Source organism: Amphiura filiformis, unplaced genomic scaffold (genome assembly GCF_039555335.1).
Source record: "Amphiura filiformis unplaced genomic scaffold, Afil_fr2py scaffold_152, whole genome shotgun sequence".
NCBI lineage: Eukaryota > Metazoa > Echinodermata > Ophiuroidea > Amphilepidida > Amphiuridae > Amphiura > Amphiura filiformis.
This window is the reverse complement of record NW_027305616.1, coordinates 11,752-83,840: the sequence shown is the minus strand read 5'-3', so window position 1 is coordinate 83,840 and position 72,089 is coordinate 11,752. Positions and strand designations below refer to the sequence as shown.

Sequence of the window (72,089 nt, the reverse complement as noted above, 5' to 3'; positions counted from 1 at the left end):
TGGCATGCACCATGTATCTTTGATAGGACATTTCTCTTGATGTGGATATCACAGAGCACTCAAACCTTGAGTGTTTTACTCAAAACATTTTATATTTCAAGAAAAATATAAAAAATTCGATTTTATGAACATCATTATTCCTTGAAGGGGCACACCACTAAATCAATGCGCCATTTGTGTAACCCTAATGAGTTCCGGTAAAAAACAGAAACTTTTTGAGGTATTTTGGGCTGGTCTGTAGACTTATTAATCAGAAAGAGTGGCGAATTTTAGCTTAAATAAAAGTGTAAAGCCTATACATAAATTTGAGTCGCCAAAAACGTCGCATTTTATAATTATTGAGAAAATAGGAAAAAAAAAAAAAAAATGGCAGAATCGGGTTTGCAGTCTTGAGAGCATGTCAAAAACAGGGAGGGTGCTGTTCGCGGCCTCCTAGCGGGAAAACGAGATGGAAGAACCCCATACATTGAAACATATGTTAAACTTTCATCGATTTGCAATCGACTGGTCATCTAAAATATTTTAAAACGAGCCCAAAAGGCCTCAAAATGAGCAAAAGAAAACCGGTGTTTTTACACGCGTTTCAATGGGAAGATTATTTAGTGGTGTGCGCCCTTCGAAGGGCCTAGGCGTAAAATCGTGCTCTTGAGAGATTCAGCCAAAATTGAAGTTGGCTTTTTCGATTAAATTGCGGTTTTTGATTTATATAGATAGTTTTTATGTTAGTGAATATATTTAATGCGTTTTAGATGCAAGTCGCGCTGAGTTTATTCCCTCAGAGGCCTTCAAAGTTAAAGAAACTGTCAAAAATTGTGAGAAAACTAATATTTCTCAGATTTGAAGCAAAATTGTCTTAAGGCGACAAATCGGCACAAGTCTTTAAACCTCTCAAATCTTAATTATTTTATAGGGGGGTGATTGTTGTAAAATCATTAATATATAGACCTTTGCCATTATGAAACCTAATTTCTTTTCATTTTAAAGCGGTTTTTAGCAGATAAACGGTCTAAAACTATATGTTGAGAATTGGTATTTAATGCAAATCTAGGGAAATAAGCACAAATGGTCAAAATGTTGAAAATGTGCACATTTTTGGCATGCACCATGTATCTTTGATAGGACATTTCTCTTGATGTGGATATCACAGAGCACTCAAACCTTGAGTGTTTTACTCAACACATTTTATATTTCAAGAAAAATATAAAAAATTCGATTTTATGAACATCATTATTCCTTGAAGGGGCACACCACTAAATCAATGCGCCATTTGTGTAACCCTAATGAGTTCCGGTAAGAAACAGAAACTTTTTGAGGTATTTTGGGCTGGTCTGTAGACTTATTAATCAGAAAGAGTGGCGAATTATAGCTTAAATAAAAGTGTAAAGCCTATACATAAATTTGAGTCGCAAAAAAGTCTCATTTTTATAATTATTGAGAAAATAGGTCCGTGAATTAAAAAATGGCAGAATCGGGTTTGCAGTCTTGAGAGCATGTCAAAAACAGGAGGGTGCTGTTCGCGGCCTCCTAGCGGTCAAAAAACGAGATGGAAGAACCCCATACATTGAAACATATGTTAAACTTTCATCGATTTGCAACAAAGTGCAATCGACTGGTCATCACAAAATATTTTAAAACGAGCCCAAAAGGCCTCAAAATGAGCAAAGAAAACCGGTGTTTTTACACGCGTTTCAATGGGAAGATTATTTAGTGGTGTGCGCCCTTCGAAGGGCCTAGGCGTAAAATCGTGCTCTTGAGAGATTCAGCCAAAATTGAAGTTGGCTTTCGATTAAATTGCGGTTTTTTGATTTATATAGATAGTTTTTATGTTAGTGAATATATTTAATGCGTTTTAGATGCAAGTCGCGCTGAGTTTATTCCCTCAGAGGCCTTCAAAGTTAAAGAAACTGTCAAAAATTGTGAGAAAACTAATATTTCTCAGATTTGAAGCAAAATTGTCTTAAGGCGACAAATCGGCACAAGTCTTTAAACCTCTCAAATCTTAATTATTTTATAGGGGGGTGATTGTTGTAAAATCATTAATATATAGACCTTTGCCATTATGAAACCTAATTTCTTTTCATTTTAAAGCGTTTTTTAGCAGATAAACGGTCTAAAACTATATGTTGAGAATTGGTATTTAATGCAAATCTAGGGAATAAGCACAAATGGTCAAAATGTTGAAAATGTGCACATTTTTTTTTTGTATCTTTTATCATTAATAGGACATTTCTCTTGATGTGGATATCACAGAGCACTCAAACATTGAGTGTATTACTCAACACACTTTATATTTCAAGAAAAATATAAAAAAACTCGATTTTATGAACATCATTATTCCTTGAAGGGGCACACCACTAAATCAATGCGCCATTTGTGTAACCCTAATGAGTTCCGGTAAAAAACAGAAACTTTTTGAGGTATTTTGGGCTGGTCTGTAGACTTATTAATCAGAAAGAGTGGCGAATTTTAGCTTAAATAAAAGTGTAAAGCCTATACATAAATTTGAGTGCCAAAAAACGTCGCATTTTTATAATTATTGAGAAAATAGGTCCGCGAATTAAAAAAAATGGCAGAATCGGGTTTGCAGTCTCTGAGAGCATGTCAAAAACAGGGAGGGTGCTGTTCGCGGCCTCCTAGCGGGAAAACGAGATGGAAGAACCCCATACATTGAAACATATGTTAAACTTTCATCGATTTGCAATCGACTGGTCATCTAAAATATTTTAAAACGAGCCCAAAAGGCCTCAAAATGAGCAAAGAAAACCGGTGTTTTTACACGCGTTTCAATGGGAAGATTATTTAGTGGTGTGCGCCCTTCGAAGGGCCTAGGCGTAAAATCGTGCTCTTGAGAGATTCAGCCAAAATTGAAGTTGGCTTTCGATTAAATTGCGGTTTTTTGATTTATATAGATAGTTTTATGTTAGTGAATATATTTAATGCGTTTTAGATGCAAGTCGCGCTGAGTTTATTCCCTCAGAGGCCTTCAAAGTTAAAGAAACTGTCAAAATTGTGAGAAAACTAATATTTCTCAGATTTGAAGCAAAATTGTCTTAAGGCGACAAATCGGCACAAGTCTTTAAACCTCTCAAATCTTAATTATTTTATAGGGGGGGGGGGTGATTGTTGTAAAATCATTAATATATAGACCTTTGCCATTATGAAACCTAATTTCTTTTCATTTTAAAGCGGTTTTAGCAGATAAACGGTCTAAAACTATATGTTGAGAATTGGTATTTAATGCAAATCTAGGGAAATAAGCACAAATGGTCAAAATGTTGAAAATGTGCACATTTTTGGCATGCACCATGTATCTTTGATAGGACATTTCTCTTGATGTGGATATCACAGAGCACTCAAACCTTGAGTGTTTTACTCAAAACATTTTATATTTCAAGAAAAATATAAAAAATTCGCTTTTATGAACATCATTATTCCTTGAAGGGGCACACCACTAAATCAATGCGCCATTTGTGTAACCCTAATGAGTTCCGGTAAAAAACAGAAACTTTTTGAGGTATTTTGGGCTGGTCTGTAGACTTATTAATCAGAAAGAGTGGCGAATTTTAGCTTAAATAAAAGTGTAAAGCCTATACATAAATTTGAGTCGCCAAAAACGTCGCATTTTTATAATTATTGAGAAAATAGGTCCGCGAATTAAAAATGGCAGAATCGGGTTTGCAGTCCTGAGAGCATGTCAAAAACAGGGAGGGTGCTGTTCGCGGCCTCCTAGCGGGAAAAACGAGATGGAAGAACCCCATACATTGAAACATATGTTAAACTTTCATCGATTTGCAATCGACTGGTCATCACAAAATATTTTAAAACGAGCCCAAAAGGCCTCAAAATGAGCAAAGAAAACCGGTGTTTTTACACGCGTTTCAATGGGAAGATTATTTAGTGGTGTGCGCCCTTCGAAGGGCCTAGGCGTAAAATCGTGCTCTTGAGAGATTCAGCCAAAATTGAAGTTGGCTTTCGATTAAATTGCGGTTTTTTGATTTATATAGATAGTTTTTATGTTAGTGAATATATTTAATGCGTTTTAGATGCAAGTCGCGCTGAGTTTTTTCCCTCAGAGGCCTTCAAAGTTAAAGAAACTGTCAAAAATTGTGAGAAAACTAATATTTCTCAGATTTGAAGCAAAATTGTCTTAAGGCGACAAATCGGCACAAGTCTTTAAACCTCTCAAATCTTAATTATTTTATAGGGGGGTGATTGTTGTAAAATCATTAATATATAGACCTTTGCCATTATGAAACCTAATTTCTTTTCATTTTAAAGCGGTTTTTAGCAGATAAACGGTCTAAAACTATATGTTGAGAATTGGTATTTAATGCAAATCTAGGGAAATAAGCACAAATGGTCAAAATGTTGAAAATGTGCACATTTTGGCATGCACCATGTATCTTTGATAGGACATTTCTCTTGATGTGGATATCACAGAGCACTCAAACCTTGAGTGTTTTACTCAAAACATTTTATATTTCAAGAAAAATATAAAAAAATTAGATTTTATGAACATCATTATTCCTTGAAGGGGGCGTAAAATCGTGCTCTTGAGAAATTCAGCCAAAATTGAAGTTGGCTTTCGATTAAATTGCGGTTTTTTTATTTATATAGATAGTTTTTATGTTAGTGAATATATTTAATGCGTTTTAGATGCAAGTCGCGCTGAGTTTATTCCCTCAGAGGCCTTCAAAGTTAAAGAAACTGTCAAAAATTGTGAGAAAACTAATATTTCTCAGATTTGAAGCAAAATTGTCTTAAGGCGACAAATCGGCACAAGTCTTTAAACCTCTCAAATCTTAATTATTTTATAGGGGGGGTGATTGTTGTAAAATCATTAATATATAGACCTTTGCCATTATGAAACCTAATTTCTTTTCATTTTAAAGCGGTTTTTAGCAGATAAACGGTCTAAAACTATATGTTGAGAATTGGTATTTAATGCAAATCTAGGGAAATAAGCACAAATGGTCAAAATGTTGAAAATGTGCACATTTTTTGATTGCACAATGTATCTTTGATAGGACATTTCTCTTGATGTGGATATCACAGAGCACTCAAACCTTGAGTGTTTTACTCAAAACATTTTATATTTCAAGAAAAATATAAAAAATTCGATTTTATGAACATCATTATTCCTTGAAGGGGCACACCACTAAATCAATGCGCCATTTGTGTAACCCTAATGAGTTCGGTAAAAAACAGAAACTTTTTGAGGTATTTTGGGCTGGTCTGTAGACTTATTAATCATAAAGAGTGGCGAATTTTAGCTTAAATAAAAGTGTAAAGCCTATACATAAATTTGAGTCGCCAAAAACGTCGCATTTTATAATTATTGAGAAAATAGGTCCGCGAATTAAAAATGGCAGAATCGGGTTTGCAGTCTTGAGAGCATGTCAAAAACAGGGAGGGTGCTGTTCGCGGCCTCCTAGCGGGAAAACGAGATGGAAGAACCCCCATACATTGAAACATATGTTAAACTTTCATCGATTTGCAATCGACTGGTCATCTAAAATATTTTAAAAGATCGCAACTTCCCATAAAAAAAAAAAAAAAAAACCGGTGTTTTTACACGCGTTTCAATGGGAAGATTATTTAGTGGTGTGCGCCCTTCGAAGGGCCTAGGCGTAAAATCGTGCTCTTGAGAGATTCAGCCAAAATTGAAGTTGGCTTTCGATTAAATTGCGGTTTTTTGATTTATATAGATAGTTTTTATGTTAGTGAATATATTTAATGCGTTTTAGATGCAAGTCGCGCTGAGTTTATTCCCTCAGAGGCCTTCAAAGTTAAAGAAACTGTCAAAAATTGTGAGAAAACTAATATTTCTCAGATTTGAAGCAAAATTGTCTTAAGGCGACAAATCGGCACAAGTCTTTAAACCTCTCAAATCTTAATTATTTTATAGGGGGGTGATTGTTGTAAAATCATTAATATATAGACCTTTGCCATTATGAAACCTAATTTCTTTTCATTTTAAAGCGGTTTTTAGCAGATAAACGGTCTAAAACTATATGTTGAGAATTGGTATTTAATGCAAATCTAGGGAAATAAGCACAAATGGTGGTCAAAATGTTGAAAATGTGCACATTTTTGGCATGCACCATGTATCTTTGATAGGACATTTCTCTTGATGTGGATATCACAGAGCACTCAAACCTTGAGTGTTTTACTCAAAACATTTTATATTTCAAGAAAAATATAAAAAATTCGATTTTATGAACATCATTATTCCTTGAAGGGGCACACCACTAAATCAATGCGCCATTTGTGTAACCCTAATGAGTTCCGGTAAAAAACAGAAACTTTTTGAGGTATTTTGGGCTGGTCTGTAGACTTATTAATCAGAAAGAGTGGCGAATTTTAGCTTAAATAAAAGTGTAAAGCCTATACATAAATTTGAGTCAAAAAAATTCGCATTTTTATAATTATTGAGAAAATAGGTCCGCGAATTAAAGATGGCAGAATCGTATTTGCAGTCTTGAGAGCATGTCAAAAACAGGGAGGGTGCTGTTCGCGGCCTCCTAGCGGGAAAACGAGATGGAAGAACACCCCATACATTGAAACATATGTTAAACTTTCATCGATTTGCAATCGACTGGTCATCACAAAATATTTTAAAACGAGCCCAAAAGGCCTCAAAATGAGCAAAGAAAACCGGTGTTTTTACACGCGTTTCAATGGGAAGATTATTTAGTGGTGTGCGCCCTTCGAAGGGCCTAGGCGTAAAATCGTGCTCTTGAGAGATTCAGCCAAAATTGAAGTTGGCTTTCGATTAAATTGCGGTTTTTGATTTATATAGATAGTTTTTATGTAGTGAATATATTTAATGCGTTTTAGATGCAAGTCGCGCTGAGTTTATTCCCTCAGAGGCCTTCAAAGTTAAAGAAACTGTCAAAAATTGTGAGAAAACTAATATTTCTCAGATTTGAAGCAAAATTGTCTTAAGGCGACAAATCGGCACAAGTCTTTAAACCTCTCAAATCTTAATTATTTTATAGGGGGGTGATTGTTGTAAAATCATTAATATATAGACCTTTGCCATTATGAAACCTAATTTCTTTTCATTTTAAAGCGGTTTTTAGCAGATAAACGGTCTAAAACTATATGTTGAGAATTGGTATTTAATGCAAATCTAGGGAAATAAGCACAAATGGTCAAAATGTTGAAAATGTGCACACTTTTGGCATGAACCATGTATCTTTAATAGGACATTTCTCTTGATGTGGATATCACAGAGCACTCAAACCTTGAGTGTTTTACTCAAAACATTTTATATTTCAAGAAAAATATAAAAAATTCGATTTTATGAACATCATTATTCCTTGAAGGGGGAACACCACTAAATCAATGCGCCCTTTGTGTAACACTAATGAGTTCCGGTAAAAAACAGAAACTTTTTGAGGTATTTTGGGCTGGTCTGTAGACTTATTAATCAGAAAGAGTGGCGAATTTTAGCTTAAATAAAAGTGTAAAGCCTATACATAAATTTGAGTCACCAAAAAAGTCGCATTTTTATAATTATTGAGAAAATAGGTCCGCGAATTAAAAAATGGCAGAATCGGGTTTGCAGTCTTGAGAGCATGTCAAAAACAGGGAGGGTGCTGTTCGCGGCCTCCTAGCGGGAAAACGAGATGGAAGAACCCCATACATTGAAACATATGTTAAACTTTCATCGATTTGCAATCGACTGGTCATCTAAAATATTTTAAAACGAGCCCAAAAGGCCTCAAAATGAGCAAAAGAAAACCGGTGTTTTTACACGCGTTTCAATGGGAAGATTATTTAGTGGTGTGCGCCCTTCGAAGGGCCTAGGCGTAAAATCGTGCTCTTGAGAGATTCAGCCAAAATTGAAGTTGGCTTTCGATTAAATTGCGGTTTTTTGATTTATATAGATAGTTTTTATGTTAGTGAATATATTTAATGCGTTTTAGATGCAAGTCGCGCTGAGTTTATTCCCTCAGAGGCCTTCAAAGTTAAAGAAACTGTCAAAAATTGTGAGAAAACTAATATTTCTCAGATTTGAAGCAAAATTGTCTTAAGGCGACAAATCGGCACAAGTCTAAACCTCTCAAATCTTAATTATTTTATAGGGGGGGGGGGTGATTGTTGTAAAATCATTAATATATAGACCTTTGCCATTATGAAACCTAATTTCTTTTCATTTTAAAGCGGTTTTTAGCAGATAAACGGTCTAAAACTATATGTTGAGAATTGGTATTTAATGCAAATCTAGGGAAATAAGCACAAATGGTCAAAATGTTGAAAATGTGCACATTTTTGGCATGCACCATGTATCTTTGATAGGACATTTCTCTTGATGTGGATATCACAGAGCACTCAAACCTTGAGTGTTTTACTCAAAACATTTTATATTTCAAGAAAAATATAAAAAATTCGATTTTATGAACATCATTATTCCTTGAAGGGCCTAGGCGTAAAATCGTGCTCTTGAGAGATTCAGCCAAAATTGAAGTTGGCTTTCGATTAAATTGCGGTTTTTTGATTTATATAGATAGTTTTTATGTTAGTGCATATATTTAATGCGTTTTAGATGCAAGTCTGAGTTTATTCCCTCAGAGGCCTTCAAAGTTAAAGAAACTGTCAAAAATTGTGAGAAAACTAATATTTCTCAGATTTGAAGCAAAATTGTCTTAAGGCGACAAATCGGCACAAGTCTTTAAACCTCTCAAATCTTAATTATTTTATAGGGGGGTGATTGTTGTAAAATCATTAATATATAGACCTTTGCCATTATGAAACCTAATTTCTTTTCATTTTAAAGCGGTTTTAGCAGATAAACGGTCTAAAACTCTATGTTGAGAATTGGTATTTAATGCAACTCTAGGGAAATAAGCACAAATGGTCAAAATGTTGAAAATGTGCACATTTTGGCATGCACCATGTATCTTTGATAGGACATTTCTCTTGATGTGGATATCACAGAGCACTCAAACCTTGAGTGTTTTACTCAAAACATTTTATATTTCAAGAAAAATATAAAAAATTCGATTTTATGAACATCATTATTCCTTGAAGGGGCACACCACTAAATCAATGCGCCATTTGTGTAACCCTAATGAGTTCCGGTAAAAAACAGAAACTTTTTGAGGTATTTTGGGCTGGTCTGTAGACTTATTAATCAGAAAGAGTGGCGAATTTTAGCTTAAATAAAAGTGTAAAGCCTATACATAAATTTGAGTCGCCAAAAAACGTCGCATTTTATAATTATTGAGAAAATAGGTCCGCGAATTAAAAAATGGCAGAATCGGGTTTGCAGTCTTGAGAGCATGTCAAAAACAGGGAGGGTGCTGTTCGCGGCCTCCTAGCGGGAAAACGAGCTGGAAGAACCCCCATACATCGAAACATATGTTAAACTTTCATCGATTTGCAATCGACTGGTCATCATAAAATATTTTAAAACGAGCCCAAAAGGCCTCAAAATGAGCAAAGAAAACCGGTGTTTTTACACGCGTTTCAATGGGAAGATTATTTAGTGGTGTGCGCCCTTCGAAGGGCCTAGGCGTAAAATCGTGCTCTTGAGAGATTCAGCCAAAATTGAAGTTGGCTTTCGATTAAATTGCGGTTTTTTGATTTATATAGATAGTTTTTATGTTAGTGAATATATTTAATGCGTTTTAGATGCAAGTCGCGCTGAGTTTATTCCCTCAGAGGCCTTCAAAGTTAAAGAAACTGTCAAAAATTGTGAGAAAACTAATATTTCTCAGATTTGAAGCAAAATTGTCTTAAGGCGACAAATCGGCACAAGTCTTTAAACCTCTCAAATCTTAATTATTTTATAGGGGGGTGATTGTTGTAAAATCATTAATATATAGACCTTTGCCATTATGAAACCTAATTTCTTTTCATTTTAAAGCGGTTTTAGCAGATAAACGGTCTAAAACTATATGTTGAGAATTGGTATTTAATGCAAATCTAGGAAATAAGCACAAATGGTCAAAATGTTGAAAATGTGCACATTTTTTTTTTTTTTTTTTTATCTTTGATAGGACATTTCTCTTGATGTGGATATCACAGAGCACTCAAACCTTGAGTGTTTTACTCAAAACATTTTATATTTCAAGAAAAATATAAAAAATTCGATTTTATGAACATCATTATTCCTTGAAGGGGCACACCACTAAATCAATGCGCCATTTGTGTAACCCTAATGAGTTCCGGTAAAAACAGAAACTTTTGAGGTATTTTGGGCTGGTCTGTAGACTTATTAATCAGAAAGAGTGGCGAATTTTAGCTTAAATAAAAGTGTAAAGCCTATACATAAATTTGAGTCGCCAAAAACGTCGCATTTTATAATTATTGAGAAAATAGGTCCGCGAATTAAAAATGGCAGAATCGGGTTTGCAGTCTTGAGAGCATGTCAAAAACAGGGAGGGTGCTGTTCGCGGCCTCCTAGCGGGAAAACGAGATGGAAGAACCCCATACATTGAAACATATGTTAAACTTTCATCGATTTGCAATCGACTGGTCATCATAAAATATTTTAAAACGAGCCCAAAAGGCCTCAAAATGAGCAAAGAAAACCGGTGTTTTTACACGCGTTTCAATGGGAAGATTATTTAGTGGTGTGCGCCCTTCGAAGGGCCTAGGCGTAAAATCGTGCTCTTGAGAGATTCAGCCAAAATTGAAGTTGGCTTTCGATTAAATTGCGGTTTTTTGATTTATATAGATAGTTTTTATGTTAGTGAATATATTTAATGCGTTTTAGATGCAAGTCGCGCTGAGTTTATTCCCTCAGAGGCCTTCAAAGTTAAAGAAACTGTCAAAAATTGTGAGAAAACTAATATTTCTCAGATTTGAAGCAAAATTGTCTTAAGGCGACAAATCGGCACAAGTCTTTAAACCTCTCAAATCTTAATTATTTTATAGGGGGGTGATTGTTGTAAAATCATTAATATATAGACCTTTGCCATTATGAAACCTAATTTCTTTTCATTTTAAAGCGGTTTTAGCAGATAAACGGTCTAAAACTATATGTTGAGAATTGGTATTTAATGCAAATCTAGGGAAATAAGCACAAATGGTCAAAATGTTGAAAATGTGCACATTTTTGGCATGCACCATGTATCTTTGATAGGACATTTCTCTTGATGTGGATATCACAGAGCACTCAAACCTTGAGTGTTTTACTCAAAACATTTTATATTTCAAGAAAAATATAAAAAATTCGATTTTATGAACATCATTATTCCTTGAAGGGGCACACCACTAAATCAATGCGCCATTTGTGTAACCCTAATGAGTTCCGGTAAAAAACAGAAACTTTTTGAGGTATTTTGGGCTGGTCTGTAGACTTATTAATCAGAAAGAGTGGCGAATTTTAGCTTAAATAAAAGTGTAAAGCCTATACATAAATTTGAGTCGCCAAAAAAGTCGCATTTTATAATTATTGAGAAAATAGGTCCGCGAATTAAAAAATGGCAGAATCGGGTTTGCAGTCTTGAGAGCATGTCAAAAACAGGGAGGGTGCTGTTCGCGGCCTCCTAGCGGGAAAACGAGATGGAAGAACCCCCATACATTGAAACATATGTTAAACTTTCATCGATTTGCAATCGACTGGTCATCATAAAATATTTTAAAACGAGCCCAAAAGGGCCTCAAAATGAGCAAAGAAAACCGGTGTTTTTACACGCGTTTCAATGGGAAGATTATTTAGTGGTGTGCGCCCTTCGAAGGGCCTAGGCGTAAAATCGTGCTCTTGAGAGATTCAGCCAAAATTGAAGTTGGCTTTCGATTAAATTGCGGTTTTTGATTTATATAGATAGTTTTTATGTTAGTGAGTATATTTAATGCGTTTTAGATGCAAGTCGCGCTGAGTTTATTCCCTCAGAGGCCTTCAAAGTTAAAGAAACTGTCAAGAATTGTGAGAAAACTAATATTTCTCAGATTTGAAGCAAAATTGTCTTAAGGCGACAAATCGGCACAAGTCTTTAAACCTCTCAAATCTTAATTATTTTATAAGGGGGGTGATTGTTGTAAAATCATTAATATATAGACCTTTGCCATTATGAAACCTAATTTCTTTTCATTTTAAAGCGGTTTTTAGCAGATACACGGTCTAAAACTATATGTTGAGAATTGGTATTTAATGCAAATCTAGGGAAATAAGCACAAATGGTCAAAATGTTGAAAATGTGCACATTTTTGGCATGGACCATGTATCTTTGATAGGACATTTCTCTTGATGTGGATATCACAGAGCACTCAAACCTTGAGTGTTTTACTCAAAACATTTTATATTTCAAGAAAAATATAAAAAAATTCGATTTTATGAACATCATTATTCCTTGAAGGGCCTAGGCGTAAAATCGTGCTCTTGAGAGATTCAGCCAAAATTGAAGTTGGCTTTCGATTAAATTGCGGTTTTTTGATTTATATAGATAGTTTTTATGTTAGTGCATATATTTAATGCGTTTTAGATGCAAGTCGCGCTGAGTTTATTCCCTCAGAGGCCTTCAAAGTTAAAGAAACTGTCAAAAATTGTGAGAAAACTAATATTTCTCAGATTTGAAGCAAAATTGTCTTAAGGCGACAAATCGGCACAAGTCTTTAAACCTCTCAAATCTTAATTATTTTATAGGGGGGTGATTGTTGTAAAATCATTAATATATAGACCTTTGCCATTATGAAACCTAATTTCTTTTCATTTTAAAGCGGTTTTTAGCAGATAAACGGTCTAAAACTATATGTTGAGAATTGGTATTTAATGCAAATCTAGGGAAATAAGCACAAATGGTCAAAATGTTGAAAATGTGCACATTTTTGGCATGCACCATGTATCTTTGATAGGACATTTCTCTTGATGTGGATATCACAGAGCACTCAAACCTTGAGTGTTTTACTCAAAACATTTTATATTTCAAGAAAAATATAAAAAATTCGATTTTATGAACATCATTATTCCTTGAAGGGGCACACCACTAAATCAATGCGCCATTTGTGTAACCCTAATGAGTTCCGGTAAAAACAGAAACTTTTGAGGTATTTTGGGCTGGTCTGTAGACTTATTAATCAGAAAGAGTGGCGAATTTTAGCTTAAATAAAAGTGTAAAGCCTATACATAAATTTGAGTCATAAAAAAGTCGCATTTTATAATTATTGAGAAAATAGGTCCGCGAATTAAAAATGGCAGAATCGGGTTTGCAGTCTTGAGAGCATGTCAAAAACAGGGAGGGTGCTGTTCGCGGCCTCCTAGCGGGAAAAACGAGATGGAAGAACCCCATACATTGAAACATATGTTAAACTTTCATCGATTTGCAATCGACTGGTCATCATAAAATATTTTAAAACGAGCCCAAAAGGCCTCAAAATGAGCAAAGAAAACCGGTGTTTTTACACGCGTTTCAATGGGAAGATTATTTAGTGGTGTGCGCCCTTCGAAGGGCCTAGGCGTAAAATCGTGCTCTTGAGAGATTCAGCCAAAATTGAAGTTGGCTTTCGATTAAATTGCGGTTTTTTGTTTTATATAGATAGTTTTTATGTTAGTGAATATATTTAATGCGTTTTAGATGCAAGTCGCGCTGAGTTTATTCCCTCAGAGGCCTTCAAAGTTAAAGAAACTGTCAAAAGTTGTGAGAAAACTAATATTTCTCAGATTTGAAGCAAAATTGTCTTAAGGCGACAAATCGGCACAAGTCTTTAAACCTCTCAAATCTTAATTATTTTATAGGGGGGTGATTGTTGTAAAATCATTAATATATAGACCTTTGCCATTATGAAACCTAATTTCTTTTCATTTTAAAGCGGTTTTAGCAGATAAACGGTCTAAAACTATATGTTGAGAATTGGTATTTAATGCAAATCTAGGGAAATAAGCACAAATGGTCAAAATGTTGAAAATGTGCACATTTTTGGCATGCACCATGTATCTTTGATAGGACATTTCTCTTGATGTGGATATCACAGAGCACTCAAACCTTGAGTGTTTTACTCAAAACATTTTATATTTCAAGAAAAATATAAAAAATTCGATTTTATGAACATCATTATTCCTTGAAGGGGCACACCACTAAATCAATGCGCCATTTGTGTAACCCTAATGAGTTCCGGTAAAAAACAGAAACTTTTGAGGTATTTTGGGCTGGTCTGTAGACTTATTAATCAGAAAGAGTGGCGAATTTTAGCTTAAATAAAAGTGTAAAGCCTATACATAAATTTGAGTCGCCAAAAAAGTCGCATTTTTATAATTATTGAGAAAATAGGTCCGCGAATTAAAAAATGGCAGAATCGGGTTTGCAGTCTTGAGAGCATGTCAAAAACAGGGAGGGTGCTGTTCGCGGCCTCCTAGCGGGAAAAACGAGATGGAAGAACCCCATACATTGAAACATATGTTAAACTTTCATCGATTTGCAATCGACTGGTCATCATAAAATATTTTAAAACGAGCCCAAAAGGCCTCAAAATGAGCAAAGAAAACCGGTGTTTTTACACGCGTTTCAATGGGAAGATTATTTAGTGGTGTGCGCCCTTCGAAGGGCCTAGGCGTAAAATCGTGCTCTTGAGAGATTCAGCCAAAATTGAAGTTGGCTTTCGATTAAATTGCGGTTTTTTGATTTATATAGATAGTTTTTATGTTAGTGAATATATTTAATGCGTTTTAGATGCAAGTCGCGCTGAGTTTATTCCCTCAGAGGCCTTCAAAGTTAAAGAAACTGTCAAAAATTGTGAGAAAACTAATATTTCTCAGATTTGAAGCAAAATTGTCTTAAGGCGACAAATCGGCACAAGTCTTTAAACCTCTCAAATCTTAATTATTTTATAGGGGGGTGATTGTTGTAAAATCATTAATATATAGACCTTTGCCATTATGAAACCTAATTTCTTTTCATTTTAAAGCGGTTTTTAGCAGATAAACGGTCTAAAACTATATGTTGAGAATTGGTATTTAATGCAAATCTAGGGAAATAAGCACAAATGGTCAAAATGTTGAAAATGTGCACATTTTTGGCATGCACCATGTATCTTTGATAGGACATTTCTCTTGATGTGGATATCACAGAGCACTCAAACCTTGAGTGTTTTACTCAAAACATTTTATATTTCAAGAAAAATATAAAAAATTCGATTTTATGAACATCATTATTCCTTGAAGGGGCACACCACTAAATCAATGCGCCATTTGTGTAACCCTAATGAGTTCCGGTAAAAACAGAAACTTTTTGAGGTATTTTGGGCTGGTCTGTAGACTTATTAATCAGAAAGAGTGGCGAATTTTAGCTTAAATAAAAGTGTAAAGCCTATACATAAATTTGAGTCGCCAAAAAAGTCGCATTTTATAATTATTGAGAAAATAGGTCCGCGAATTAAAAAATGGCAGAATCGGGTTTGCAGTCTTGAGAGCATGTCAAAAACAGGGAGGGTGCTGTTCGCGGCCTCCTAGCGGGAAAACGAGATGGAAGAACCCCATACATTGAAACATATGTTAAACTTTCATCGATTTGCAATCGACTGGTCATCATAAAATATTTTAAAACGAGCCCAAAAGGCCTCAAAATGAGCAAAGAAAACCGGTGTTTTTACACGCGTTTCAATGGGAAGATTATTTAGTGGTGTGCGCCCTTCGAAGGGCCTAGGCGTAAAATCGTGCTCTTGAGAGATTCAGCCAAAATTGAAGTTGGCTTTCGATTAAATTGCGGTTTTTTGATTTATATAGATAGTTTTTATGTTAGTGAATATATTTAATGCGTTTTAGATGCAAGTCGCGCTGAGTTTATTCCCTCAGAGGCCTTCAAAGTTAAAGAAACTGTCAAAAATTGTGAGAAAACTAATATTTCTCAGATTTGAAGCAAAATTGTCTTAAGGCGACAAATCGGCACAAGTCTTTAAACCTCTCAAATCTTAATTATTTTATAGGGGGGTGATTGTTGTAAAATCATTAATATATAGACCTTTGCCATTATGAAACCTAATTTCTTTTCATTTTAAAGCGGTTTTTAGCAGATAAACGGTCTAAAACTATATGTTGAGAATTGGTATTTAATGCAAATCTAGGGAAATAAGCACAAATGGTCAAAATGTTGAAAATGTGCACATTTTTGGCATGCACCATGTATCTTTGATAGGACATTTCTCTTGATGTGGATATCACAGAGCACTCAAACCTTGAGTGTTTTACTCAAAACATTTTATATTTCAAGAAAAATATAAAAAATTCGATTTTATGAACATCATTATTCCTTGAAGGGGCACACCACTAAATCAATGCGCCATTTGTGTAACCCTAATGAGTTCCGGTAAAAACAGAAACTTTTTGAGGTATTTTGGGCTGGTCTGTAGACTTATTAATCAGAAAGAGTGGCGAATTTTAGCTTAAATAAAAGTGTAAAGCCTATACATAAATTTGAGTCGCCAAAAAAGTCGCATTTTATAATTATTGAGAAAATAGGTCCGCGAATTAAAAATGGCAGAATCGGGTTTGCAGTCTTGAGAGCATGTCAAAAACAGGGAGGGTGCTGTTCGCGGCCTCCTAGCGGGAAAACGAGATGGAAGAACCCCATACATTGAAACATATGTTAAACTTTCATCGATTTGCAATCGACTGGTCATCATAAAATATTTTAAAACGAGCCCAAAAGGCCTCAAAATGAGCAAAGAAAACCGGTGTTTTTACACGCGTTTCAATGGGAAGATTATTTAGTGGTGTGCGCCCTTCGAAGGGCCTAGGCGTAAAATCGTGCTCTTGAGAGATTCAGCCAAAATTGAAGTTGGCTTTCGATTAAATTGCGGTTTTTTGTTTTATATAGATAGTTTTTATGTTAGTGAATATATTTAATGCGTTTTAGATGCAAGTCGCGCTGAGTTTATTCCCTCAGAGGCCTTCAAAGTTAAAGAAACTGTCAAAAATTGTGAGAAAACTAATATTTCTCAGATTTGAAGCAAAATTGTCTTAAGGCGACAAATCGGCACAAGTCTTTAAACCTCTCAAATCTTAATTATTTTATAGGGGGGGTGATTGTTGTAAAATCATTAATATATAGACCTTTGCCATTATGAAACCTAATTTCTTTTCATTTTAAAGCGGTTTTTAGCAGATAAACGGTCTAAAACTATATGTTGAGAATTGGTATTTAATGCAAATCTAGGGAAATAAGCACAAATGGTCAAAATGTTGAAAATGTGCACATTTTTGGCATGCACCATGTATCTTTGATAGGACATTTCTCTTGATGTGGATATCACAGAGCACTCAAACCTTGAGTGTTTTACTCAAAACATTTTATATTTCAAGAAAAATATAAAAAATTCGATTTTATGAACATCATTATTCCTTGAAGGGGCACACCACTAAATCAATGCGCCATTTGTGTAACCCTAATGAGTTCCGGTAAAAAACAGAAACTTTTGAGGTATTTTGGGCTGGTCTGTAGACTTATTAATCAGAAAGAGTGGCGAATTTTAGCTTAAATAAAAGTGTAAAGCCTATACATAAATTTGAGTCGAAAAAAAAGTCGCATTTTTATAATTATTGAGAAAATAGGTCCGCGAATTAAAAAATGGCAGAATCGGGTTTGCAGTCTTGAGAGCATGTCAAAAACAGGGAGGGTGCTGTTCGCGGCCTCCTAGCGGGAAAACGAGATGGAAGAACCCCATACATTGAAACATATGTTAAACTTTCATCGATTTGCAATCGACTGGTCATCATAAAATATTTTAAAACGAGCCCAAAAGGCCTCAAAATGAGCAAAGAAAACCGGTGTTTTTACACGCGTTTCAATGGGAAGATTATTTAGTGGTGTGCGCCCTTCGAAGGGCCTAGGCGTAAAATCGTGCTCTTGAGAGATTCAGCCAAAATTGAAGTTGGCTTTCGATTAAATTGCGGTTTTTTGATTTATATAGATAGTTTTTATGTTAGTGCATATATTTAATGCGTTTTAGATGCAAGTCGCGCTGAGTTTATTCCCTCAGAGGCCTTCAAAGTTAAAGAAACTGTCAAAAATTGTGAGAAAACTAATATTTCTCAGATTTGAAGCAAAATTGTCTTAAGGCGACAAATCGGCACAAGTCTTTAAACCTCTCAAATCTTAATTATTTTATAAGGGGGGTGATTGTTGTAAAATCATTAATATATAGACCTTTGCCATTATGAAACCTAATTTCTTTTCATTTTAAAGCGGTTTTTAGCAGATACACGGTCTAAAACTATATGTTGAGAATTGGTATTTAATGCAAATCTAGGGAAATAAGCACAAATGGTCAAAATGTTGAAAATGTGCACATTTTTGGCATGCACCATGTATCTTTGATAGGACATTTCTCTTGATGTGGATATCACAGAGCACTCAAACCTTGAGTGTTTTACTCAAAACATTTTATATTTCAAGAAAAATATAAAAAATTCGATTTTATGAACATCATTATTCCTTGAAGGGGCACACCACTAAATCAATGCGCCATTTGTGTAACCCTAATGAGTTCCGGTAAAAAACAGAAACTTTTGAGGTATTTTGGGCTGGTCTGTAGACTTATTAATCAGAAAGAGTGGCGAATTTTAGCTTAAATAAAAGTGTAAAGCCTATACATAAATTTGAGTCGCCAAAAAAGTAACATTTATATAATTATTGAGAAAATAGGTCCGCGAATTAAAAACTGGCAGAATCGGGTTTGCAGTCTTGAGAGCATGTCAAAAACAGGGAGGGCGCTGTTCGCGGCCTCCTAGCGGGAAAACGAGATGGAAGAATCCCCATACATTGAAACATATGTTAAACTTTCATCGATTTGCAATCGACTGGTCATCATAAAATATTTTAAAACGAGCCCAAAAGGCCTCAAAATGAGCAAAGAAAACCGGTGTTTTTACACGCGTTTCAATGGGAAGATTATTTAGTGGTGTGCGCCCTTCGAAGGGCCTAGGCGTAAAATCGTGCTCTTGAGAGATTCAGCCAAAATTGAAGTTGGCTTTCGATTAAATTGCGGTTTTTTGATTTATATAGATAGTTTTTATGTTAGTGCATATATTTAATGCGTTTTAGATGCAAGTCGCGCTGAGTTTATTCCCTCAGAGGCCTTCAAAGTTAAAGAAACTGTCAAAAATTGTGAGAAAACTAATATTTCTCAGATTTGAAGCAAAATTGTCTTAAGGCGACAAATCGGCACAAGTCTTTAAACCTCTCAAATCTTAATTATTTTATAGGGGGGGGGGGGTGATTGTTGTAAAATCATTAATATATAGACCTTTGCCATTATGAAACCTAATTTCTTTTCATTTTAAAGCGGTTTTTAGCAGATACACGGTCTAAAACTATATGTTGAGAATTGGTATTTAATGCAAATCTAGGGAAATAAGCACAAATGGTCAAAATGTTGAAAATGTGCACATTTTTGGCATGCACCATGTATCTTTGATAGGACATTTCTCTTGATGTGGATATCACAGAGCACTCAAACCTTGAGTGTTTTACTCAAAACATTTTATATTTCAAGAAAAATATAAAAAATTCGATTTTATGAACATCATTATTCCTTGAAGGGGCACACCACTAAATCAATGCGCCATTTGTGTAACCCTAATGAGTTCCGGTAAAAAACAGAAACTTTTGAGGTATTTTGGGCTGGTCTGTAGACTTATTAATCAGAAAGAGTGGCGAATTATAGCTTAAATAAAAGTGTAAAGCCTATACATAAATTTGAAACGCCAAAAAAGTCGCATTTTTATAATTATTGAGAAAATAGGTCCGCGAATTAAAAATGGCAGAATCGGGTTTGCAGTCTTGAGAGCATGTCAAAAACAGGAGGGCGCTGTTCGCGGCCTCCTAGCGGGAAAAACGAGATGGAAGAACCCCATACATTGAAACATATGTTAAACTTTCATCGATTTGCAATCGACTGGTCATCATAAAATATTTTAAAACGAGCCCAAAAGGCCTCAAAATGAGCAAAGAAAACCGGTGTTTTTACACGCGTTTCAATGGGAAGATTATTTAGTGGTGTGCGCCCTTAGGGATGGGCACTCATAGGTAGGCTATCACACATCACACACTAAAGGTGGCGCTGTTCGTCCATAGGGAAGTGGAATGTGCATGTACGGTCAAAAAAATGTCTTTACTGTGGGGCTCAATGGAGAAAATCACTAAAAATTTATTTTGACAACCAAAACCTAAGTGATGTTGACTTTATATGTTGGTACTGGCATGATACTGGATTCATAAACTATCACATAGTGCAATCCATGTTCCACCAAGTCGACGCTCGATTTAGCTCAAAAGCAATTTGTGTGTAAATCAAGACCATCCAACACAGCTTTCTTACAGTAAAGAATAGGAGGTCATCTGGGGTCACATACATTAGTGTGCATTGTACATGTGCCTGCTGTCACAATTTCACACACAAAATTTTGGGCAATTTGATGTCACTATTTTTGTCTGTAACTTCAAAAGTATATGCACTAGAAACATGATTGACCCCTTATTGTTTAGGTAATTTAATTCTCTTTCAAATGAAAGAACTTTCAGCTAAAAATATTGAACTTCAAAATTTTATGAACATCCCTATCATAGGTCTAGGTGGTATGTCTATGAGTGCGTTGGCATGGTTGGATTCACTTCCGCGATACTCACACACAATCGCACACGCTGGCGTATATCGCGCAGTGTACGCAAAAATTCGTCACGCTATTGAAAGTTCATTCAATTGGAATTCCCTCAGCCGAATTCCTACTGAAGACATAAATCATCTACACATGTCAGATGTATATATTGTATTAGCAAATATCCACAAAAGCATTCATTATAAATTTATTTTGATGATTTGTCATATTTTATGCCATATATTATATCCTTAAAACTAACCGGTGGATTTGCGAACAATTTGTCGACATAAATGACGTTATTTTTAGTAATATGCAGACGAATGGCCAAATTACCTGTTGTGATAAATTTATCTGTACAAATTGTCGCACTCTGAGTGACATATGGTACGGTATATTTGCAACCCTGCTGTGGATATGTGAACAATTTGTCGACATAAATGACGCTTGCGGAGAAATTATTAGAAAAAAAAGGGTTTTTTTGCCTAGGCCTGTCCTAGGCCTATGCTAGGTATGATCATCAAATTTCGAAGTACTTTTTTTGGTCCTGGTGACAACCCTGCAAGTAGGATATTTCACATTGAAATTGTTTTGTTTAGAAAGGTGATTATTTAACTTGGGCAAATGTATTTTTCCCAATTCTGTGACCATCATTGATGGTACCTTACAATGAATACCTGTACAAAAAAGCAAGTACCCTAATATGCAACATTTTTCAGCACAGCAATCAATTTTACAGAAAAGAGATTTTATTTGAAAAAATCTTACTATCACTGTATGATAACTTCTGCTGTATAAAGGTGTACCAATTGACACTTTTTGACTTTCAACCTTAAGTTTCTGGTGTCCAAATTTCAATTTCTTTGTATTTCCTACACAGTTATTAAGCTATTTCTGTGGTCACAAGTTGGGAGTTGAAGGAGGCCCTCTATTATATATAAGCATCCGGGGCTCATGATACGTGATTATAGCCTAGTTTCCTTGTGTGTAGCCTCAGTACGAAGGCTACAGCATCAATGTATTGAAAAATGCAGGGTCCATCGATCATGTCAGTAAATGAATAGGGCCTAGGCCTATTTTGTTTTGGGACTGATTATTCGGACTACCACCCGGCATGCAGGTATTCCTACATTAAATACAACAGAATTATTACCATTGCAAGATGGCTTAAAGCTAGCATTTCAAGTATCTCTTATAAGCTAATAACAAATGGTGCCCACTGGAATCTCTTGAGGCATTGTCTTTTTTAAAGACATTTCTTGTTTGATATATGTACCCCGAGATATTTGTAACTGTCACAACTAGATATTATACTATCACACAAATTCCATACTTTATCCTTTTTCACTTGTTTACTACTACTACTAAAACATTAGACTTATCGTAGTTGAAATCTAGTTTCCACAGTCGTGAAAACGATGATGCAACGTCTAGCATTTTTTGAAGTTCTTCTTCGTCATTAGCAAGAAGAACGACTTCATCAGCCCAAAATAAACAACTTATTTGAACATCACAAATTCGAGTACCTGTTCCGCAGTCATTGAGAATTTTTGCAAGTTGATTAATATATATATTAAACAGTATCGGAGATAGTACGCACCCTTGTTTTAAACCTTCCTCCACATCAAAGAAGTCAGTGTCAATATTTCCAAAATTAACTTTACATTCTACATTACAATATAAGCTTTCAATTAGCTTCCATGCACCTCCTCGTATTCCCATGTTCCAGGCAACTGAAAGAAGACCGTTTCTCCATACAGTATCAAAAGCTTTTCGGAAATCCAAGAAGGCCAAGAAGGTTGGTTTATTCTCAGCCAGTCTAGTGGCAATGATACTTTTAATTGTGAAAATGTGATCCTCACATCTATGGTCCTTCCTGAAACCTCCTTGTATCTCCGAGAGTATATCATTTTCCTCTAGAAAATTGGCAATTGACTTTGAAATAATACGATTAAATATCTTAGAAACACATGAAGTTAGGGTAATACCTCTGTAATTATTTAGATCCTTTTTATCACCCTTTTTAAAAATTGGAATAATTATACCTTTATTCCATTCCTGAGGGATTTTTTCTAAGTAAGTTAACCTTTTGAACAAGGTGAACATAGAACTATTTAGTGCATCACCGCCATTCTTGATGAGTTCATTTGTGATCGAATCAATGCCGGGTGCGTTGTTGTTTTTAGCATCATTAATAGATTCAATTACATCGTCAAGTATGAAAACAATACTATGCAGAAAATTATCAGAAATATCACAATCACTGTGACTGCTCAAGTATTTTTAAATACTTGAGCAGTCACCCCACCTAACTATCATACATGGTTGGCCAAGGTCAAAAAATTTTTATGGTGTTGGTCGAAAGGGCGTTGGGTGTAGATTGTAAAAATCCATTTTGCTCGCTCATATGTTACCCGTTGCCATGGTAACGACCCGAAATGTATTTTAGGTGATTTTAGCTCATTTCAGGCTGAAAATGCTGAAATTTGCCTAGTAAAGAACGGGCCATAGCTCCATTATTCGAGAAGATAGAACAAATTTGATTAGATCCTTACAATGGACCTCTTTCTACTTTCCAACAAAAAATAAAAATTATTCATGAGGTGTTCGATTTTATCTCTTTTTGACCTGGCAACACTTAAAGTTTTGCCATTTTGAAAAAGTGGCAATTTTGACCTATTTTTGAGGTGCAAAAAACTATTGGCCATGACTCCCAGAATATTGTAATTGTGGTTGTGAACAAAGCAGACCATGCCCCATTCAAAATTGATATAAATGGCTTGGGGGATTATATTAGTAAAGCGGAGTGTTGCCAGAAAATAACACATTTATTGAAAAATGCTAAATTTGACATGGAGTGTTTTTCCCTGTATTTAAGTAATACTAAACATATTTTTTATGCTTGTGCATCATGTTATCTCACAATTGAATGTTTTTGATCAAGATATTAAATATTAAACAAATTCAATTTCTATTTTGATATTTAAAGTGTTGCCAGTATTCAAAAACTGTGTTTTAAGGTATTTTAGTCAAATAACTACATGTAGTAATTGGCACATATTTAAAAGTCTAAAACCAAATGATAAAGTATAAGCACTTGGACTATACGTCTGAATATTGACGTAGCAGGCCTTACGTCATTCAACAATAAGCTATGGCAACTGCAGTGTTGCCATAAAATAATCAAATTTAGTACTTGGTCACATTTTTAAGTTGGTACCCCATTGGTGCACATTTGGAAATTTGGTTGAAATCACCTCCTTTTGCACCTTTTTGGTTATATCTCAAATGTAGTTCAAGAAAAGTATGCAAACCCATACATTTCTGGAAATCTTATGCTTCAAAGATGGCCATTACATTAGTTAGCATTTGAATAATTATACAGGGTGATCGATAGGTAATATAGGTTGTAACAAAGTAATTTCACACAAAAAGTTGAATAGTATTATGCCAATCTCATCATTTCCCAGTACTTATCTGTACAATCACTATATTACAGGGTGTGCAAAAAAGCGAACATAAGCTGCATATACTAGTCTGAAAACAGAATGATTTCATATGACATGAAACTACTAAAATGATTGCTTATTTTACAGGGTGTGCCAAATTTCACCGTAGACTGAGTGAAATGCTATTCTTGAGTGGCCAAATTCCCAGCAGAAATGGTGACAGTTAAATCTACCACTTGAATTAAATCTTGTTATTGCATTGTTTATTGTATTCAAGTCAATTCCATAGATTTCATGTGTATTACAAATGAATAGAACATATAGGGTGTGTCAAATTTATTTTACTAACTCAATATAGCATGCATGTTAGGGACGACATGTTAGCAGGGCCGTATTTACCATTGGGCCAGAGGGGTCCCAAAAATTGCCCTGTGTAGGCCTATCTTCTCCTTAGCCCACAACAGCACGTTTGGGACCAAAATATGGCAAAATTTTGCGCACTTCGCGCATATCATACTAGCTTCACATAGCAAATTTCACCTTCATTTTGGTCTAAAATGGTCCGAAATTAAAAATTAATTTCGCACGCAAATGTTCTAGTATAGGATCGGAACAAAATATGCCTATCTTCCTCTAATTTGCAATGCTTCTGCCACCACTGTCGATTTTATAGAAGGCACCCAATTTGTAACCCAAACTGACCTCTTGCGTGCAGCACATGCCTTCCTCACGGTGAGTTTGGGGACTCCAAATTTTAGCCAGACCAAGGTAAATTCGGCCCTGCCTTTTAGCAGCTACTTAATCAGTGCTTATTTCATTTTCTCTTTTGCTTGGGGCCCTTGAACCCCCGGGGCCCATGGACTTCTTCCACCATGTCCCCCCGCTTGCTACGTCCCTGGTACAAAGCATGTCAAGTACACTTTTATATATTCTAGGATAATTGTAAGAATTACAGAGAATTCTTTTTTCATTTTAAAATTACACTATTTTCATTCCATTTTCGCCAGCCCATCGGGCTGGTACCTGTTTCTGGGATGGGGTCAGTTTGCTCAAGAGATTAATTTTTATTGGTATTGGAATGACTTTTTGTTAAAACTTTTTGTGGTATATTTTAATTCGATGTGTAAGGAAAAGTAAGTATGTTTTGCCTGGCAAAGGGTCCTAAATGTTTCAAATGTTCCAATTATGGACACAAGAGTTTTGAATGTAGCGGTGCCGTTGATCAAGATCAAGACCTGCAAACTCCAAAAGCAACAAGACCTGCTGGTAAAGGCGACAAAGTAGCAGAAGCTTCAGCGTTAGCGCAAGAGCTGATCGACCACTGTCTGCAGCATGATAGCAGTAAATCGCCAGAACTTTTAAACAAGGTAAAAGCCCTACTGAACTTTGATGTTGTAAGCGAGGAAAATGAAGATGATTTCCCATCGTTGTCTGAGCAAAATACTAAACCTAAGAAGAAAGGTGGTAAAAAGAAATCAAAAGTACCGGTAAATAAAAAGAACCCTCCTCCTAATACCACAGCCGGTATATCAAATAAAACGAGGCAATCCTCAATGAAAGACTACGGTAGGCCTACGGCCTCGCAAACGCTTGCCTCAAATAAACGTAAAAACCTGTCTCCGGCATCAGCAGACTCTAAACAACCGGATAAAAGAGACAGGCGCGAACGGTTATCGCAGGAGGAAAAGGGGGTTCCTAGTTCAAGTAAAATTCAGGAAAGTGCCTGCACAGAACCAGGAAACTCCTCTATACAGTAGTTTTCACAATATTATGTTTGTATGTTTGTTTTTACTGATGAACTCAATATTTTTATGCATTTATCATGTTTAATCTTGTTACATTTAATGTTCGTGGTTTGCGAAACCAGAAAAAACGCAAGACCATCTTTCACTGGTTGAACACCAAACAATGTGATGTCTGTTTTCTACAGGAAGTCTATTGCTGTCAAAATGATATTGATACCTGGGAAAAAGAATACAATGGTACCTTTTATAGTAGTACAGGTACAAATCATAGTAAAGGTATTTTGATTGGTATTTCTAATAAATTTGATTTACCAACTGATGTTGAAAAAATCTATGCTGATAATGAAGGTAGAATACTTGGTATAAAACTTTCTATTAATGATGTCAATTACAATTTGTGGAATGTGTATGCACCTAATGATATTCCAGATAGAAAATTATTCTTTGAGCATGTGCGCAATATTATTGATAAATACAGTGTAGGGGGTCACACAATTTTGGGTGGTGATTTCAACACTGTTCTGAACCCACTGTTAGACAAAATAGGTGGTAATATTCCAAATCGTGCTTGTTCTGATATTATTAAAACAATGTTGGATGATTATGAGTTAAATGATATTTGGAGGCTAAGAAATGGTGATAAAAAAAGATTCACCTGGACTCAAAAATCTCCTCCAGTTAAGTGCACACTTGACTATTGGTTTATTCCTAATGCTATTGAGCACACAGTGAGAAAAATTGATATCAAATCTGCACCTAGATCAGACCATTTAGCTGTATTTTTAACTATTTGTCACAATGATATTGTGAAAGGTAATGGTTATTGGAAACTGAACAATACATGGTTACAAAATGCTGATTACGACCATGGCATTAACAAACTTATTGATGAATGTGTTGTTGATTATGGTGATGTATTGTCCCCTAAACGTTTCTGGGACTTATGTAAAACTAAAATCCGGTGTTTTACAATTGATTTTGCAAAAGGCTCACAAAAGCAGAGGATGAGTGCGCTAAAGCAAATTGAATGTAAACTACAAAAGCTTTATGAAAATTGCATCAATCAGACGGATGATGAGAACCTGAAATTGCAGTATAATGCTTGTAAACTGGAGTATGAAGTTATGTACAGTCATTTTATGAAAGGGTTACAAATAAGATCTAAAGAGAAATGGATTGAAGAAGGTGAGAAATGTACTAAATATTTTCTGAATTTGGAGAAAAAAAATGCTTCTAAGAGGTCGATCAACAAACTTCAGTGTAGTAATGGTGTGATGACAACTGATCAATCTGTTATTTTAAATGAAGAGGTTGTCTATTTTTCTGATTTGTTTAAAAGCAAAGTTGATGTGTCTGAAATAGAATTGGATGAGTTTTTCGAGATACAATTTTTCCTACTCTGACTAATGAACAGAGTGAAAGCTGTGAGGGTATCTTGACAGCAGAAGAATGTGTAGGCGCGCTCAATTCTATGGCAAAAAATAAAAGCCCTGGCTATGATGGTCTCACGGTAGAGTTCTATCAGCACTTTTGGCCAAAGATTGGTCCCATTGTTGTTACAGCGCTTAATGATGCGTATCTTTCTGGGTCACTTACCACCTGTCAGAATCGTGGCATAATCTCCCTCATTCATAAAGGTAAAGGGCTCCCCGGGATTCCCTTAATAACTGGCGTCCAATTGCTTTGTTGAATATTGATTATAAGATAGCCACTAAAGCATTGGCTGCTCGTATTAAAAACATTCTTCAGTCTGTTGTGGATACTGATCAGAATGGTTTTGTTAAGGGTAGAAGTATACACGAAAATATCCGCCTTATTGAAGATGTTTTAAGATATGTTGATAATACTAATTTACCTGGTGTTATGATGTGTATTGATTTAAAAAAGCATTCGACAGTATAGAACGTGACTTTATATTTTATGCGCTCAGAAAATTGAATTTTGGTTCGATGTTCAGAAAATGGATTTCAGTTATTTTTTCCAATACCACTAATTGTATTATTAATAATGGTCACATCTCAAGTTCCTTTGATGTAAATTGTGGCGTACGTCAGGGTTGTCCGATTTCGCCTTTGATCTTCGTCCTTAGTGTGGAGTTGCTCGCTTGTAAAATTCGTCAATCCAAGCAAATCCAGGGTATTACTTTACCATTTGAGAACTATGAGCGTAAAGAAATTCGCATCTCTACTTTTGCAGATGATACTACCATTTTTTTAAAAGACCCTGAATGTGTTAAAACGGTTATGGATGTATTTGATAACTTTTCAAGATTATCTGGTCTTTCAGTAAATCATGCCAAAAGTGATGCCGTATGGATTGGGTCCTTGAAAATAATAATTTTGGCATCGGAAATGTTAACTGAAATTAACGCCAAATAACACTGTTAAAATCCTTGGTGTGTATTTCTCCCCAAGTATCTCAATAAATCATTTGTCTTGTAATTGGGAGGATAAAATGAATAAGATCGAGTGTTCAATCCGTGCATGGAAGATGCGAGGCCTATCAATGGTTGGTAGAAACTTGATCGTGAAAACATTGTTGGCTTCACAACTTTCATACATTGCTCCAGTTGTAGACCTTCCTGAGAGAGTTGTAAAGAAATTAAACACTATGTTTTTTAAATTTATTTGAAATAGAGTGGAAGCGGTGAAGCGGAACACCATTATTGCAGATTATGAAAGAGGTGGTATAAACATATTTCAGGTTGAGATGTTTTTCAATGCTTTAAAGATGTCTTGGATCAAAAAACTAAACAATTCTAGTCCTGCTTGCTGGAAGAACATTCCACTTTACTATGTCAACAAGTTTGGTTTGGGTATGAATGTGTTTAATTGTAATTGTAGCTTCAACCAAATCAACACTGTATGCAAGAATGTTATTGACACCTTTCCTGTTTTGTATAACAACATGTTTAAAGTCTGGTTCAATACTAAATGTACTTCAAATAAAGCTGACATATCTGATTACTACAATCAAATCATTTGGAACAATGATGCTGTAACTGTTAACAAGAAAACACTTTTCTATAGAGACTGGATTGAAGCTGGCTTTATTTTGATAAAAGATCTTTTTGATGATGATGGTTCAATCTACTCACTTGAGTATTTTAGGCACCGCATTCCGCGCACTGGCAACATTCTTTTTCAGTACTTCGCTCTTTGCAATGCTCTGCCGAATGATTGGAAGAATGCACCAATTCTAGACCAAATTAAGACTGAATCAATTGTCTTTAATGCAGTCCCTATAGAAGCCTGTTCTTCAAAGTTTTTTAGACATGCCATGGTTGATAAGATTTATGTTCCACCAATTTGTATGAACTATTGGTGTAGAAGATTCCCCAATTACAATTTTGATTGGGAAAAGATTTGGGGTTCAATACCATGTTGTACCAGTGAGGCCAGACTTATTTCACTTAATTGGAAAATTATTCATAACATTTATCCTACAAAAGTTTTATTATGTAAAATGGGGAAAGAAGATACAAATTTGTGCAATTCCTGTAATGCTGTTGATCATCCAGAGCACTTCTTTTTTCATTGTAATAAGACCACTCCTATTTGGGAATTTGCAAACAGGGTTATTACACAAAGGCTTGGTAAGAACTTTAGGCTTTCTGTTGAAAATGTTTTATTTAATTATCATAATGACATTACCAGTGATCGGTCAAAATATATCAATTATGTTATATGTGTTGGCAAAATGTGCATTGGCAAATACAGATACGGGGATCATCCTTGTCTTCTGTTCCTCTTTAGGCAGGAACTTCGTATGAGAGGTTTGGTCTGCGATGACTTTAGCTAGTTGATCGCAGATGAACAGTTACTTGGATGACTTCCGTGTCTGTTCTTGGCTCTGTCATTTTGCTTAAATTATTTGTTTGATTTTCTTATTATATACATGTATGTAAATTTGTTTTATAACATCTACTATTATATATGGATTATGTGCAGTGCAATAACTTTTGTTGTTATAATATTTATAGTGTATTTAATGTGAATAAAAGGCATTTTGCCTGACATACTATGTCAAAAGATAAAAAAAAAAGTATGTTTTGCCGTTTCAACGAATGAAAACGAGTGAGTATTACCAAAGTTTGAATTAATATGACTTTAAAAGTTTTAGGTATAGGCCTAAAATGTAACAATAATAGTTAATATACAGCATCATATGGTCAGCAGAAGAAAAGTATGTCATTTCAGTGTCTTTGACCCGGGGTCCTTGACCACTGAACAGCGTGATATCATGTTGATAACAGATCTAAGAATCAAAATCTTCATCATATGGACCATATTGATGTCAAAGTAATTATCTATCATATCCTGTGTCGTTTTATGGATAAAAATGACTCAAAATGCTATTGATGAAATAGTTGCTATCATGAACATCAGTTTTGCCTTTTCAACGGGAAAAATCCGATGCAAAATAAAGTTTTTAGGGCCTAGCTATAATATGGGCATAATTTATGCATGTAGGCCTATAGTATTGAACAATGTACCCATTTGACATGCACTTATATATAAATAAATTGTCTTACTTTATTAATTTAATAACTTCTATGTTATAAATAAAATGACACATAACGTAGGTGAAGCTACTTTCTATCTTTTTTATTTGATTCATAAACTTACAGTCAAGACACACAAGAGTGAAGATTGCAGTGAGTAATCAGTCCTTTATAAATGTTCTTGCCACCATCTATCATATAGTAAACTATACATTGCGAATTAATATCAAATTATTTTAAAATAAAAAATGTACATGTAAGGTGAGTTTATATTATGTTATATGGCGAATTTAAGGAGTATTTCGTGATCCTAGCATCCTCTTTTTATGACATTTTCAGTAGATATCCACAAAAAAGCTTATTCTAAAAAATTTCAGTTGATTCCGATTTTGCCTTTACGAGTTATGCATGGTTATTTGTACACAATGTGTTGCAATTTTGTTCTGGTATACCAGAACGAAATTCAAATTTCACGATTACTTTGCTAACGAATTAATCTGCAAGAAATATTTTGTACATAAACATTATGTAGCCAGAGGTTTCCAGTGATATAAAAATCTGAACTTTTTTTTGTAAAGTTAGGGGATGATGCTGTGGATCACGTAATGCCCTTTTAACTAAAACCTGCAGTCAGTGCAGTGTAGTATTTGTGACGTGGTTTATCGAAAGCAGACACTTTTGGGCAGGATCGTAAATGGAGAAATAGCCAAAAATCTACCCGGGGTGATTTTTTCACAATTTGGGTTTATGATGTTATTAATGTTTAAAATATTGTCTGATCGTTTCAGACCGGAATATAACTGGCATGTTGTATTTTTGAGACATTTTTCAAGGTAATTCCTACTCTCAACATTGTCAATAATATTTTTAAAGGCAGCTTATCTATTATTAATATTAAAGGCCCATTCAGTGATTTGCTCATCCGGACGATCGTAAAAATCATCAAAATTTTGGTACCGTACCTTTGTTATTACATAGATGTGCTAAGTCTGCGAATGGTTCAGCCAAAAGCCGTGTAGGCCTATTTAAGACAAAATAAGACATTTTACACGAATCTGTATTTTTAGATACTGACAGTATCTAAAATTAGCTACAAGTATTTGAATGGCGGGGCTTGAACTTCGTCAGTACTGCTGTTTTCTTCATTTTTTGCCAAATTTGGCATTTCAAAAATACCAAATGACAATTTGAATGACTTAGGCCTATCCTTCTCTTTTAAGCAATTTATAAACAATTTTAATTTTTTTACTCTTGCACTGGGATCACTGAATGGGTCTTTAAGAAATATGGTGTATCATGTCAAAACAGACATCTTTTGGACAGCTTATAAATTTGGAGGCTTTCACATAAAGAGCTATTTTGCTCCACAACGCCGTTTTCCCCAATAAAATCGGACATTCCTAAGCGAAGAAATTGAGTTCGTAAGTTATGGTATTAAAAAATTGGAAATTGAAATATCGTGGGTAAAAAGCTGAAAAGACAAATAAAACCAGAACAGAAGAATTTAGAGAACAATAATGAATTAATAATAATGAACAATAATGAATTAAAGAGTTGACAGGAGATTAGGAGTTAATGTTTTCTGCAGTTTCAGTGTACATCTTCTCACCGTTGATGGTTTGGTGGACTGTCATGTAACATGGATGTAGTAAGCCGTGATCCTATAAATGCCTTTCACATTGACCAAAACTAATTACAAGACCTCTTCTACATTGAGGCTGGCTTTCCCTTTTAGAGGGAATTTTTATTATTACTTCAAACATACGCTACATTGAAGAAATGCATTAACCGCATAGCTTCTTCCATGCTCCGACTAATTAGGAGTATTAAGTGACTGCTCTAATTAATTTAAGTCCCTGATTAATGGAAACGGTTGTGACTCTTTTGAAGAAATTAATATTATTTTCCCCATGTTCCCCCACCCTCTGAACATATCCTGGTTACGCTACTGTATCAGCTGGACAAAGGTGGGATAGAGGGCAATGATACATTGATAATCATGTTACTCTTATTTTCTCTTATGTTCATGATTCGCAATTTAATTCCATTGTTTTCTTCTTTGTTGCATGATTTTGCCAGTTAGATTTTCAATAGGCCTATATTTCAAGGGTTCGATTTAGCATTAATTTTAGGCTGCAGTTTCTTGCTTACTTTATCTTCAATATTTTCTCAATATATACGCATGCCAGCGCCACCCGCACTACGGTGTTTTGATGTTTTCAGATCATTGGTTTATTTCTTTTAATATATGTTTCCTAATGTTCATTTGAACTTGTTTTTCTTCAAAGTTGAAATGTTTCTACCATTCCTAATATTTTTTTTTTCATTTAAGAGAAAAGAAGTGTTTAAAAGAAGTGTTTAAAATTTATTGGGAAATGTCTATATAGCCTGTGCTGTGTTTCAACCAAATATACTCACATTATTTAAACATAAATATATAGAGAGCCAATAAAATACAGCGTAAAGCCGAATGATGCAAATCCGCGATTGGGCAACTTTTGATGCTTTTCACCTTTGGACAATTCTTTGTATGTGGTTATGCACCGACTAAAAAACGGGGTCAACATTTTGTTCTGTTTGCAGTAGCGTAGCTAAGGGTGGGGACAGGGAGAAGAGTGCCCCCCTGACAAAAATGAAAGAAAAAAAAATAAAGAGAAGTGAGAGAGCAAGAAAGAAAAGAAAAAAGAAAGAAAGAAACGGCGCAAGGAGCATGTTTTCCACCAAACTTCACCCCGATCATGAGCATGTTAAATAACTCTTGTTAGGAGAAATAGGGCAGACAAATTCATATTATTTGTAATGTTTGCAATGCAGAAGAGCTCAGAAGTGTGTCTTTTTTCTGTTAACACAGGTCGTGTATATAGTACATAAAAACATACACTTTGTTTTAGAACATAATTCTCAAATTCCCAAAAATCAGGGTATAACAATGTAGTCTGTAGAAAGAAAGTACTAAATTTGCTTATTTTATGGCAACACTGCAGTTGCCATAGCTTATTGTTGAATGAGTTGAAAGGCCTGCTACATCAATATTCAGAAGTATAATCCAAGTGATTATACTTTTATCATTTGGTTTTAAGTCGTGTTCACACAGTCGGACTTAAATCACTTATTACCGGTCTTAAATTACGTCGGTAATAGTATCGGATATAAGTGGCAGTGTGAATTAGCGTCGGATATAACTATATCCGACGTAAAGTGCTCTAAATCCGACAATTTGTTCACACAGTCGGACTTAAATTACGTCGGTAATAGTATCGGATATAAGTGGCAGTGTGAATGAGCGTCGGATAGAAAAAAAATTACTATATCCGACGTAATGTGCTTTAAATCCGAAAATTTAAGGCTGAAGATGACCAGGGTTAAGAGCTGTTAAGACCGATCGAAACGTTACGTCCGGTAATAGTAATTACGTGTGGACATGCAGCACTATTGGGCTGTCGGATATAACTGTGAGTAGGCCTATATCACTCGCGCAAAATTTTAAGCAGAGTCATAGGCGTAGATCCGGGGGATGGGGGATAAATCCCCAATATTTTGCCAGGGGATGGTCCATACAATCACCCCCCCATGTTGACGGGTAATGGGTTTCTGACGAAATTAACCTCATATTTGCCCATTTTTGCCCCCAAAGTGCAAATTTTCGCTCGCTTCGCGCGCATTTATTCTACTTTTGCACCATTATTTCATCAGTTTAGCTTCAAAATAGCAAAATTTTTCTCGCGCTTCGCGCACAATTGAACCAAAAACTTATTCTGTCGCCAAAAGGTGCTGGATTGACTATACTTGAATTTTCCCCTCCTCCCCCTCCCTCCCCCCCCCCATGTCACTGAGCAGAGTGATTTACTGCGTGATGTCATCATGGCTGCAGCTGCAAATATTAATATAAATAAACGCAATAGAGGGAAATTGTAATGACAAGGGAACATTGGCTATCCTCAAAATTTGAAGAGACACGGAAAGTATTTCTGGGATAAAAAAGCTTTGGGAGGAGATAGCCACGCTATTACATGACAAGGGGGTATTCCCCATACGGTCGGGGGAGCAGATACATGCTAAGGGGTGGTGCAATAATTATGTGTACCCGGGGGTGAATTATTTTTGGCAGGTCAAAAGGGGGGGTCAAGTGATTTTTGGCAGGTCGAAAGGGGGGGGCAAGCAATTTTGGCACAGATATTTTGGGCACTGTTACTATATTACGCCCTAAAAAGGCGTACGAAAACGTTAGGAATATGTTCAAATATGCAAAATTTCCTGCTCGCTGCGCTCGCACTATATGATAAGACAATTTTTAAAAAGGTTTTAAATTCGGGTTCCCCAAAATCTTGCATGTGTAAGGGGGGGGCAAAGATTTTTTGGCACATCAAAAGGGGGGGCAAATGTTATTTTGGCACGTCGAAAGGGGGTGCAAAGATTTTTGGCACGGCCAGAGGGGGGGGGCAAGTGATTTTGGCAGACCATTTTGAGAATTCACCCCCCCGTACACATAATTATTGCACCACCCCTAAGATAAAGGCACTGAAAACTCTCCATCGCACCCTCCATGATCGGCTAAAAAGTTCAGGTGCAGGAGCAATTGACTATCCTTATTGGGATGACCTACACGAGTTTCTAGGGGGGTAGCAAATGTAAACCCTCCAGACGGCTCAGTGGGGGGGCAGTATGGCCCTGGAGTAGATGGAGATGACATTTATTAAGCCATAAGCATGATAACAGAAAGGCATGTAATTGGATTTTATAAGATGATTAGGGGGGTCCCAAATATACCAGTATACGGAAAGAAAAATAGGGGGTGTCATAAAATATTTTTGATGACCAAAATGTAGGGAGTCACAACACAACATCACTACAGATAGTGTGTTTATTTTATTCCAAAAGACTGATGCCTGTTGGGGGATGCAAACGGTGTGGGGGGGGGGGGGTCATAAAATCTTTGCTGACGAAATAGGGGAGGTCGCAATTTTATTGTAGCCGACTTTTTGTAAATTTGGGACAACAAAAGAAAAAAATAGCATGATGATGGGAGTCATTGTTTTTTGGTTTTTTTTGTCATTTTTTCAAAGATGTCCACCATGTAGGGCCTACATGTATAAAATGTCTACTGTAAAATGGGACTACTTTGTCAAACTAAAATAATGATAATAATAATAATAACAATAATAATAATAATAATAATAATAATAATAATAATAATAATAATAATAATAATAATAATAATAATAGAACCTACATAAATACAAAATTGGTCTGAATTTTGGAACTTTTGAATTTGCATTTTTCTTACATGACATACCTACCGCATGGTCTGTAATTTTTTCTAAAGAGGGGCGTTTATTGAAAGTGAAAAAATTTAAAATCGGGTTAAATTTTATGACCGGTAATAGGATTTATGACCGGTAATAGGCTATATCGGACATAACACGTCGAACATACGCTGGCGAAGTTACGCAATTTATCGGATTAATTACCATAGCAATAGGTGAAAACAATTTTGAACATATAGATTGAATACAATACTGGTCTTTTCAAAGGTACTAATCTTACAGGTGCAAGTAATCATCATGATTCACCTATTGCTATGGTAGTTAATCCGATTATTACGTAACTTCGACAGCGTATAGCGCTATTGCCGACAAATGTGGACGCGCTAAGGGATTAGCGGATATATTTAATTCGATCGGACATACGCCTAGATAAAATATTACCGGTAATAAGTGCATGTGTGAACACAGCTTTAGACTTTTAAATATGTGCCAATTACTAGTGGGGGTGAGTGGGTTGTGTATCTTTTATACATTGTACATTATTTAATATTTATATTGATTACTATGAGTTATTGTTGTTATTGTTTGAAATGTATTTTTTGTCTTTTATATGAACGCACCGCCAATTTAGACGTGTGCCGCTGATTCAAAAGCGTCTGTTCAAATAAATAAATAAAAAAATAAAATAAAAGAGGGACGGACGGACGGACGGACGGACGGACACGCCGTAATTAGTATTAAGATTAATGATTATTTCAATAATGACATTCTAAAATGTTTTAATAAAGTATTATTAAAATAATATAAAATAACTATAAATACACGCATGTGTGAAGTAACAGCAGCAGGACGGCAGTGTCACTGTAGTAGGCTAGTATAAGTCTATAGCCTTGTTCACACAGTCGGACTTAAACCACTTAAAGGGGCATTTCGTGATCCACAGCCTCATCCCCCACTTTTCTCAAAAAAAGTTGAGATTTTTATATCACTGGAAACCTCTGGCTACATAATGTTTATGTACAAAATATTTCTTGCAGATTAATTAGTTTAGCAAAGATATCGTGAAATTTGAATTTCGTTCTGGTGCACCAGAACGAAATTACAACGTATTGTCTATGGAGCAGTGTAATACACATAATCATGCATTACTCGCAAACGCAATATCGGAATCAACTGAAATTTTGGGAATAGGCTTTTTTCGTGGATATGTACTGAAAAATGTCATAAAAAGAGGATGCTAGGATCACGAAACACTCCTTTAATACCGGACTTAAATTACGTCGGTAATAGTATCGGGTATAAGTGGCAGTGTGAATGAGCGTCGGATATAACTATATCCGACGTAATGTGGTTTAAATCCGACAATTTAAATCCGAAGATGACCAGGGTTAAGAGCTGTTAAGACCGATCGAAACGTTACGATCGGTAATAGTAATTACGTGTGAACACTGAACAGCGCTTTTGGGCTGTCGGATATAACTGTGACCTTTCACCTTTCTGCGTGATTCAGCGTGAAGAACACTTCCGGGTTAAATTAAATCACTCGCGCAACTGATTTGAAGCAGAGTATAAATAGTGTGACCAGTGAGAGATAAAACAAAATCATCATGGATGCAGATGCGAATATCAAACACAATAGAGGAATGAACTGGCAAGAGAAGGAGACATTAGCTTGTCACTGACCATTTCCGGTTAGTTATGACCGGTAATAGCTCGGATATAAACACGTCGGACATAGAGCTATTGCCGACTCGTCGTGTTCACACAGTCGGACTATTACCGGACTTAAATTACGTCGGTAATAGTATCGGATATAAGTGGCAGTGTGAATGAGCGTCGGATATAAAAAAATTACTATATCCGACGTAATGTGCTTTAAATCCGACAATTTAAGGCTGAAGATGACCAGAGTTAAGAGCTGTTAAGACCGATCGAAACGTTACGTCCGGTAATAGTAATTACGTGTGGACACGCAGCACTATTGGGCTGTCGGATATAATTGTGAGTAGGCCTATATCACTCGCGGAAAATTTTAAGCAGAGTCGAATTTATGGCTGCAGCTGCAAATATTAATATAAACTAGCGGGATGCAGGCCTTGCCGTTTAGATTTTAAAGGCGAGTGGTTAACCACTCGCTAGCATGATTGTAGGCGAGTGGTCGAATTTTCACAAATATCACTTATTTACGAAATAATCAAGTAGAGTTTCTGTCTTGACACGGTATTTTATGTACATTTATGTCGAAATGCGCGCGAAGCGCGCTAACATTTTTCACTTTCTACGCTTGGAGGGAGTAGGCCTACAGCATCGATTAAATACTGAAATGGCTGATTCAGTGCCTGATTTTGGGAGATTCGCAGCGAGTGATATTTAGTGTCTATGGCGAGTGGAAAATCGCTCACTAAAAATCGAGTTTGGGCGAGCGGCGGCGAGCGAGAGCGATCGCTCGCCTCAAACGGCAAGGCCTGGGGATGCGATTATTTTTTTTGGTCATCACCGTTAGATGAGTAAATGGGAGCGTTCACTATAACAGGAAGAATTACTAAACAGGTAGAATCATTGAAAATGAACATTAAAATCTGTTCTTTCTTACATTTCCCTTTTAGCTTCTTTTTTTTATTTGCTGCTTGTGATTTCCGTTTCCATAGAGGGGTCAATTGGAATGACAAGGAAACATTGGCTATACTCAAAATTTGAGAGACACGGAAAGTATTTCTGGGATAAAAAAAAGCTTTGGGAGGAGATAGCCACGCTATTACATGACAAGGGGGGGGTCCTGATACGGTCGGGGAGCAGATACCTGTAGTGATAAAGGCACTGAAAACTCTCCATCGCACCCTCCATGATCGGGTGAAAAATTCATAAAATATTTGCTGCCGAAATAGGGGAGGTCGCAATTTTATTGAAGCCGACTTCTTGTAAATTTGGGACCCCCACCAAGAAAAAAATAACATGATGATGGGAGTCAGTGTAATTTTTTTTATTTTTGTCATTTTTTCAAAGATGTCCACCATAGTAGGGCCTATTATATAAAATGCGATATAGAGCTAAGTCTACTGTAAAATGGGACTACTTTGTCAAACTAAAATAATAATAATAATAATAATAATAACAATAATAATAATAATAATAATAATAATAATAATAATAATAATAATAATAATAATAATAGAACCTACATAAATACAAAATTGGTCTTAATTTTGGAACTTTTGAATTTGCATTTTTCTTACATGACATACCTACCGCATTGTCTGTAATTTGTTCTAAAGAGGGGCGTTTATTGAAAGTGAATTTTCAGTGAAAACATTTAAAATCGGGTTAAATTTTCTGATGATGCTCATGTAGAAAGAAGGGATTTATGACCGGTAATAGGCTTTAACGGACATAACACGTCGGGCATACGCTGGCGAAGTTACGTCATTTATCAGATTAATTACCATAGCAATAGGTGAAAACAATTTTGAACATTTCGCGCTGTACTACAAGCAGGTTGCACTCATCACCTGTATATCTGCAATCATAGATTGAATACAATACTGGTCTTTTCAAAGATACTAATCTTACAGGTGCAACTAATCAGCATGATTCACCTATTGCTATGGTAGTTAATCCGATTATTACGTAACTTCGCCAGCGTATAGCGCTATTGCGGACAAATGTGGACGCACTAAGGGATTAGCGGAAATATTTAATTCGATCGGACATAAGCCTAGATAAAATATTACCGGTAATAAGTGCATGTGTGAACACAGCTTGTGAACACAGCTTTAGTTACTACATCGATAATTCGATAGGGTGATTGAGTGTTTGAGTCATTATCCCTCATAAGTCGTGTTCACACAGTCGGACTTAAAGCACTTATTACCGGTCTTAAATTACGTCGGTAATAGTATCGGATATAAGTGGCAGTGTGAATTAGCGTCGGATATAACTATATCCGACGTAATGTGCTTTAAATCCGACAATTTGTTCACACAGTCGGACTTAAATTACGTCGGTAACAGTATCGGATATAAGTGGCAGTGTGCAATGAGCGTCGGATATAAAAAAATTACTATATCCGACGTAATGTGCTTTAAATCCGAAAATTTAAGGCTGAAGATGACCAGGGTTAAGAGCTGTTAGGGGTATTACACCCTTGCCAATTTTGTGCTTATTTTGCATTTTCTCAAAATTATAGCACATTGGTGACAAGTAAGATATGTATATTATAGGGCAAGGACTACAAATACTGTACTGAAAATTCAGCAACTCAAAGCAAGTAGTTATTGATTTATTGATCAAATATTGGTTTTCCCCCATTTTTGACTGTAACTCCACAACTGTTGTCTGTGCTGAAATAAAATTTCCAGCGCAGTAGTTGTAGTCCATGCCCCTATAATATACATATCTTACTTTTCCCCAATGTGCTATAATTTTTGAGAAAAATGCAAAAATAGGCACAAAATTGGCCAGGGGTGTAGTACCCCCTTAAGACCGATCGAAACGTTACGTCCGGTAATAGTAACTACGTGTGAACATGCAGCACAGTGACTATTGGGCTGTCAGATATAACTGTGAGTATATCACTCGCGCAAAATTTTAAGCAGAGTCATAGGCGTAGATCCGGGGATGGGGGGGATAAATCCCCAATATTTTGCCAGGGGAATGGTCCATACAATCACCCCCCCCCCCCATGTTGACGCCTCATGAATAATGGGTTTCTGACCAAATTAACCTCATATTTGTCCATTTTTTTGCCCCAAAAGTGCAAATTTTGCGCGCATTTATTCTACTTTTACACCATTATTTCATCAGTTTAGCTTCAAAATAGCAAAATTTTTCGCGCACAATTGAACCAAAAACTTATTCTGTCGCCAAAAGGTGCTGGATTGACTATACTTGAATTGTTTACCAACTCCATCCCCCCCCCCCATGTCAAAAAGAAATCTACGCCACTGAGCAGAGTAATTTACTGAGTGATGTCATCATGGCTGCAGCTGCAAATATTAATATAGATAAACGCAATAGAGGGGTCAATTGGAATGACAAGGGAACATTGGCTATCCTCAAAATTTGGAGAGATACGGAAAGTATTTCTGTGATAAAAAAAAGCTTTGGGAGGAGATAGCCACGATATTACATGACAAGGGGGATTCCCCATACGGCCGGGGGGGAGCAGATACATGCTAAGATAAAGGCACTGAAAACTCTCCATCGCACCCTCCATGATCGGGTAAAAAGTTCAGGCGCAGGAGCAATTGACCATCCTTATTGGGATAACCTGTGCACGAGTTTCTGGGGGGGGGTAGCAAATGTAAACCCTCCAGAGGGCTCAGTGGGGGGGGGGGGGCAGTATGGGCCTTGAAGTAGATGGAGATGACATACAGAAAGGCATGTAATTGGATTTTATAAGATGATTAGGGGGGTCCCAAATATACGGAAAGAAAAATAGGGGGTGTCATAAAATATTTTGATGACCAAATGTAGGGAGTCACAACACAACATGACTACAGACAGTGTGTTTATTTTATTCCAAAAGACTGATGCCCGTGGGGGGGTGCAAACGGTGGGGGGGGTCATAAAATCTTTGCTGACGAAATAGGGGAGGTCGCAATTTTATTGAAGCCGACTTTTTGTAAATTTGGGACCCCCCAACAAAAAAATAGCATGATGATGGGAGTCATTGTTATTTTTTTTATTTTTGTCATTTTTTCAAAGATGTCCACCATGTAGGGCCTACATGTATAAAATGCGATATAGAGCTAAGTCTACTGTAAAATGGGACTACTTTGTCAAACTAAAATAATAATAATAATAATAATAATAACAATAACAATAACAATAACAATAACAATAACAATAACAATAATAATAATAATAATAGAACCTACATAAATACAAAATTGGTCTGAATTTTGGAACTTTTGAATTTGCATTTTTCTTACATGACATACCTACCGCATTGTCTGTAATTTTTTCTAAAGAGGGGCGTTTATTGAAAGTGAATTTTCAGTGAAAAAATTTAAAATCGGGTTAAATTTTCTGATGATGCTCATGTAGAAAGGAGGGATTTATGACCGGTAATAGGCTTTATCGGACATAACACGTCGGACATACGCTGGCGAAGTTACGCAATTTATCGGAATAATTACCATATAAACAATAGGTGAAAACAATTTTGAACATATAGATTGAATACAATACTGGTCTTTTCAAAGATACTAATCTTACAGGTGCAAGTAATCATCATGTTTCACCTATTGCTCAGGCCCGTAGCCAGGGGGGGTTCGAGGGTTCGATCGAACCCCCTAAAATTTTGACACAAAAAAGGAGAACATTAGAAATGTGGTTGAAATGGCCATTTTAGCACAAAAATTGTTATTTTTCTCGCGCTTCGCGCGAATTTTTCCCATTAATTTTAGGATCAGATTAGCAGGACGATTTGAAAAATCCCCCGACGCCCAGTTTATGTAGGCCTATGTGGAAGATATAAATGATGACTTAATTAATGCTATAAATACAGCAGAGTAATTATTTGCCTCTTTGTCTCATCTAGATTTTTAAATGATTTGGTGTGCAAAAAAACGATAACCGAGAAAGCTTAGTTCAGAGATGAATGGAGTGATATAACATAGGAAAATAATTGATAGCCTATTATTTGAGATGAAGTAACGCACCTGATTTGCAACTTTTTCTTGTTTTGACTGCTCTGATTTCACTCTTTGCTATAATATATCCATATATTCCTGATAATAATGTAAAAATGATGCACCAAATGCCTGAACAATTGGGACTTCATTTTTCAAAATTTTTCCAATTCTGAGGGGGCACATCCCCCTCAGACACCCCCTGCGCCTGATTTGCAATTTGGTCTTGTTTTAACCGCGCTAATTAGCCTTTTTTTGCGATAATATAATTATTGAAACCATAAGGTAAAAATGGTGCACCACCTTTAATTGGGACTACATTTTTCAAAATAAATCAAATTCTGAGGGGGCACATCCCCTAAGCTCAGACACCCCCAGCGCCTGAGTTGCAACTTTTTCTTGTTTTAACCGTGCTAATTTGCCTCTTTGCAATAATAAATTGAAACCATAATATTTCTGATAATAATGTAAAAAGTGTGCACCAAATGCCTTCAATTGGGACTTCATTTTTAAAATTCTTCCAATTCTGAGGGGGCACATCCCCCTCAGACACCCCCTGCGCCTGATTTGCAATTTGGTCTTGTTTTAACCGTGCTAATTAGCCTTTTTGTGCTATAATATAATTATTGAAACCATAAGGTAAAAATGGTGCACCGCCTTTTATTGGGACTACATTTGTCAAAATAAATCAAATTCTGAGGGGGCACATCCCCTAAGCTCAGACACCCCCAGCGCCTGATTTGCAACTTTTTCTTGTTTTAACCGTGCTAATTTGCCTCTTTGCAATAATAAATTGAAACCATAATATTTCTGATAATAATGTAAAAAGTGTGCACCAAATGCCTTCAATTGGGACTTCATTTTTCAAACTTCTTCCATTTCTTAGGGGGACATCCCCCTCAGACACCCCCCTGCGCCGCGCTTCCGCGGCGCGATGCCCGCTACGCGGCCATTACTCATCACTTAAGGCCGTGTAAAATTAATATTTTGGTTCTCGTCCCTCCCTCCTCAATTTCTGGGATTTGTCAGATTTTTTTTTTTTTTTAGAATTTTTCAATTTTTTTAGACTTTGGAATGATTTATGAAATCTTCATACATATAAATAAGTTATTAGAGAACAAGCATCACTTCCAAGTCTTTTTGTGGTTTTCAAGGGGGTTTACCCATCAGAATCTAAAATTGAAAAAAAAAAAAAAAGGGCCTCATCGTTTCCTCGAGCACTGTTGGAAAAGACCGAAAACTACTGACAATGCTAATTTTACATTGAAAAAAAAAAAAAAAAAAAAAAAAAAAAACCCTCCCTCCCTCATCAATTCATGAAAATCCTCTGGACGAGAACCAAAACATTAATTTTATACGGCCTAACCCGCCAGTTATACTTAACAGAAATCTGCAAAAACGAACCCCCTAACTCGGAGGGCTGGCTACGGGCCTGTTGCTATGGTAGTTAATCCGATTATTACGTAACTTCGACAGCGTAAGCGCTATTACCGACAGATGTGAACGCGCTAAGGGATTAGCGGAAATATTTAATTCGATCGGACATATTAAGCCCAGATAAAATATTACCGGTAATAAGTGCATGTGTGAACACAGCTTTATCGGCGAGAACAGTGAGCTACAGTGGGAGAATGTGCTTCGTATATACACAGCGGTTTTCCACTTTTCAAGCCCAGTACTGGGCCAGTGTTGGGCAAGATCTAGCGGCACGGATTGAGCTATAAAAAATGCCCCAATCCTAGGCAGGCAAAAGTAACACTTTTATTGGGCCAATTCTAGCGTACTCGCAATTGCCCAGTTCAAGCCACAAGTACTGGCCCAGTTCTAGTAGTACCACGGGCTGTCCCTAAAGTTGCTTGAAATTAAAATTATTTTCAAGGGACGCCGTGGGTTTGGTTATCATGTTTATTGGATTTTTTCTCGGAACCAGTACTATTTACCCAACATTTAGCAGTATGAAGAAGCAGTATTATAGACGTGTGAACTGGTTTGTGAGTTTGGCACAGCTTTAACTACTGAATGAAGTTCAACACCGTGGTGTTTTATACAGTAAGTAAATCATGACATGAAATGAGTATGCATGTAATGTTTGATAAGCCTCAGTATGCATGTCATTGTATGCATGTATCAATACTATCATTGTATCAATGTGTGCATGGCATGCATAGTCACTGTAGTATAGCATGGCTAAGCCTAGCGCTTTTGATTGTTTTATTTTTGTTTCAATTTCTTTGACCAGTTGGGTATGTCACTGTATAAATATCATCATGATCATTAAGCTTAATCATTGTCAGGTAGGCCTAAAGTATTATTCAGATTTCCTTTTACAAATTAAGCGTACTGCTAGCTGTCCAGCGCATATTATTTTGCACATGGTCCAATGCACACGCTTGACGTCGCGCATGTATCTGCGATGGTTAATTTTGTAAAAGGAAATCTGAATAGGCCTATTACTTTAGTGATCATCACTGACAGTGGCGTGCACAAAGGAGGGGGTTGGGGGCCATGCCCCCCCACTTTTGTTGGTCATTCGGGGAAAAATGTTAAAAATGTCAAAATTTGCTCCTAATCAGACTCCATTCGGGGGAACTTACATGTAACAACAATCAGGCTAAGTTATTACCCTGATTGGGGTAGCCAACAATCGGGCTTATTACCCTGATTGGAACCGACTGTAACAAGGTCTTTTGTCAAGGGTCATCTGCCCTGCCATTACCAGATGAGCCACGGGAAGAGCAGAATTAATTTGTTTTTGTCCTGGGAATTGAACCGGGACATCTTGCACAAAGTGTGCTTTGCGTGATTACGTGACTGACACATGCTTTTATGAATTTATGCGAGTGTAAATTGGGACTTTTTGGGCAACAAAAAACAATATTAAATTTCCTAAAATTGTAAAATGTTGCTAATTAAAACAGTGTTTAAATAAAATCGAATATGAATGAGAATAAACAATATGATATATACCCAAGGTAGGGGGGTCACTGTCATCAAAAGCATGGACTCTGATTGGGACTCCCTTTAGTCTATATAAAATTGATGTTTTGGTTCTTGCCCTCTCCCTCCTGGGCTCATCAGTTTCTGGGGTTTGTCAGATTTTTTTTTTCATTTCTCAAAACATTAATTTTATACGACCTTACAAGCCTTTGGCCATTTGATTCGGGCACTTCAGGCTACAAAAAGTTGGGGGTCAACAACAATAGCTGGGCAAAAAATATTTCCGTCAGTAGTCAGTACATTCACAGGTTTGGGGTGCCAATTTGTATCCTCACCACAAACCCGGATTAGCACACAGGCACTTAAAGGGGCATTTCGTGATCCACAGCCTCATCCCCTCACTTTTCTCAAAAAAAGTTGAGATTTTTATATCACTGGAAACCTCTGGCTACATAATGTTTATGTATAAAATATTTCTTGCAGATTAATTCGTTTTGCAAAGATATCGTGAAATTTGAATTTCGTTCTGGGATTACAACGCATTGTCTATGGAGCAGTGTAATACATGTACACATTTAAAATCATGCATAACTCGCTAACGCAAAATCGGAATCAGTTGAAATTTTGGGAATAGGCTATTTTCGTGGATATGTACTAAAAAATGTCATAAAAAGAGGGTGCCAGGATCATGAAATCCTCCTTTAACAATGAGTGAAGCTTATCACAGGTAGGCAGGCTCACATCACACACTATAGGTGGCCCTATTCGTTCATAGGGAAGTGGAATGTGCCTGTACGGTCCAAAAATGGCTTTACTGTGGGGCTCAATGGAAAAAATCACTAAAAATTAATTTTGACAACCAAAACCTAAATGACTTTGACTTCCTTTGGTACTGGCATAATACTGGATTCATAAATCACATAGTGCAATCTATGATCCACCAACTCGACACTCGTTAAAGCGCAAAAGCAATTTGTGTGTAAATCAAGACCATCCAAAACAGCTTTCTTACAGTAAAGAATAGGAGGTCATCTAGGGTCACATACAGTAGTGTACATTGTACATAGTGATGTAATCGATAAGCTTTCTGGGTATCGATATGTCGGGAGGCAAACATCCGACATGTCGATACTATTATCGATACTCACACAGTTTGAAACACGGATTTGAGTTTACCAATTTTATTATCAGTAAGTTCCAGAAACAAGTTAACAACAAGTGTATTGAAGCCTAACAGCTAAAACTACATGGATCATGCATCAAACAAACGAAAGTGGTATTGCAAATCCGCAATTTTACATGACTTTGGCAATGTGTGCCATGTCGTTTGTGTATCGATACTGACATTGAGTGTTTCGACATGTCGGAAGTCTATGTATTTTCCGACTATCGATACTTACGACAATCGATTACAGCACTAATTGTACATGTGCCTACTGTCACAATTTCACACACAAAATTTTGGGCAATTTGGTGACGCTATTTTTGTCTGTAACTTCAAAATTCAGGGCTGTCAACTCTCACGCATTGGCCGTGAGTCTCACGCATTGGGTCAGTCACTTTCTCACGGTCTCACGCCAATTATAGGTTAATGAACGCGTATTACTTATTGGAGAGAAATTAGACAAAATAATGCACGCGTGCTGATGTTGATGCGTCTAATGCACGAGCCCGAAGGGGGAGTGCATTAGACGATCAACATCAGCACAAGTGCATTATTTTGTCTAATTTCTCGAACAATAAGTACCGTAAAACGGGGTGAATCGGGACAGTTTGGGCATGGCTTTAATTGTATTTTTTTCTTTGTAGCTTCAATTGCCACATTCATTGGTGCATTTTATGTCCACACATGAGATCTACATACTGGTAATGTTAGATTGAGTGGATTTCAAGTGCTTTACCTCTTTTTTAGGAAAAAGTGACTGTCCCGATTCACCCCGAGTTTGGGGTGAATCGGGACAGCAGAGTAAATAGTATTTGATGAAGGTTTGAATTAGTTTTTGTACCCTTTATCCCCACAAATGAGGTGAATTGGGACATTAAACAAGTATTTAAATACTTCTCTAATAATTTAGAACAATTTAACAACAATTGATGTCATGTTTACTGCCATAACTTGGATGTTCTTTGGTACCCTCAACTGGACTGTACTTGTTACGGTAAAAAAGTAATAAAACTTTTGACCTTCACATTTCATGTTAAAACTTAAGTTTTCATTGTTCTTTTCTTATCACTACTTACATAAGGTAATACTACAGTGTTTCTTACCAAATAAATACTGCATTTCTCCTAAACATTAAAAAAAAATACCGATAATCATGTGTCATTTTTAAAGGAAAAAATAACGAGCGAGCTGTGACTTTCAGTCAAAAATGGACAACTCGCACATATTGCAGACAACTGTTAAATGTTCTTGCTACTTGCTTGTGATTTTCCATCAATAACAATTATCATGTACATACAGCCTAAAGCAAAACAACCTTTGGCTAAACACATTATGGGCAATTTAGCAATACCATACAGCTGGTACCAACTTGCAACCAGTGCCATTAAAAACAACTCACAAATGATTTCTATCAGTCCAACAAATTGAACATTGGCAAACATTTTCCAACTCTAACAGCAATATTCAAAGCATAATTAACTCAATAATTACTGGAACTTCAGGATAAGACTAACAACATTATAGTTCAAATGGTTGTCCTCCAAAACTTTTTTGGGTTAAGGGTGGGTGGCTTTCAAATTTGTTTTTCTAATTTTCTAATTCTAAGTCAAATTATAGAGCTACCCAATGACCTGTGCCCAATGAAGGTGCAAATAGGTCTGTTTTACCAATACATATCTTAATACAAGTTATACCATTAAAGATACAAACAATTAAAATAACAATATTTTAAAAACAAAGTACATATTTATTTAAAACCTGAAAATCCTTTCAAAAATTATTTCTGGAATTCTGAAAATTAGGTGTGGTAAAATTTTGTACCGGGACAGTAAAAACTCACTTCCTGTTTTTAAAATTAGTGGTGGGTGGTACCAGGTAGAGGACAACTAACTATTACAGGCTTAAGGTGATGCCACATAGAGAATAATCCAAACTTAATACCATTAAAGCTACAGTACATTGTGTCCCAATTCACCCCGTTCTCAAAAGTTCAAATCTGAAAAGTACAAAAATCAACAAAATTAAAAATTTCTTTGGACTAACAAATTTTCACTTTTACAGCACATGTATGACACTTTTTGTGAGGTCCCTGTGCATTTCAAGCTCATTTCCTCCAATGGTTCCACTGGGAGGATAAAGTTCTGACCACATCATTTTTTGGAGCAATTGGAGGAAATTTTCATTTTAGTGTCCTGGGCTCCATATTTCCTGTATCACATGTGCAAAGCCACCATTCTGATACTGACAGTCCATTTTTTAACATGGGAAGAGAAACACACAAAACAATCAATTAGGTTTGAAAAATTTGGTGTCAAAAAACTTTTTGTGTTTTGTCCCGATTCACCCCGGTGTCCCGATTCACCCCGTTTTACGGTAATACAAGTTTATTAATCTATTTCATGTTCACGAGAAGAAAATAACACGTGATTTTTTCTTTTTTTATATAACAAATTATCACTAAAAATGTTTGAAAACAGAACCAAATCTAAATGCATCAACCCGCCCGAAAAATGAATCAATCCTACGCTGACGCTTGAACGCGAGAAACACTGCAAGCTGGCACGCTGGAGTGCACAATATACACAATCAATGCATGTTTCGTACTTTTCTAACAGCTTTTCTGATTGGCTGCTTTGATATAGGAGTGTATGAAGGTAGTATAATCTCACGCCTGAAAGTAAATCTCATGCGAAAAGCTGAAAATCTCACGCATCGCCATGAAAAAATTGTTGTTGCTACCCCCCGCTTTTCACATTTTCGAGCGCCGTGGCTTAAATAATCATGAGTCGTATGGGTCGAAATGAACATTGAAGTCGGCAAATCCCGGTACGCCTCTGTCTAACGACCAGGCAATTCCAAAAAGTTGACAGCCCTGCTTCAAAAGTATATGCACTAGAAACATCATTGACCCCTTATTGTTTAGGTAATTTGATTCTCTTTCAAATGAAAGAACTTTCAGCTAAAAATATTAAACTTCAAAATTTTATGAACATCCCTATCACAGGCATGAGACTGCACTTTCCTAAAAAAACTAAAAATGCAAGTGAAATTGGGCAAAAAGTACCCAAAAGCTATGCCACTGCACTATAATCATTTAACCTAGGGAGTGTTCAGAAATACTCTGGTGGAGGGCTGGAAAATATGTATACTATGATCAGCTCTTAATAGGCGGGAATTATTCGGTTTTGGTTACTGTGCGAGTCAATAAAGTTCCAACTATTACGCATGCGTAAATTCACAAAAGCACGCGTCTTTACGCAAAGCGCAGTTTGCGTAACTGCTGCGCCCAGCTGTGTGTACGCCTTTCTATATCAAATTATCAATCCAGGATGTTATGAGTCCCCGCCTATTAAGAGCTGATCAGAGTATAGGGGGGTCATAAAATTTTAGGAGTTCTGAATAGGGGGGGTTAAAAGTTTTGGATGTATGAACAGGTGGGGTTAAAAAATTTGATGCACGGGGGTAAAAACTTGGCAGCTGGCCATGCAAAAGCGTGCAAATGTTCCAGTATTGAACCACAACAAAAGTGCATTTGATCCAGTGTTAAAAATTGCCTGGCCTCCAGACTTGTACCTGAGTCCAGCTCATCCGAGTCTAAGCTGAGTCAAGTCCACTCAAGTATCCACCACATATTGCTCTCCTATACAAACCCACCCTACCAAACCCCACCAACCAACCATACACATTTCACTTCAAAGACACATACACATGAACAGGTAACTCCTGAAGGTAAAAACTACATGTATCAGACCACCTGTATCAGAAAGCAGTCAGGTGGGGGTATTTGCATGTGTGCCGGGGTACGGGTGTGACACACAGCTACATGTACACACTGCATGTAAATTGTCAACTCGCAGTTAACTTGCAGTGTCCCTATAGGTTGTGTGCAGCATACATGTAAATGAAGGGCAATGTATTCAAATATTATAGAAAAATATCATTATCATAATAATAATAATAACTGAAAGTTACCTTTTCAGAAATATTTGGCTGTGGGGACGTGATATTAATTAATAAAAATTATAAACATCTCAAAATTGGACAAATGTCCCAGACAAATGTGCAGTGAGTAGTGAGCACAGCAGCACACAGACACCCTAGCCCTCAGGGATGAGTATCAATTTACTGGGTGGGAGCTGAGATGTATATGGCCCAGTCTCTCTAAAAACAAAACCGGTATGTATTTGCAACTGCAATTTCTTTTTTCGTCTGTGCCACTGTGCTACGCCCCTGTATTTTGGGCTAAAATGGTCTAAGATTTTGCGCGCTTCGCCGCAACAAAAAGTCCCAGTAAAACCAGAACAAAATATACTCGTCCGCAACCCCCACCTAAATTATAATGTTTCCGTCGCCACTGATTCCAATCATAAATGTATAGTTTATTAATACTGGGTTCAATGGGTTGCATAAACATACTTATCGTCACCCTCATAACCAAAGTGCCTAAGTCATTATTACATGTTTCTCATTTGCAATTTTGATTTTCTGAGTAATAAACCCATAATTAATAAAAATTTCCAGCTGCATTCTTCATTAACTTGTGGAATACATCAAAAGAGATGAATTCCACAAGTTAATGAAGAATGCGGCTGGAAATTTGATTAATTATGGGTTTATTACTCAGAAAATCAAAATTGCAAATGAGAAACATGTAATAATGACATAGGCACTTTGGTTATGAGGGTGACGTTATGCTACTTTGAAACATATTTCCTCAATTCCACATCTTACTATAATTCACCAGAATCTGTACGTTTGTTTGTCTGTCTGTCCGCCTCTTTTCTCGGAGACCGGGGGTCGCGCTCTATGGAGCTCAAACTTGGTGGGTGAGTGGACCTTGGACTAACAAACAAAAGTTTTCATGGTGACCTTTTTGTCAGACCTAGCCAAAGGACACACCCTGATTCTGAGATCTGCGAAAGCCAATAATTATGATAGCCGAAAACCGCGAGATACGGGTAACCGCCTAGTCTTACTATAATTCACCAGAATTATCTGTTTGTTTGTTTGTCTGTCCGCCTCTTTTCTCGGAGACTAGGGGTCGCACATTCCCCAAACTTGGTGGGTGGGTGTATCTTGACCCCAGGCAGAAGAAGTTTATATTGGTTAGTGGGTCAAGGTCACCCAAGGTCATCCAGTGGTCAAATTAGTAAAAACTTTTTCTCTGAGACTGGGGGTCGCACGTTCCTCAAACTTGACGGGTGGGTGCATCTTGACCCGGGACAGAACAAGTTTGTATTGGTTAGTGGGTCAAGGTCACCCAGGGGTCATCTGAGGTCAAATTAGTAAAAACTGTTTTCCGCCTATTTTCGACATGAAAAAGAATATTTTCCAGCCCCCCACCAAAGTATTTCTGAACACTCCCCTATAAAGGATCCACAGGCTGTAAGATTCCACTGCCCCTATTAAATACATGATAAAAGGCTACCAAAAACTTTCATAATTTTGTAAAAAACTTAACAATTTTATGTTTAAAAGTATTTAGAGAGAACTTAGAATGTGTGAAAATTTAAAGACCCAATTTTGAAAAACCTTATTTCCCAGGGAAAGATCTGAGAGCAGGCCACACCATGACCAGATGATTAAACTAAGCCATGCAGTATGTATTTCTCAAACACTATCCATAGTTTGTTCTTATTCAGCCCATTGCACGGGTTCTGCCATTCATGCAAGGAGAGCCTCGATCTGGCAGCATGCATGAATGGGAATTTTACCAGTCATATAACATTGCGTAAAGTTACGTAATACTTCCTTTCATGTCTATTGCCAGTTTGAGGTTCTCCTCGCATATGGCATAACCGTGCAATAGGGCGAATTGAACATGTTGAATGGGTTCTATGGATGGAGGAGGCATGGACTCCAACATGTTTCTTTGCATCTGGGCCAGTGTTTTATGACAAAACTGTATCCTCAGGCAATACTGAATTTTGTGCTTGTTATTTTGTTGCAATTTTTGCCTAAGTCACTTGTGTGGGTGTGCATGCATATTTTCCTCATCATGTTCATTTGCTATTTTAAATGATTAATTTCAGGCGGCTTAAATTTATACATGTACATCTCTTGTCTTTTATTTTCTGGGGTATTAACTAATAATGGTCTGGTTTTTGTTTTATTATTCAGGTGCAGATCACTTCAGATCACAGTTCGACTTGTACATGTATCAATTGAGGACATGTTTTCTGCATATTGATCCATCATTTTACATGTAAATTGATGTAATGCTGCAATACATAAAGGCACCCTGGTGGAGGTGTCAGAAGAAAAAAATTAATGTAAGTGTGAATCGCTGAATTACTGTAAATCACAGTGTATGGTTTTAAATGAATTTCTTTTTCAAACCTGATTTGTTTTGTATATACGAGGGGGTATCCAAAAGTTTTTGACATCACTCAGAAGTGAAAGAGCTATACCGATGAAATTTTGTCAGTGTAATCACCGGTCCTTATGTACATTATGGTCCAAAAATGGTCTCATAAGTATGTTTACTTTCTTTACAGGTGGCGCTAGATGGGCAGTAGGCGCATAACCTGCAAGATGGTGAAAATTGAGGCATGCAGCGTCAGCATGATTTTAAAAGTTCCTGCATTTGAAGGGTTAGGCCTACAATGCTCAGAAAATCCATAATGAAATGAAAGCAATCTACGGTGATGATTGCCCATCATATGGCACTATTGCTTTTTGAAAAAGGAATTTCCAAACTGGCCACATGTCCCTCACAGATGAGCCAAGAAGTGGACGTCCATCACTTTTGGATGATGCGGCCACAGTGAAAAAAACTCAAGAAAGTGGAGGATCTTATCATGAAAAGGTTATGAGCCTACTTCCCATCTAGCGCCACCTGTGAAGAAAGTAAACATACATATGAGACAATTTTGGACCATAATGTATAAGGACCAGTGATTACACTCACAAATTTTCATCGGTATAGCTCTCCCAGTGGGCACAATTGGTTGCTACTATGTTGTGTCAACGTCAATATCTAACGTTGGACGACGGTTGCCTGGAGGATGGATATGAAAGTTTTTTTGACGCCAAAATAGAACGTTGGTGCGACGTCCACATTCAGCGTTGTGCAGACGTTAGCCAACGTCGATCCAACATTGACCCAACCCTAATAAAGATGTAATTTGTGACGTTGGGCTAACATAATATCGTTGATGTTGGGCCAATGTTATTAATCCATCCATTGACCAACGTTAAACCAACGTTGATCCAACCATTGGCAAGTAACCCCAAAGAGACGAAAAATCATCAAAAAAAGAAAGAAGAATATTATTTAGTAGCATATACTCTGCTTGCACAGAGTCTTACACTTAATACTGTCTATATTACAACGGAAGCAAATTTCCTAGCTTAATTTTATACATAACACTTACCTTGATGTACTGCCGGGATTCGAACCCATGACCTTTGGTTTATGAGACTGATGCCCTACTGACTGAGCTAACGGGGTTTGCATATTCTATGAAGTGTTTTAAGTTAATATAAGCAATATTTTGATGGCTAAACCTGCTAAAGTGCATTATTTAAAGGATATTGTTCAAATTTACTGTAAATATTGATAACATTTACTAAATTTGTTGATTTTTTTTTTTAAATAAAAAATCTTACTGACGATTGAATTCCAAAATTTTATTGTTAGTATAAATATAATTATATATTCATTAGGTTTATATATTACATTATCACTAAGCATTATATTCATCACCATCATCATCATCATCATCATCATCATCATCATCATCATCATCATCATCATCATCATGAGTTGCAACATCATCATCATCCTCATCATCATTATTATTATTATTATTAGTTTATCTAGTGGGCTTTTATAGTCTTTATTTAATGTTACACTTTAATGCGCCTAGTAAATAGAAAATTTTGGACCAACTTGACCATTCCGATGACTTGGAAACAGTAGGCCTGTCAACTGTCATGCTGTTTACCAACGTTGGTCCGATATCGCGGACGGCATTCTGACCGTCATATCTCGGCGTAAGAAACTGTCATTTTAAGACAATAAGCCAAATGCAACATATTTATCGTCGGTCGTACCGATGTCGGCAATTAAGTGTTACTCAACGTTAGTATTGAGGTCATACGACGACAACCAGCGTATGGCAGCGATGTCGCCAATGAAGTGTTACCTCAACGTTATATTGAGATCGTACAATAACCATTGCACGGCAGTCATTATGTGACCTTAATACAACGCCTTTATCGCAGTTGTACCGATGTCGCCAATAAAGTGTTGCTTCAACGTTAGTATTGAGGTCATACGACAACCATCGTGACGGCAGACGTTGTTGCGACGTCTTCAATCATTGGTGTACCGATGTCGCCAATGAAGTGTTACCTCAACGTTATATTGAAGTCGCACGACAACCGTCGCAGGGTAGCCAACAAGTAACGTTAATGCAACATCTTTATTGTCAGTTGTACTGATGTCGGCAATAAAGTGTTGCCTCAACGTTATATTGAAGTCGCACGACAACTGTCGCGTGAGGGTAGTCAACAGGTGACGTTAATGTAACATCTTTATTGTCAGTTGTACTGATGTCGGCAATGAAGTGTTGCCTCAACAATGTATTGAAGTCGTACGACGATCGTCTTACGGCCGACATTACCACAACGTTTGTGCGACGTCGTCACTAATAGGAGTACTGACGTCCTAGATTATTACTTGTGTTAACGTTGGAATTTGGTTGCCCGACGTCCGATCTTATTACAACGTCCATACAACGTAGTTTTTCCCGATTGTGCCCACTGGGTTCACTTCTGGGTGATGTCAAAAACTTTTGGATACCCCTCGTATTTGTTTACACATGTCCCATCTTAATGAAATCCAGCCAAGTTCATCAATTGTGCCTGAAGGACAACAGAGCAATTTAAAGATATTAAATCTCCTACAAAACACCACAGTTAAACAGTAAGTGCATGGGTAAGATAGTAAACTTGTGGATTTGCTGACCAAATTCATTTGCCCGGTACCGTAATTTAATTGTTCTGGGACACCCTGTACATCTACATGTATGTATTTTCTCAAAATGCATTGCTAGAATTGGTATGGTACCCTTCTTTGGTAGCAAATTATCCACCCTCTTTTCTGTCATGGACTAGTAAAGGTGGGTGACTAGATTGCCAGCCTCATCCCGGGGCCTCACCCCCCCCCCGCCACATCACAATAAGACTATTAAACAGTGTAGTGGTTGCATGGGGTTTATTCAAGCATTAAAATATACCAGTCCCTTGCCTTTGTTGATAAACATTGAGGTCACCTCATCTATAACTTTTGTATCAATATTGTTATTTTGTTGTTTCAGAAAGGACCGGCAGAAAGTACCATGACTTGATCAACAGCGTTGACAGTGCCATGGTGGCAGTGAAAATAGTCGATTGGGATCACTGAAAATCAATATCATGGAGACGTCTTCCACTGTAACTCTTATTAAAATGCTCGGACTCTACATATTCTTAGCCTTCACTATGATAGGAATGCATGCCTTTCAGACCAATTGCAGCTACCAACCAGGCTGGAATGCCTTGGACACTTGAACACAAAGTGGAAATATACTACCTTTATTTCCTAGCAAGTAAATGTGAAGCTGGGAAATGTGGAAAATGGACTTTTAAGCTCAAAAAATTTTAAGAAAATGTTGCCGTGTTTTACATACACAATCAGTATCATGACTTCCAATTGGTGGAGAATCAGGAAAGCAATCACTTTATTGCACAAATATTCTCACAGGATAGATTAGCAGAATATAAGGGAACGTTCATAAATACCTTGGTGGGGGGGCTGGAAAATTTGTAGGGGGTCAAAAAGTTTTGACCTTCCAAAAGGGGGGGTCAAAAAGTTTTTAACGTGGCAAAAGGGGGGGGTCAAGAAAGTTTTGACACCCATAAAGGGGGTCTAAAAGTTCAATAAAATTTGTAAAAGGCTACGCGCACATTGTCAATAAAGCCCTTTTCGTCCCGATCATAGGTGTAAATAGAGTAAAATACAATTTTTTTTTCGCTACGTGCGCACATCCAGTAAAGCATTTTTTTAAATCTCCGGTATATATGTATGTAAAGCAACTGCAATTGTTTTTTGTCTGTGCCCCAAAATTTTATTTGCCCCCACACCACACCAAGAAAGCTGGATCCACCCCTGATACATCCGTGCAATAACTTTTGAGACCTTATTTGAAAGCAATTTATTCATATTTTATGATGTCCTGACAATTTAGGCCTATTATAGACATAAGGCCTGTAAGAGTGACACTGATAAATGAGAAATTTATTGCGGATCTGTTTGCTTGAATTTGTAACAAGGTTCAAACTGTATAAGTTTAATCCACTATACTAGTAAAATAAAGCATTACTTATAGTGGAAACAAGTGCGGATTATATTAAGTACAAGTATACCTTCATTATGTGTGTGTGTGTGGGGGGTAAAAGTTTGGGTGTATACAAAAGGGGGGTCAAAAAGTTTTCAGTCCATAAAGAGGGGGGTTCTAAAAATTTAACATACAGACATGGGGGTCAAAAAAGTTTTGACATACCGAAATCAAAATTTTCCAGCCCCCCCTACCAAAGTATTTATGAACGTTCCCTAATAAGGTGGTTGAAAATCCTCAGTAATGCTATGAAACATTTTTAATTCTGGATTGTGAGGGTAACAGATTATCTGATTAAGAAATAAAAGGTAAATCCGTCACTGGCGGGAAAAGCCTCATATGTACTTTTGGCCATTGAACATATGAATAAAGCCTTGTAGGTGTAGACTTTATATTGAAGAGTTTGCTTCATCCATGTTCAAGGGCCAAAGTACATGCAGGAAAAAAGTCATATTTACTTTTGGCCCTTGAACATGGATAAAGCCTTGTAGGTGTAGACTTTATATTGACGGGTTTGCTTCATCCATATTCAGGGGCCAAATGTACATATGACAAAATATTACTACTCTAAAATCAGAAAGGTTCTACATGAAATAAACTTGAGACTGAAAAGAAAGACTGAAAAGAAGCATGATCATTTATTATGCACCAAACATGAAGGTACATTTTTTATACATTTATGTCACTCTAGGATTTATGACACCTAATGATGATATTAATGGTTCAATCCTAAATACTGAAGGTCAAATCTATTAAACAGCAGATTTAAGTTAGATGTGAAAATTGCAATTTTGTTCAAAACCAATACAAGGTTGATTTTTAAATTTCAATTATATTTGAAATAACTGCACTTCGTTGAGCGGGTCTCAGTCTCCATTATTTTTTTAGGCCAAGTAAAATAACATGTATATTGTCCCCTCCCTCATCCATTTTTGGCAATTTGTTCAAGCTAGTGGTAGTAATACCGTCAAAAATATCAGGGCCTCCACATTTTTATGTGTTGACAAAGCCTTTGCAATTGAAATTTTATACAGAAATGAATAGTAAATTTGTAACAAATAATAACTGCTTCCAGACGATATACATGTTATTTATTTTACTTGGCCTTAATATGTAATCTTCCAGGACTTTAAGGCAAATAGTAGTAACCCTGGAATTACGGAAACTATTGGGCTTTATGATTTAAAAAAAAAATTAATGCCTTTTTTAATAAAAATTTGGGCCAAAAAACCCTGTTTATATTTGGGGGGTTCTCCAAAATTAGTATTTTTGCCCAAATTTGACCTCACAGATGAATCCATCAAGTTATGAGGATGAGGCCCAAAAATGTTCATAATTCCTGGGTTAAAACCACCCATTAACTCTTTCAATGACATTGTAAAAAACAAAAAGGGGGTTCAAGGCTTATTTGGGGATTTTTGTACGGTGATGTACCACACTTTCAGATGCTGATTCTACCTACTTCTTGCTGTTTTTACCACCCCATCAGTATACTAGTAACACTTTTTCATAAGAAAAAAACACCCAAAAAGTACCCACATTGCCCTAATTGCCTAGGGCGCTTTTAGGGGCACTTGTGGTGGGGTCTCCCCCGTCAGTCCGAGACACCGTCAATCCGAACCCCTGTCAGTCCGAAAGTCATTTCAGAAAGAAACAAATTTTACATAATTTCAGAAAAGGAACTTTTTTTACAAAGATGTCATTTCAGAAAAAGACTACTTTTTATAAAGACATCATTTCAGAAAAAGGCGACTTTTTTTAAAAGGATGTCATTTCAGTAAAGGTAATTTTTTAAAAGATGTCATTTGAGAAAAGGCAACTTTTTATTCAGAAAAAAAATATATATTTAAAGACATTTCAAAAATATGTGACTTTTTATATAAAAAGAAGTCATTTCAGAAAAAAGCGACTCTTTTTAAAGACGTCATTCCAGAAAAAAAGGTGGTTTTAAAAGACATTTTAGAAAAGGTGACTTAAAAAAAAGACATCATTTCAGAAAAAGGCGACCTTTTTAAAAAGAGACGTCATTTCAGAAAAAAGGTTGACTTTTTAAAAAGATGTCATTTGAGAAAAAAGGCTACATTTTATAAAAAGATGTCATTTCATAAAAGGCTAATTTTTTTAATACGCCATTTTAGAAAAGGCAACTTTTTTGGAAAGATGTCATTTTTAAAAAGTTGTCATTTCAGAAAAAGGTGACCTTTTTAAAAAGACGTGATTTTAGAAAAAGCGACCTTTTTTAAAAAGACATTTCAGAAAAAGGTAACTTTTTAAAAGATGTCATTTGAGAAAAAAGGCTAGTTTTAATTTTAAAAGATGTCATTTCAGAAAAAGACGACTTTTTAAAAGACATTTCAGAAAAAGGCAGCTGTTTTAAAAAGACATTTAGTAAAAAAGCGACTTTTTAAAAAAGACATTTCAGAAAAAAATGTGACTTTTTATAAAGACGCCATTTCAGAAAAATGTGACTTTAAAGACGTCATTTTAGGGAAAAGGAAACTTTTTAAAAAGATGTCATTTCAGAAAAAGCGACCTTTTTAAAGACATTTCAGAAAAAGGTGACTTTTAAAGATGTCATTTGAAAAAAAGGCTACTTTTTATTTTAAAAGATGTAATTTGAAAAAAGGCTACTTTTTATTTTAAAAGATGTCATTTCAGAAAAAGGCAACTTTTTTAAAGACATTTTAGAAAAAGGCGGCTATTTTAAAAAGACATTTCAGACCTTTTTTAAAAAGACATTTCAGAAAAAGGTAACTTTTTAAAAGACATTTCAAAAATAGGCGGCTGTTTTAAAAAAAGACATTTCGAAAAAACACAACTTTTTAAAAGACAATTCAGAAAAAAAAAAGACTTTAAAGAAGTCATTTCAGGAAAAAAAAAAACTTTTTAAAGACGTCATTTGAGAAAAAGACCTCATTTCAGAAAAGAGGTTTTTTAAAGACGTCATTTAGAAAAAATGACTTTTTGACGTCATCAGAAAAAAGCGACTTTTTTTTAAAAGACGTCATTTCAGAAAAAATTTGACTTTTTTTAAAGACATGTCAGGAAAAAAAGCAGACATTTCAGAAAGGCGACTTTTTATATAAAGATGCCATTTCAGAAAAATGTGACTTTCTAAAGACATCATTTTTGGGAAAAGGCGACTTAAAAAAGATGTCATTTCAGAAAAAAAGAAACTTTTTAAAAAAGACGTCATTTTAGAAAAAGGCGACTTTTTTTAAAAAGACGTCATTTCAGAAAAGGGCGACTTTAGTAAAAAGACGTCATTTCAGAAAAAAAGTGATTTTTTCAAAGATAATTTTAAAAAAATGTGACTTTTTAAGGGCTGGGGTATGAACGTTTGGACAGTATTTATTGTGGGACATTAGAGCACATCAGACATATCGAATTGCATTCTGAATACGAAGAATGTCATTCTGATATCAAATAATTTTGATTTTTGAAATTCGCAATTTAATACACATTTTATGGCAAATCATTAAAATTGATATTTTTGATATTTAACAGTACTTGAAGTAAACTTTATAAATCTGATGATTTATACTTAAAGTGTATGTAGGTGGGATGAAAAGCCGACGATCAATTGAAAATGTTGACCTTTCAGTATTGAAGATATGGATTTTTTTCCCAAAACACCAAAAAAAAAAAAGGTCTTTTTGGGAAAAAAATCCATATCTTCAATATGAAAGGTCAAAATTTTCAATTGACCGTCGGCTTTTCCTCCCTGTTACATATACTTTATGAATATGTAATTAGATTTATATAATTTACTTCGAGGACTGTTATATATCAAAAATTTGAAAAATATCAAATTTTTATAATTTGTCATAAAATTTGTATTATATTGTGATTTTCAAAAAATGTAAATTATTTGATATCAGAAAGACATGCTTCGTATTCAGAATGCAATTCGATAGGTCTGAGGTGCTCTCATGTCCCACAAAAAATACTGTCGAAACGCAATAAACGCTCATTTTAGATCCCTTAAAGACGTCATTTCAGGGAAAAGGCAACTTTTTTTAAAGACATCATTTCAGAAAAAGGCGACTTTTTTAAAGATGTCATTTCAAAAAACAAAAAAGCAAGACTTCCTTTTCAGCAGAACCCCAAAACTCCTAAACCATGTCAGTCCGAAACCGGGGTCCGAAACCCCGCTAAAGACAGGGGCTAAACAACAACGACTTAGATAAAAAAAAGATGGCATTTTAGAAAAAAAGGTTAGGCCTACTCTTTTTTTTTTAAAGACGTATTTTTAGAAAAAGGCTATACTTTTCATAAAAAAGTAACCTTTTCAATTAAAAAACGACCTTTAGTAAAAATTATTTTTTGTCGGAACCCTATCAGTCTAAAACCCACATCGTTTTTTTTTTTTTAAATAAAAAAAATTATAAAGACTTTAGTTTTAGAAAAAGGCTTAACATTGACAAAAAAGAGATAGTGAAATTTCCGATTCACACCTTTAAAATATGGCCTAGCCTAAAATGGATTTTTTATTTACAAAATAATAGGCCTATGGCCTAGCTCTAAAATTGCCTTGCACTTGCTTTTTCACTGAGAAAGAACACTGATCGATAGGCCTAGGCCTAAGCTGATCCAAATAAATTGCATTTCGGCTACACACAAGGCATGTAGGTCTACCGTATCATTTTTTTGAAGGCCGTTACAATTTACAACTCTCATTGTACTGATTCCTTATTTAGGCCTACTCAAACTTTCAAAAATAGGGTGTTACATAATTTATACCGTACAAGTTGGAATAGACATGTAGACGTCGGCCTGGTATTCGTGCATTTGCTATACTATGCCTATGCGTATGCATGAGGCTTGGCAAGGCCAGCCTTGTTTTTAATATAAATTGCTTTAAAAAAAAGTTGCCATTTATATTATACGAAGGCTCAGCATCGGGGCCTATAATTCATATCCACAACGAGGAAGTTCTAATATTATTTAAAAGCCTAAAACTGGCTTCAAAACCAGACGCGTGAACATGGTGAAACGGGTGAAAAACTCAAAACATAATTGATTGGGAACTGTTTCGCTAGTATAAGCGCGTCACCCACAAGTACTTGGCCACATCTGGTGAAATAATTACTGGGCCAGTTAAAGTCGGCTAGCACTTGGCACTGATCCGGCACAATTGCGAGCCATATACGTAGCGCGCTAGTAGTTGCCCAGTACTAGCCGACTTTGTCTTGCCCAGTGCTAGCGCTGACTTTTTCTAGCCCAGTACTGGTGCTAGTACTGGGCGAGTGATAAAGCGGCTTATTACTGGCCCAGTACTGGTCCCGGGTACTGGTAGAAGCAGAGAAAATAAAGATAGAGAAGCGACACTCTCTGCAAACTGCCTATACCGTGCTATACCGCAGTTGAAGACATCTAATACAGTAGAGTGAGCAGACAGTACATGTACAATGTGATTCTCTCATTTATAATTAGGATTACGTCATTGCCAGAGCTTTGTTTTGTGAGCGGTACAAAGCGTATAAGTCCGCCCACCGCTGTCAATCATTCTAATGAACGAATCAACAAGCTCTGGCAATGACGTAATCCTAATTATAAATGAGAAAATCACATTGTACATGTACTGTCTGCTGTACTTCATGTCTTCCAACAAGTGCCGGAGTGTCGCGGTCCTGGTAGAAGTTCACAGGGAACTTGGCCGATTTGGTCCAGTACTGGGCCAGTGTTGGGCCACACCTGGTACCGGCGATTGGATCAACAAAAGGACCTTTCGTGTGGTCCAGCAAAAGTTACACTTGGATTGGACCATATGTGGAGCCCCTTCCAATGGGCCACATCAAGCCACTTTTGCTGGCCCAGAGCTGGTAGTACCACGAGCTGTCTTTAAGTTTTCATAAAAATTCTAATCAATCACCGGATGTGTTTAAGCTTATAAAAAGTAAATTAGATGCCGTTTAAAAGGTTTTTATTCGTATATCTTGGCCCAAAAGCATATACATATTTAACAGAATGTTAGAGGATTCAGGCTGACCACTGACGGCATCGAATAGGTATGTATAAACTATAAAAAAAATCTTGTAATTTCACATGCATAAATCTCATTTGGTTTCATTTTCCGCGAGCGGAGAGTGTCATGTCATGCATGTCAGCTCAAGAACATGAATGATGAACATGATATAGGACTAGGAGATATGACAATGACATATTTGTGGTAAATATGCTGACTGAATTTGAATCCACGATTAATGGAACAGTTTATTAGATCATTAGAAGACACAAGTTCATTCTGGTGAAACTATGACTTGCATTGGCATGCCTCCTTGCAATGCATTTTGGTTTATAGGTGTTCCACTCTTTTGCAAAGAAAAAGGAGAGAAGAGAAAGAGGGGGAAAGGAGAAAAAGACAAAGGAGAAAAGGAGAAGAGAAATACTTACATTGCACATAGGCCCATGCCTAAAACGGACATTTGGTTCGTAAGTAGGCCCTATATTTATATAGGCGCATAGGCCCTAGCTAGGCTAGGCCTGTGATTAATTTAGGCATTACTTGAAGGCGGGTCCTCGGCACAAAAACATGTGAAAATTACTGCTGGCCCGTCGACATGCCTATTAAGACTGACTCTGCTTACTTGAACATCGATCCATGCTTTAATTGCGAGTCTCAAGTTTTATAGGCCTAAATGCCCGGGGGGGGGGGGGCACTCACATGTAAAGGTGGTACGGGTATGTGCGCCGGTCAAGGGTCCCTTTTTCAGGCTCTCCGGCAGTTCCTTAAGCCCCACATTTGCAATATGCTCCAGTTCATTGACAACTGTAGCTCTTTAGCAAAAATTTGGAAATTTTAGCTCAAGCCTATAATTTGGCCGATTTTATGTAGTTCACAGAGCCCCACAAATATGTTGAAATTTCAGTTCATCAAGCCCCTATTTTGCCCCAAAATTAGTTCGTAGTTCCCAAAGTGTGGCGCTCCGCGCCGCACACCCCTACCAAAAATTTAATTTAGTGCCCCCCCCCCTCCCCCGGGCCTAAATGTCACTCAAGTGTAACATTTAAAATTTTGCAAATTGAGTTTGCCCACCCCCCTTTTTTGATCTACTAAGTTTAAAAATAATGCAGCAAATGGCTTCAATTGGACATTCATTTTCCAACTTCTGTGTGGGGAACATCCCCCTCAGGCTCAGACACCTCCTGCGTAGTGGATAAACAAGCGGCCAGCCATTTTCGCTTCTGCTTTCGACATTTGCCAATTAAAACTTGTCCACAAAAGCCCCACAAAAGACTTCATGGACTGCTCATTTCACACATTCTCGGCTTTTTCAAACTAAGATTTTACAAACTAATAGTGCAAAAATGGTCCACCAAATCACTTCAATTAGGTCTTCATTTGGCAAAAGTTTCTTACTTCTGAGGGGGAACATGATCACATCAACCCTTAGACACCCACCCTGCGTCGCGCAAGTGCGACGCGATGGCCGCTATGCGGCAATTTAAAAAATTTTTATTACTTTTTCTGAAATTGGGCTCTTGTTGGGCATCCAGTTTTCATACGCCTTGCGCCTGGGTGTTTAGGCCTATTCTATTTTGAACTGCTTATTCTGAACTGCATACGGTACTTAATTTTGTTTAAAAGCTACGGTATAGCTTTTTTGCATTTTTCAACCCAAATATCAAGTCACTTTTCAGGAATGAATTCCAGCCGGGTAAAATGTGTGTAAATAAATTTTATCACCATTAGAAGCTTTGTCCAAAAGTGCTGCACAAAAACCTTAAAATCATATGGCCTCTTTAAATCTTAAATCATGACTCTTATTGCAGCCTCTCTGCTTAGTGCTTAGGCCTATAGGCCTATGTATTTACATACATGTATATAAGTAGAAAAATCCAAATAATATGTATTTCATGCTGAAATGGCTTGTGGTTTGCTGGAGGTCATAGGTCAAAAACTATGGGTTGGGGGGGGGACAAGCAATTTTTGGCGCTCATTCTTGGGGCGCCTTTTAAATAAAATGCTCTAAAAATGCTTAGGAAAACAAGCGATTTTTGGCGGGCCGGTGGGGGGGGGGGGCAAGTGATTTTTGGCGAGCCGTTTGGAAATTTTACCCCCCAGGGGTGCTCATAATTATTGCACAGCCCCAGACAAGAATAAAGAATTGGAACATGTGTTATTTAGTGACTTTTTAAATAACTACCGCGGTACTGAAAATGATATGAATAAACATTTAGATGACCAAAATGTTTATTACTTTGTATCAATATTTTATTTTGTTGTTTCAGACAGGAATTGAGGAATATGGGGTAAAGGTAGATGGACTAGCTTAACGTTAGTCAAGCCGGCTTGACTAGGTTGCTCGACTAGCTTCAAGTTTAAATTTTGCCACTCTGTGGTATGTGACCTCTGACCCAACTCTAAGCGGGGAAACACAACTGTCAACTGTCAGAGTCAACTACTGATACTGTACTACACGAAAACACTGCACTGCAGAGCAACACTTCAAGTTCTTGCCCCAATGTCCTGGAATTAAATGCATCAAGATTTTGTAGAAGATGTCTTCCGCTACAATGTAAGTCTTGCTTTGTGTTGATTACATGTATGTAAAGTTGCAATTATTATAATATTACATCAGAAAGACCAAAAATAATGTCATTCATATGCCGGCATAACAAGCCATCAACATGCCAGTCTTTATGTACATAGCAGCTAGTATACAACACTGTGATACAACATGTAGGCCTGTGTACTATTTTTTGTTGTTGTATAGCAATACATGTAGTGCCAGCAATACACCCTAGATGCAGGCCCATATGCAGGGGGGGTGCGGGGGGGGTGCAAAAGTATACAAAAAGTCCCAAAATATGACAATTTATGAGCATATCGAGCAAAAAACAGGTTTTTACGCTTTTTGGCCAAAAAATGTCCAAATTTTTGAGGAAAAGTCCACTTTTTACAAAATTGCCCCCCCCCCCTTGGAAAAAAGTCCACCTTTTCAAAATCAGCACCCCCCCAAAAAAAACAAAAAAAAATAAACTTGTGGGACCCAAGTTATCCAATAGTCCAAGTTAAATTAAGGGCTGTGTAATGAGCACTGAGCCCTGAGGTAAAATTGGGTAGGGGCAAGATTATTTTGGCCAGCCAAAGGGGGGGCAATTTTGGCACTGCTCCGATAAGGGGGGTGACTTCGGGTGAGGGCAAGCAATAATTGGCACACATTCATAGGGCGTCTTTTAAATAACATGCTCTAAAATGCTAAAAATAAAATGCTCTAAAAGTGGGCCTTGGCCGTAAAGTTCAAGAGCAATTTTTGCCAAGCCAATAGGGGGGTGGGGTAGCAAGCATTTCTGCCATTTGAAAATTCCCCAGGGGGCTCACAATTATTGCACAGGGCTCCCTTAATATAAATTTATCAAAGGCATAACATATGATGATGATGATTGTCAGAAAATTCAAAACAACCCCTGTTGCAGATTGCATTTTGAGCTTTATTTTACCCTTATTTTGTTCTAAACGATTGAATTAAAACAGGAATTTGGATTGAAAAACTAGCCCTATTTTCACAATTTTAACTTTCATGAACACTTGAATAGTTCTATTAAGTACAGTGGCAGTGCCAGAATTTTTTTTCGGTGACATGGCCCCTGAAATTCACCCCCCCCCATGAAGGGGGAAGTGAATTTCAACAAATTTTGCCAAAAATTGCAAAAAAAAAAAAAAATTCAAATCAAATTTCAAATATGACTCATTTAAATATATCATACCGTACCTTAAATTAGCAACAACTTAGGCAAAAAAATGCTATGTGCATGGTCTGCAATTAATTACTTTTTTAAAGAATAACAACTGTGACCCAAAATCTACAATCGACAGTTTGTCAAATCCCATTTTAATTCCATGAATTTTTTTATAGGCTCTGTGGCTGACGATGCAACCGTGAAGCTTGAAAGACTCAACGCCAACATTATACAACTAGTCTGAATGATTTCGTTCAAATACCAAAGGTAACTGAAAAATGTGTGACCAGATCAACAGCCTCATCCGGTCATACTGTTCTTTATCCTAGATCAAAATGGAGACATTTTGCATCAGAAGAAACCTCATGTATTCTCATAATCCCCGTGATATTTTAGACCTGAAATATGTTCCGTTTACCATGTTTAGATGTTATAAACTGGTTCTCAGTGGCGACATCAGGAATTTTTTTCGGGGTGAATGGGGGCAAAATCTTCTAAATTTGCACAAAATTGCTGCAAAAAGTGAAATTTTCTGTAATTTTAGTTCAAAAACTGGGGAGTAAGAAAAATTCCCCCCCCCCCCCGTAGTGCTGCCAGAGATTGGTTTTGGGGGTGGCAAAGTGAATGAGTGCAAAATCATCCAATTTTGTGCAAAATTGCTGCAAAAAGTGATCATTTTTCAGAATAAGTGGGGGGGGGTAGACTACCCCGTAGTCCACTTGCCCATTGTGCATACTCTGGATATTGTATTTAAGCTTAAAACTCTGATTTAATTAATGTGTGCACAATTGATAGATTTTCACATCTGATCAGTCACCCTACTCCCTCTGTTTGTTAGCTTCCCAAGTGGACTACTGACATTGCCTTGCGGTTAAGATTTTTAACACGGGACTCTATGGAGAGTTAGGCCAATTTCTGGCCTAACTAAAATTGGCCATGATGTAATGCATCTTTAAAGGGATCTGCCTTGTGATTGGTCGCCCACACCTGGCTATGGTTTAAATCGTCTGGGCCCGCGCCATTACCATTAACTACACCGTAAACAACTGTCTGTGGTATTTATGGCGCTTTTTTGTGTTGACGCCGAAAGTTAATCTCTCATCAAACATCTAGCGTACTTGTCAGGGGTGTGATTTTTCCGGATTTTTTTTTTTTTTTTTTTCGCTTTTGGAGTGGCCCTGGACCAAGAGCTAAATGCTTAACAGAGATGTCACATTTCCGGAATTTTCAGTTTCCAGATATGAGAAAATCTCCAATTTTAAAATGAAAATTCCTTAGATTAGAACCCTGACTGGATGATTTATAGACACACTGTACTGTGCAAAAATGGTGATGCAATTTCTCATGTGTATGTGAATGATATGATACTGGAAGTATGTATTCACAAATAATAAATGTTTTTATACTATAAAGTGAAGTATTTTAACAGTTTCTCATTTTTGCATTTTACCCCATGAAATTGCATCTCCAGTGGTGCTCAAGTGTGTAAAACCCCTCTGGCTTCGGGGGGCTTCGCCCCCTCGACCCCCACCGGGGCGTTGCCCCTGGACCCCACCAGGGGCCCTTAAGCGGGCCCCTGGACCCCCGGCCGCAACATTGCCTTAGGGTTTTTTTTCAAAAAGCAACAATCACACCCCTGACTAAGAGGCTGACTTGTGGTTAATGGACTGATAAACAAGTATGCTTGACAGTGTGTTTTTAGAGAGCAAAGGCCAGGGGGTAAAGTTCTGCTTACAACTCAAAGTCCATAGTCGAATTTTTGGGGTTCGCTATCAATAAACTGGTAGATTCCAAAATTAGAATTGTTCAGTATTAAAGTGAGCCATTATAATTATGCAAGATAAAGTTGCATTCAATTACTTTTATTGTCACTAATCATCTGATATTTTTAACTCTTTATGACCATTTTACTAGTGAATACTTTAATTTTAATAAACATCAGTAGAATTTTGAGTTCAACGAAATGGGTTTATCATGACTAATAATAACATATTTTTAATAAAATTCGACTATGGGGTGGGGGGGGGGGAATATTGGGGGGGCAAATGCCCCGGTGCCACCAATGATGGTTCTATGGCCATTATGAAACACATTTTTGGTTCTATATGTTAAAACTGCTTGTGCAATTTAAGACAGTATACTATATTTGTATTAAGTACTGTCCCTGATGGTGGACTCTAAAAAATGGTGTGGAAATACATGACCAACCAAAATTTTGGAGGTGTAAGAACTTCTTAAAGTTTCCTACCCGTTGTCATTTGTCAAAATTAAGCTCCCATTTTGAAACATCAAAAAAAAATTGTTGTTGGTTTAGGGATGAAATCAAAACTCGACTGGCGGTTGACCGCCTGTCCTTTTGCTATTGTTCTAAACAATGGCACCTGGACAGAACCGCCCGGTCGAGTTTTGATTTCAGCCCTTAATTGATGGGACTATTACAGAGCCCCTGAATTGACACGGAAGAAAAAGAACTATCTTGGGGTCCGACATAGTAACTTGAGGGCCCAACTTAGTAAGTCGGGCCCTGAGTTACTAAGTCGGGCCCCAAGTTACTATCTCGGGGCTACGAGTTACTATCTTGGACCCCGAGTTACTAAGTCAGGGCCCATGTTACTATCTTGGGGCGCTCGAGTTACTATCTCAAGCCCCAAGTTACTATCTTGGCCCCCAAGTTACTATTTCGGGGCCCAGAGTTACAAAGTCGCTTTTTTTCTTCCATGTCACTTCAGGGGCTCCGTACACTATACATGTATTAAACTGTAAATAAAGTAAATTATTTTGATGATCCTGAATTTCGAATTTTTCACTGGTACTTTTTTCAGAAAACCGCCACATGTGAAAGCGGGAATATTCATTTTGCTAATTGAAGTTTAACTAACAGTAACTTTTTGCATAATTTGCCTTCAGGTGCTGCTGAAATGTGACCCAACTGTGGTAGGAATAGACTTCCAAAAATTCCAACTCATCAAGAAGAAAAAATGCTGTATATCCTGCATACATCAGCTGTGCAAAATAACGAGTTAAGCTGTTACACAAAAAAAGTCATGTGAAAAAAGAACCTTGCACTAATTTTGCCTGTCAAAGATGGATTTATCTGAATCATGCACATGAAACTTTTCTGATTCATGATTTGATGCACATGCAAAATTGATCCATCAAAACTTTTGATTGTGTGACTATATTATTGTGTTTACCCAACTGTATAACCCTTATCACTAATATCAGACTATCCAATCTGCAACTGCATGTATGGTTAAATTAGGGTTGTCCGCAGGCTGGACTAGCTTGAGGTTAGTCATGTCGGATCGACTATTTTGAGCATATTAGTCAAGCCAGCTGGACTAATGTTACATTAGTCCAGCTGGCTTGACTAGCGCTATGTTAGTCCAGGTGGGCACCAGTTGGGCTAACTTAAGTCAATAACTTGTCGAGTGACTAACAATAATATAAAATAGTTTTGTTTTAATTTTTTGATGTATATATAACAATAGTAGCCTTCAATGTTCTTTAACTATTAAAACCAAAAGGAACTGTTTTGGGGTCACTGTTTGAAGAAAAAAAATCATTATAAATTTTCTTTTTGATTTTGCAAACGTTTTATAGTCAAGGGCTCAAATTTGATTGCAAAGTTGATCAATGATTGTGTTTGAGCTGTACAGTGGATTAATGACAAGCATGTAGGCCAAATACACAAATGAGCTCATTAATATTTGAGCTAGAGAGTGGATTAATGGAAAGGCAAAATATGCAATTTAAAACACAAGGCCTGGTGGCCCTTTCAAAAAATGTATGCTTTGGTATATCTTGCATGACTAAGTTTAAAAGAGGTTATAACCATGCTAACAATTGTATTGCACTTCTGAGACTCTTCAACCACCTTATTTTGGGAGAATATTTGTGTAGTGAACTGATTTCCTGATTTTCCATCAAATGAGACCTGTTCTCACAAAATGAGCGGAAATTGTCATGTAGAAAAGGAGATACATGAATGGTTCATTTAACCTGCTAAAAAACAATAGAAAGGAAGGGAATTCTCCTTTGAAATATTGAAAACTTATATGACCCAGATAATTTTATATGACCCAGAGATTATGGATCTGGCCATAGCCATGAAGATCTGACCATAGCCATGCAGATGGTGCCCACCTGGACTAGCTTTAAGCTAGTCAGTACTTTAAGCTAGTCAGTACTGCTGGACTAACAAGGATGACTAACATATCTTAGTCCAGCTTGACTAGCTTTTGTCAGACATATCGAATTGCATTCTGAATACGAAGAATGTCTTTCTGATATCAAATAATTTTCATTTTTTGAAATTCACGATATAATACACATTTTATGACAAATTATTAAAATTTGATATTTTTCACATTTTGATATAATAACAGTCCTCAAGTAAATTTTATAAATCTAATGATATATTCTTAAAGTGTATGTAGCTGGGAGAAAAAGCTAATTTTTTTTTTGGTGTTTTGGAAAAAAATCCATATCTTCAATACGAAAGGTCAAAATTTTCAATTGATCGTCGGCCTTTCATCCCACCTACATACACTTTAAGTACTGTTAAATGTCAAAAATATCAATTTTTAATTATTTGCCATAAAATGTGTATTACATTGCGAATTTCAAAAAATCAAAATTATTTGATAACAGAATGACATTCTTCGTATTCAGAATACCATTCGATATGTCCGATGTGCTCTAATGTCCCACAATAAATACTGTCCAAACGTTCATACCCCTTCCTTAACGTAAAAAAAAAAATTCTTGGGCCAAAATTTTTTTTTTTTAATTTTTATAAACTAGATAAAAATATCTAGGGACCTTTTTTCATTTTTTTTTTTTTTTTTTAATTTGACCAACTTCACCAAAAATATTTGAAATTTAGGTGAAAATCAGGCTTTTTATGATTTTTTGAAAATTCAGCATTTTTTGACCATTTTTGGTGCAAATTTCTCAAAGTTGGTCGAAATTCAAAAAAATAAAAAAATGGCTCCTATATATTTTATTTTAAAAAAAATTAATACAAAAATGTTTTTGTTACGATTAACGAAAAAGAAGTGGGCCAAAAAAAAGAGATTTTTGGGGATTTTTTGTTTTGAGGATTTGGGGTTTTTTGTTTTGTGTTTGCTGGGAAGTATAATTAAGGTTGGTCTGAACCCTGGAATTATCCCCAGACACTGAAATGACGAAAACACATACGCCAAAATTTGGGCCTCTGGTCAGCCATTCAGAAAGAACGCATAATTTATTCAAGCAATGTTTTTAGAAAATTCCTGGAATCAGCCAAATAATAATGATTTCTGGACAACTTTTTCGAACGGAGTAAATACCCGACCGAGCCTCCCAACAATTACTTGGAAGATTGTTGCGCCTATAACCCAAGCGGTCCCCTTAACACACTGGGAACTATTTTGCTAGGCACTCATCTAGCGATCAACTCCTTATCGAGGAGGAAAAGCTCCATATACCAATGGACAAATATTTCGCTAGGCAATCCTCTACACGATATCTCCTCGGAGGAGGAAATAAAAAGCTCCATAATACCAATGGAGAGAATATAAAATGCATGGACTTACATGAATTCGCTAGGCAGTCATCTAGCGTCACAAAAGAAATTAAATGGCTGATACCTTTCTCATTTTCCTATTATATTCATATTCAGATTACATAGTGGACATCGGTAAATATACCCATGCCAAATACCCAGTAGGTAGATACCTCCGGATATTGGAACTACTAAATCGAATTTATTAATGTAGTACATGTATAATTCTGT

General features: G+C 36.4%; 2 long non-coding RNA genes across 2 annotated transcripts; both read left to right on the top strand.

The window, feature by feature from the left end:
• Positions 1–44,014: 44,014 nt before the first annotated feature.
• Positions 44,015–56,019, top strand: LOC140145154 (uncharacterized). The gene is made up of 3 exons (XR_011857996.1): positions 44,015–44,185; positions 52,359–52,510; positions 55,565–56,019. It is a non-coding gene; the product is annotated as an uncharacterized lncRNA (long non-coding RNA).
• Positions 56,020–62,278: 6,259 nt separating this feature from the next.
• On the top strand, positions 62,279–69,414 carry LOC140145153 (uncharacterized). The gene is made up of 4 exons (XR_011857995.1): positions 62,279–62,634; positions 64,859–65,145; positions 66,487–66,577; positions 69,218–69,414. It is a non-coding gene; the product is annotated as an uncharacterized lncRNA (long non-coding RNA).
• The last annotated feature ends 2,675 nt before the right edge of the window (positions 69,415–72,089 follow it).